The sequence below is a fragment of the Quercus lobata genome, chromosome 7 (genome assembly GCF_001633185.2).
Source record: "Quercus lobata isolate SW786 chromosome 7, ValleyOak3.0 Primary Assembly, whole genome shotgun sequence".
In the NCBI taxonomy this organism is placed as follows: Eukaryota; Viridiplantae; Streptophyta; class Magnoliopsida; order Fagales; family Fagaceae; genus Quercus; species Quercus lobata.
In genome coordinates this window covers 10820178-10892266 of record NC_044910.1, presented here as the reverse complement: position 1 = coordinate 10892266, position 72089 = coordinate 10820178, and the positions used below count along the sequence as shown (strand labels likewise).

The 72089-nt window shown below is 34.1% G+C and overlaps 2 protein-coding genes, 2 long non-coding RNA genes and 1 pseudogene across 7 annotated transcripts; 2 read left to right on the top strand and 3 right to left on the bottom strand.

Annotated features, from left to right (window-relative positions):
• Positions 1–17558: 17558 nt before the first annotated feature.
• LOC115951563 (probable disease resistance protein At4g27220) lies at positions 17559–22527 on the top strand. The gene is made up of 4 exons (XM_031068743.1): positions 17559–17942; positions 18078–20474; positions 20655–21461; positions 21763–22527. Exons 1-4 carry the CDS (start codon positions 17559–17561, stop codon positions 22525–22527), a joined length of 4353 nt encoding a protein of 1450 aa, XP_030924603.1.
• A 251-nt stretch (positions 22528–22778) lies between these two features.
• On the bottom strand, positions 22779–40294 carry LOC115952533. Its single transcript, XM_031069704.1, has 4 exons — positions 39340–40294; positions 27268–27534; positions 27023–27108; positions 22779–22918 (listed from the first exon to the last, which is right to left on the bottom strand). The coding sequence occupies exons 1-2, from the start codon at positions 40046–40048 to the stop codon at positions 27500–27502; spliced, it is 744 nt and encodes a 247-aa protein (XP_030925564.1). The 5' UTR covers positions 40049–40294; the 3' UTR covers positions 22779–22918; positions 27023–27108; positions 27268–27499.
• LOC115952535 lies at positions 31369–39328 on the bottom strand. 2 transcript variants are annotated; one of them, XR_004083451.1, is made up of 3 exons: positions 38666–39328; positions 38396–38510; positions 31369–32128 (listed from the first exon to the last, which is right to left on the bottom strand). It is a non-coding gene; the product is annotated as an uncharacterized LOC115952535 (long non-coding RNA). The 2 variants fall into 2 exon arrangements; XR_004083452.1 differs by having other exon boundaries at positions 38411–38510.
• Positions 40295–50824: 10530 nt separating the features above from the next.
• On the top strand, positions 50825–56725 carry LOC115951562 (annotated as a pseudogene).
• A 539-nt stretch (positions 56726–57264) lies between these two features.
• LOC115952816 lies at positions 57265–68209 on the bottom strand. Of its 3 annotated transcripts, XR_004083577.1 has the most exons (6): positions 67998–68209; positions 67638–67715; positions 67238–67315; positions 67073–67124; positions 65411–65586; positions 57265–58722 (listed from the first exon to the last, which is right to left on the bottom strand). It is a non-coding gene; the product is annotated as an uncharacterized LOC115952816 (long non-coding RNA). The 3 variants fall into 3 exon arrangements; XR_004083576.1 differs by lacking the exon at positions 67073–67124; XR_004083578.1 differs by lacking the exon at positions 67073–67124 and having other exon boundaries at positions 57265–58667.
• Positions 68210–72089: the final 3880 nt, after the last annotated feature.

The window sequence follows — 72089 nt, the reverse complement described above, 5'->3', positions numbered from 1 at the left end:
CTCATATTTGTGATGCATCTTCAAGTAGTTGCTTTTTAAGCTATCTTCTGTCTGAAACAGAGGCAAGCTGGCATTGAACTTGACTCTTTTCTAAAAAAAAAAATTAGAACTTTTTGCCTGGGAGGAAGAGGTCTTTTTCTGTAATTCTTGGCAAATATGATCAAAATTAAATTTATTCCACCATTTTAATTTAAACTTTCTGGCGAGCATAGGAAAAGGATACTGGGGATGCTTTTCTATCTTGTATTCCTATCTGATGATCCATGGAAGATTCAGAAACCTGTAAAAGAACTGTAAACGATGTGGGAAATCCCTAAGATGCGGTATGTTAGGTTCTTTCTTGAAAGTCTCATAAGCTTTTAAAAGATTAGGGGGGAGAATCATAGCTTCAGGACCATAGGAATTCCACCAATCAATGAACCATCTTGGAATCATCATGTCTTTCTTTTTGTACATATCAAACCGGAAAAACCAAGTATGCCTGTTAATATTGTTTTGAAATAAAAGGAATCTGTCCCAAGCTTCCATATAGTCATAATAATTGTAAAAATGAGGCTCAAAAGGTACAGAAAAGTTCTTGGTGATCCAGGGTTGTGCTTTCCACTGAGAAGGGGTGAGAGTCTATTTTATAACAACTTTAGAATAACCAACTCTGTTTGGTTCCTGGGAACAAGGCATATGTGTTACTAATATTGAATCTGTATCTACAAAAATATGCTCATAAAATGTCTGGGTCTTAAAGGTTTCTGTCTTAAGATGTTCCCATCCTGGGGGTATAAGTTGTCTAACTAGGGAGAGGGTGTCTTTTATGTGTTGGTATTCTGGTTTAATCCACAAAATAAAATTCCAAGAATCTTTTGGAAGTTCAATGCTGTGATCTTCTTTTGGGATTTGGGTTTGGGTTTCCTGAGAGGTAGAGGATCTATATTTTGGTTTGTTGGAAGGAGAGGCCAAAGGAGGAAAGGAAGATGCAACTACATTAAATGGTTTCTTTAAAGGAGGGGTTGAGGAGGTTGAGGGTAGGACATAAGTCCATTTGGATGTTGGATTGGGGCTTGGGGAGAGTGGTTGGAAAGGGTTTGGACTATAAGTTAATGGGGATCTTTCTAGAGATTTATTTGAATAGAAAGTGGGTGAAGTGAAAGAGGGACAAGGGAGGAATCTGGTAGGGGAGGAGGAATCGAGGGAGCAACATAAGACTGTCTGGTTCTGGGTTTTGAGGATTTGCTATTATCTGCAGGGGAACTCATCTTTCCTGTAGAAATTCACTGGTTAGAAAATCAGGAATTGAATTAGTTTCCCCTTTAATATATTCAATATCAAAGTCAAAAACACTTAAAATAGCTTGCCATCGAGCAAAACTCTGTTTGGAAACAAGATTTTGAACATCTTTCTTTAAAACTTCTTTAGCACTTTTACAATCAACTCTGATTAAAAAATTTTGATTAAAAAGATCATTTTGGAATTTTGAAATACATAGTATGATAGATAAAATTTCTTTCTTAATAGTGCTGTAATTCTGCTGGGTAGCTGACCAAGAGCCAGAATGAAATCTAATAATTTGTTCTTTAGCATCATTTTTTGCTACCTGTTTTAGGATTCCACCATAACCTATGTCAGAAGCATCTGTCTCAACAATTTTAAAAGTATTAGGAGAGGGGATAACAATACAAGGGAGTTGCTTAACATATTTTTTAATCTAACTATCAGAGTATGTCTGTCTGTCCAAGGTGGAGGATTCTTTTCTAATCTTTTATACAAGGGTCTGCACATTTTTCTTAGTCCTTGAAAATAATCTGAAACATAATTTAAACTACCAAGAAATCTCTGTAATTGATTTTTATCTTTTATCTCGTCTGGGAATTTATCTGCAAATTGAATAGCTCTGTCAATAGGGCTTAAAGTTCCCTTATAAATATTATGACCCAAAAATCGAATTTTATCTTAAAATAAACTTATTTTAGAGGCCGAAACAACTAAACCATTTTGTTTGATTATTCTGACAAATATATTTAAATGTTTCCAATGGTCATCTATTATTTTGGAAAAGATTAGGACATCATCTATATAAACAATGGAAAAATCTGTGAAAGGTGTAAATATGTCATTCATTATATTTTGAAATTCACTGGGTGCATTCTTCATACCAAAAGGCATAACATTCCATTCATAATGACCAAAAGGAACTGTAAAAGCAGTTCTGCCAAAACCCACTTTTCATGTCAAATTTAGAAAATATGGTTGCTTCATGAAGTCTGTCAAGAAGATCTTTCTTATTGGAAATAGGATATCTTATCCACTGTAATGCTTTAATTAAAGGTTTATAGTTTATAACTAATCTTGGAACTCCTCGCTCCAATTCTGCCTGTTTATTAACATAAAATGCAGCACAACTCCAAGGAGACTTGCTCTTTCTGATTAATCCTTTAGTTAAAAGATCTTCAATTTCTTTCTTACAATGTTCTAATAATTCATTATTCATTTGTATTGGCCTAGCTTTAGTAGGTATTTGTCTTTCATTAAAATCTTTTTCATAAGGTAACTGTACTATATGTCGATGCCTGTGCCAAAAAGCAGTAGGTAGACTGGAACAAATCTCTGTCTTAATCTGTTGTCTAAATAACTTTATTTCATTATTTAGTATGGGGTCAGTTAATTGATCAATTATTCTTTTATATTTTATTTTTGTCTTTAAAGATTCCAAATGTCTATTCTTTCTGTCAATTCTTTGTTTATCAATTTCCTTTATTATGGTATTAAGTGAATAAATATCTTTTGGAATTGGTTGTAAAATAAATTTAAAAAGTATATCTTTCCCTAGCACATTAGCTTTAATACCTTCTTCTGTCGTTAAAAAGGGGTAAAGTAAAGTCATAAAAGGGTTTCCTAGAATGATTTTAGAAGAAAGGTCTTTAATTAAAACAAAAACTGTTTCAAAGCAAACTCCATCATTACATATGTGAACACTAGGTATTTTATAATTAATTATTAAATTTTCTCCATTAGCTTGAGTTAATCTTTCAGATGATTTTTCATAATACTTTAAAAGTATTAATCCTTCTTGTATACAGTTCATGTCAGCACCTAAATCTATCAAAACAATTTCTGTCAAAGAAAACTCTTTATTAATTACTAAAGTAATTTCTGCATGCCATTTTTGGAAAATTACTCTGTCAATTAAACTTAAGAAATTCTGTCTATTGACATTATCATCATAAAATTTTTTGTTTGTAGGGTTAGAAAATTCTTTTAAGTTTATTAATTCTGCAATATTTCTCTCATTTATGTCTATGGAGTTTTCTTCCTTAATTTCTTTAATTTCCTTTTTACCATTTTTGCTTCTGTCATTAATTCTTGTAGATTTACTGGTTTTATTTCTGCACCATCTCGTTTTATTTTCATTTTTACCTTTTCTTTCTTGTCTTTTTCTTTCTTGGCTTTTTCTTCATTTCTACAATCCGTAACATGGTGTCCATATTTCCTACACTTGATGCAAGCAATAGGTATTTCTATAGTGTCTTTCAATTTTAATAAATATTCTTTCTTGTCTTTATAGTGATTTGGTAGATTTTCTATCAGTTTTATTATTATGTCTTTTTGTTTTCTTTTTCTTTTATTAACCTTAAGTGGGTTGGTTGATTTTAACTCTTTCTTTACTTGATCTATTTCTTTTTGACTAATATTAAATATTTTCATTAATTTATTTGTTATTTCTTTCTCAAATTCTAATTTACTAATTTGTTTAACAATTTTATTATGTCTGTCACATTGTTTTTTAGTATGTGCATATCCTTTGCATCTATGACAAATAGTATTACTAATATATCTGTCAGTTTTCTCATTATCTGATAAGTCAGTAGTATTTAAAACTGTTATGTCTCTTTTTATTTCTTTCTTCTCTGTTGGTAAATTTAAAATTTCTATCTTTTTAGCCAATTCTATTAAACTGTTGTTTTCAATTCTATCAATTAATTTAAGTCTCTCATCAATTTCTTCTTTAAAACTATTACACGTCTTGTCTTTTACTTCCACTTTTACTTTTACTACACTATCACTATTTTCTTTTTCTTTTAAATTACCATAATTATTTTTCCTACCATTGTTGACTACTTTTACTACACTATATCTTTCTATCTCTTTTGTATCTAACTTTCTACGTATTATTTCATTCTTTTGTCTTTCATACAATTCTTTCAAACTATCATCATTATTTCTAAGACTATCATCTTTTTTCTCTTTCTTTGCCATGTTTCTTTGTTTTACTATGTCTTTTCCTATATCTAATCCTTAGTTCTATCTGTTGAATTGGTTTGTGACTTTCTATTCTTTCCACCATTTCTTTTAGTCTGTCATTTTCTATAGTACTTCTTTCTTTTGTGAGATCTTTTATTTTATCTTCTACACGTGTTACTTTTTCATTAATTGGGCTAGTTTCCTCATCAACTAATCTGTCAGTTGCTTTTAATGTCTGCAAGTTCTTATCTACAACTTCTTTTAAACTACTATTTATATACCAATTAGCTGTGATAGTTTTTGTATGACCTTTGATGGGGTCCAAATTATATTTCTTTTTTAAAAGGTGAATTTAAAGCTTTCATTCTTTCATAGAGGTCCAAAAAACTATCATTTTCCTTTTCAACTTTAGTATATATAGTGGATCTGTCAATATTTTCCAAAGATTCTAATTTTCCATTAATTCTGTCTAAAAAACTATCATTGTGTTTATTAGTCTGTCGGTTGATTTTATCATCTGTGAAAGTACTCCAATTATTTGTGTTACCATTATAATTATAATCATCAATTTCACTGTCAGAATCAGAATCAGTTTCATAATCCATATCACTATTTGACCAATTATAAACTATATCTTCCATGTTATAACCTTCATCATAATCTATATCATCATAGTCCATGTTTCAATTAGTGTGTGCCTAGCCTAAGTGTGAACAAGCAAAAAAAAAATAAATGTATTTATTCTCTTTCTAAGAAATTAATAATTACTGGCGGAACTATTACTAACCACTGGTATCCTTGCTATCGGGACCACCTCTTCGGGAAACTCCATTGCGGGACCACCCAAACAACCCCTGTCCGTCGGCTACAACAAAGGGGCTGACCAACGCGAAACTATGGTTTGCCAACGAGTCTTTAGACTGACCAATGCTAACAAGGAGCAAGTAGTGGCTATGTAGTAATATAATTCCTAGTAACTTCTTAATTGCAAAGAAATAAAACTCATACACCTACCATTCATGGCTCTGATACCATTAACTACCCAGGAGAGAGCACAGCAGTAATATAGAAGCATAAACAATGATAAAATAGTTGATAAAGAAGATAATAGCAAAATAGATATAGTCAAAATAAATTAAGATAGAGTATGGAATATGAAAACTGAAACAAATAAAATCTTACTTGAAAATACTTATGTCTTTGATTAAAACTGAAAAATTCTGTCTTTCTTACAAGCTTTGAAAATAAACACTGTCTGAAGAGTTACAAGATTACAAAGTAAAATCTGTAAAAGGTTACAAAATTATCTCTATCTGAAGGGGCAAGGCTACAAGATTACAAAAGGAAAGTATAGTACAAAAGTCTTTTGGAGAGAGGGAGAGGGAAGGCTATTACAAAGTCTGTCTAAAGCTTGGACCTAGAAATTGGACCTTAGAACTGGACCTAAATTCTGGACCTTGGAATTGAACTAGAAATTTGGAACTGTCTTCTGTCTTCAGAGTCTGTCTATTTATAGATGGAGTGAACCATGGTAAGTTTTCAAAAGTAACCTGAGTTAGTTAAAGTGAACTCAAGTTAATCTGTCGGTAGAATCTTGAACAGTAAAAGTCTATCTGGTAATCTGTCCAGGTACGCATGCTAGTGAACAGTAGCTTTCTATTTGCGAGAATCTGTGTGCAAATAATATCTTTCAAAATATCTTTCTGGATCTATCTATATTTTTCTGGACTGTAATTGATCTGTCTTGAAGCTATTCATCTATGTCTGTGAATAGTGATCTGTCGTCAGTGAATAGTGATTTGTCATCAGTGATTAGTGATCTGTTGCCGTTGTCTGTTTAGGAGAGCATTCTGTCTCTCTGTGCATTCTGTCTATCTGTCTATCAATCTGTATTCGCGTAGTTATCATAATCTAGCGGATCAGAGTTATCATCATACTGCTCATGCTCGTGGAGCACTCCATAATCATTACATAGGGCACAGTATGAAATAAGAAGGAAAACAGGAACATGATCCTTGGCTGTCATCAATCTTGGATCTTTAACAATCCTTCTTTTCCCAATGAGCCTTCCTGCTGAAGGTCTTGGGCCATACACAGCTATCCTGTCGGTGTAGCCATATAAATGGAAACCTCTGTCTAATTCTTTCTATACTTCATAAATCTTATTACACATGAAATTAGACCATTCTTCAGCTAGAGCATCTGGATCATTAAGTGACAAATAAGTATCACCTGTATACCAGTTGTATTCAGGGATACCACCCCAATCATGGATAAGGACTAAAATGTGTGCTGGCTGAGCTTCCATATAATAGCCAGTGTCCCAAACTGGAAGAGTACTCTAGATTTCCATCTTCATATAATTAAGTCCTCCAATCTGTGCTGCTGCTTCTTGGATGACTTTGGGGAATAAACTAATCTAAATTGCAGAAGTTAGAATTAATTTGCTAATAAACCCTGTTTCTAGCATTTCAGATAACCATAAGGGATCACAGATTACTAGATCATCTGTCTCTGTGTTGATAAGTAATCCCGGGTAGGGATTAAATATGTCTCTTGTTCTTTCATAAACTCTGTCTGAATTTTCAAAACTCTCATACCATTTAGCCTTATGAGATAACCATATATCACCTGTCATGTCTTCTGTTCTGATAAATGCTGTAGAGACTAATACTTTAAAAAGATACATCCATCTGTTATAAGAACTTGTTATAGCTTTATGAGTTAATATATTCTGTTGGATATCAGGGGGAAAGGTTCTAATAGCATGTCTCTTTTTTGCTGAATCTTAGGGTGGAGCTTTGAAAAGCTTGTTCCCATAAGATAGCTTTTTAGAGACTGTAGTTCTGTCTTTGTGGAGCTTGAATCTCCATCCTCCTTGCCAGGGAGTTGACAACCGAGTGCTTCAATAAATGCCCCGGTGCTAATAAGATGTAATTCCAAAGCCTGAAGGGTAATTTGGAATAAGGGTTTTTGTTTGAGGGTGAAGGCTGCCTATAAATTATCAAGGAGTAGTTTAATATGAAGAGGAAGGTCTATAAATTCTTCGTCTTAAAACGTAAGATCAGTGTCTAGCACTTTTTGCAGAATTACACTTTTATCACCACATGAATACATTGCCTCTGCTAGCAACATATCTTGAAGGGATATTGTCTTTAATGAGACGCCTTCATGCATATCCAAAATTTTTACTGAAGGCTTTCAGATACCTCTGGGTTGCACTGCTGGTGCCTTGCCCTTGTCTTTCTGAAAGAATCTTTTATTCATAGTAGTCTGCAATTGGGTTTTGGGAAAAGGATTATGTTTGGAATAAATATCAAAGCTTCTTTTGAAATTCTTTTGCCAATGTCTTTCTGTGAAATTCTTTTGAAATATTTTATAAGAAAAACAAGAAAAGCATTTATAAAACAAACAACTTTTATAGAACACACTTTTCTTTGTACCCTTTTGTGCTCTTGTTGAGTAGCAACAATATTAGAGTAGTCATGATGGGATCTGTCAAGGTAAATGAGATTCAGAATATTTCTTAAATCTAGTATGATTCTATCTTCATAAAGTCTTTCATTAATAGGACAATCTGTCAAGGGATTATAATTAATTCTACCTGTTGGGAAATTAAATCTATCATTATTCAAGAAATTACCACAATTAATGTTTTCTTTAATGATTAATAAAGGAGAATCTGTCAAAGCGTCTTTTATTAAAATATCTGTTATATGGCTATTTAAAGATATTATAAAGGGTGTAAATATGTCATTTATTATAATTTTGTTTGGTTCTTCTATCATACTGTCAGTCCATATACTATCAATCCATGCATATTGATTACAAAAGATTGTATCCTTATTTTCGTCTTTTATGTCTTTTTTACTAAGTTCTTCTGTAGATTAGACTTTATGCAAAAAAGTAATAGGAAAATAAGAATGTATCTCTGTCTCTTTGTCTTGTTTAACTTTCTTTTTGTCATTTTCTCTCAATTGATTAACAAGTAATATTTCTGTCTTTAATGGTGACAAACTTCTTTCAGTTCTATAGATTTCTCTTTCGTTGATATTTGTTAAAATAGTAACCTTTTTGGAAGAGTGTTTTTCTTTCAATGCATTAGTTTTAATTCCTTTATCTGTCACTAGAGAGGGATAAATTAAAGCCATAAAAGGAATTCCTAAAATAATTTTAAAAGGAAGGTCTTTAATTAAAACAAAGGCTGTCTCAAAATATATTCTATCATGACATATATGAACATTAGGTATTTTATAATTAATTATCAGTTTTTCTCTATTGGCCTGAATTAGTCTTTCAGATGATTTGTCATAATACTTTAAAGGTATCAATCCTTTTTGTATACAGTTCATATCAGCACCTAAATCTATCAAAGCAATTTCTGTCAAAGAAAACTCTTTATTAATTACTAAAGTAATTTCTGTATGCCATTTTTGGAGAATTACTCTGTCAATTAAACTTAAGAAATTCTGTCTATCAAATTTATTACTATTGTTTGAAACATTAATATCTGTAACTTCTTTATCTGTAGGAGGATTAGGGGGGTCTATCATGGGATTAGAAAATTCTTTTATTATTTCTACAATATTATGTTCATTTATGTCTGTCGAATTTTCTTCTTTAATTTCTTTAGTTTCCTTTTTTGCTTCTGTCATTAAGTCTTGTAAAGCTACTGGTTTTATCTCTACACCATCTTGTGTTATTTTCATTTTTATCTTTTCTTTCTTGTCTTTTTCTTTCTTGGCTTTTTCTTCCTTTCTGCAATCTGTAACATGATGTCCATATTTCCTACACCTAATACAAGCAATAGGTATTTCTATAGAGTCTTTCAATTTTAATAAATATTCTTTCTTGTCTTTATGGTGATTCGGTAGATTTTCTATCAATTTTATTATTATGTCTTTTTGTTTTCTTTTCCTTTTATTAATCTTAAGTGGGTTAGTTGATTTTAACTCTTTCTTTATTTGATCTATTTCTTTTTGACTAACATTAAATATTTCCATTAATTCATTTATTATATCTTTCTCAAATTCTAATTTACTTATTTGTTTAACAATTTTATTATGTCTGTCACATTTTTTTTTAGTATGTCCATATCCTTTGCATTTATGACAAATAGTATTATTAACATGTCTGTCAGTTTTCTCATTATCTAATAACTTAGTAGTATTTAAAACTACTATGTCTCTTTCTCTGTCTATCTGTAAAGGTGTATTTAAAATTTTTATTTTTTTAGTTAATTCTGTCAAACTATCATTTTGGGTATCTATTATAGATTTTTCAATTAATTCTAGTCTTTCATCAATTTTTTCCCTTAAACTATTACACTTCTTGTCTTTTACTTTCACTTTTACTTTTACTACACTATCACTATTTGCCTTTTCTTTTAGATTACCATAATTATTTTTCCCACCATTGTTGACTTTTTCTCTTTCATCTCTTAGATTCTTTTCTTCTACTTCTATCTTCCTACGTAGAGATTCTTTACTACTATTTGTTTTTGGTTTTTGCATGTCCTTTATTATCACTTTCCCTACATCTTCACTATTCTGTCTTTCAAACATTTCTTTTGTTTTGTCTTGTACTATAGTATTAGTCCTTTCTTCTTTTAACTTCTGACTTAGAGATTCCTTAAGGGTGTTATTTTCTTTTACCCTTTCTTCATTATCTGTCTTTATCTTTTGCCTTTCTATGTTTTCTATCATTTCCTTTACTATGCCTTTCCTTATCTTACCTCTTTCTTTGTCTTCATTTATTATATCTCTGACACTTTCTATAATACTTCTATCTTTTATACGTGTTACTCTTTCCTTAGTTGGGTCAATTTTTCCATCAACTCTTCTGTCAGTTACTTTTAACATCTGTAATTTCTTATCTACAACTTCTTTTGAATTACTATTTATATACCAATTATCTGTCATAGTTTCTGTAAAAGATGATCTTTGATGGTATCATTACAAATTGAATCTTCAATAGGTACAATTGGACGATGTTTTGAACATGGTTTGCCAATACATACAATACATAGCCATAACAAAAGTGAATCTAGACTTTCTTCCATACCCTTGAGATTGATGTTCAAGGAAAGGTACGGATGCTTATTAATAGACAATCACCATTGATTCATTGTCAAAATGGCCAAGCAAGAATTGGATACCTTTACATTTGCATTTTCTTTCTTTAAGGCATTTACACTCTTATAATAACGTCCACTTCCTTGTTTTCCATCACCCTTTCAATTCTTCCTTAATTACACCTAAAATCGACCACGGTTCTCTACAAGTGTTGGCTAACAACTCTCTGCTGCAACCTGCAAATATTTCTGGGGTACACTTCTTTGCTTTGTATAGGAGGCAAAGGTAAGTAAACTTTTCTGTCCTTTTGGTGTTTCTTAAACATCTTTCCACGCCTGATTACTCCTAAATTTTTCTATGGCCATGCCTCTTTGATTTGCACATTGTTTCACAATTTTGTTTCTTTTCTATTTATTTTATTTTGTTATCTAGTTATTGGTTGTCGATGGGTATTTCTACATCTCATTTGGGCATTCACAAAAAGAAAATAAAATATTGTTAAAAAAAAAAACAGAAAAGAACATAGAATAGAGAACAGTGAAAATACGCTCTCTTAAGAAATTTGAGACAACTATCCATCCCTCAAATTTTATCATGTGTTTTGAGTGGAGTTTGTGGTATTTCGTATTCTTTTGTGTTCAATGGTGAAGCCAGTAATTTTTCCTAGGAGGGCCAACCTTGGGGAGTCCCACAATCCAACCATGTTGGGTTACTAGTGAGAAAACGTACTAACCATGAAGAAAACTTCTCAAACCTACTAGAACAAAATCTACCCTTTGAGATGCCCTTGAACGAATTCATCAAATTAATTAATAGGATATTCCCCATAAATTACTCTTACCTTGAACTGTAATTGTTAGGGAAAATTATTAGGTTTTTCCGGAGTACCATAAATGCGTATTCTCTCATTTCACATGAATGATGGGTCCCACCATAAATTTAATTAGTGGGACCTACTATTCATGTGAAATGAGGGATTATGTATTTATGGTATTCCGGGAGTACACAATAATTTTCCAATTGTTAGTTATATAGCATCTAAAAAAAAAAATTGTAAACACTAGAGTTTATTCCCTCAAATAAAACCCAAAAATTGAAGTAAATTTGTCTAAATTATTATTATCAAATATTAGTATATCACTAATAAACATGTCTATAAGAATGGCTTAAATTTATTGCTCAAACAAATACTTTCAATTAAACAAAAAAATAATGAAACACTATTATTAAGTTTAAATAGAAAACAATTTGCTGAGTATGGGTGGTTGGTGGGTTTATGTAGTGGGTTTGTGGAATGGGTGGTGGATTTTTGGTGGGTGGTTGGGGTTTGTGGGTGGTGGGTGGTGATGAAAAAAAAAAAAAAAAGAGAAATAAATGATGAATAAAAAAAATTAAATCTATCGTCTTAGCTATATATATATATTTAAATAAATTAGTAAAAAAAATAAAATATTTAATATTGAATATATTATAAAGTGAAAAGTTAAACAACTTAAAGTGAATGCTCACAATTCAACTTTTTATAATAAGCTATTGGTCCACTTCTATAGTACTGGACCTTTTATATATTTTATTTTTGAATCCCACTACGCACTACAGTACTACATGTTCTGATCTTTCTTATCTGATTGAACTACACATACCAATTAACTTTATTTATTTCTAGAGAATAATATTTTCTTGAGAAATGAGAATAGAAGTCATTAAAACTTGAATATAATGCAACACACACACACGTAGGGAGAGAGCCAAAGATAGATAAATACCAAGGAGCTTGCGGAGGCGAGACTGAACTGGTGCAATAGCGGCTATGGTTCGAGTGGAGTTTTGATTCACGCTAGTCAGATTTTGATTTGGGAGTAAATGGCAGTGGGTTTTGGGGTTATTAAGGATTTTCTTTTTCTTTTTCTTTTTAAATGGAGCAGTTCTGATTTTAAGAGGAATCCTAGAAGGGATTTAGAGTTTTTTTTTTTTTTTTTTTTTAATTTATTCTTTTGGTCATATTATTATGAATTGATTTAATTTATTGCCTGTAATCTTGTATTTTGTAGGAACTATGGGCCAACTTCTCTTTTTATTTCTGGGTTCTTTATATCAAAATTTTATTTTTGGGGTTTTTATTATTATTTTTTTTTCTTGAAACATTCGAGGATTGAAATTTGAAAAACATATATATTTTATCAAAATTCTTTAGTTTAAAGATAATTTCTACTTTTAGTCCTCCAGTTAAGGGAAAATTTGAAAGTCCAGGAGGGACCATGGCCCCCAGCCCTCCACTAGCCTCGCCATCTCCCTCTCTTGTGTGTGTTTGTTTCTAAAAAAAAATAAAAAATAAAAAAACTGAAAATATAAAGATATAAAAGCTATATAAAACAAAGGCAAAATGCAAAAGGTCCCTTGGGTTTGTGTCTGAGCCTCTATGCTATCAATCTTGTATTATTGAACCCTCCACATCTCAGTTTGGTTAGCTTTTGAAAAGGATTTTTTTTTTTTTTTTTTTTTTTCTAAATAACCAAATCCTTCAAACAATTTCATTAGTTAGCAAGGTTTTGAAACTATTTAGCAATCTAACAAATTGAGTCTGGTAGACTTGATTTTGCTCTTTGAAATCGAGCGAGTTGGAGTCGAGTTTCAGTTGGAAATCGAGTTTCATACTTGACGGTGAAACACTTGAGTTCCATAGTAGAAACCTAGAGCAAGGTGGAAACAAACTTCCCAAATTTCCCCGCAAGGCTACGAAATCCAAAGACCTAGACAAGACAAGAAAAACAACGAAGATCAAACGTAGAGATGGAGGGTGTGAGTTTGTTGTTTTTGCTGAAGATCAAACAAATTAGAGGAAAAACATAGAGATGGAAGGCGTGGGTTTGTTCTTCGTCATTGAAACCTCAACCCAAACCCATATTGCGAGCTCCAGCGAAGAGGACAAGGAAGCACTAGGCCAGCATAGATGAACCACCACGCCATTCCGAACACAATACCGCCAAGGCCCGCCGAGTCCGACTCTGAGTTCTGAGTCAACATCCAAGCTGCAATCACGATATTGATCAGGAGGGTTTGTTGATTTCATTATGGGTCTCTCTGGGTTTGCTTGGATTTGTTGGAGAAGAAGAGTTTTGATTGTTGGAGAAGAAGAGCTGTTCTTGTTGAGAGAGTACTGAAATCGATTTCTATAGACTCGATTTCAATGATAAAAAAACGAGTTTAATAGACTCGATTTCAAAGAGCAAAATCAAGTCTAATAGACTCGATTTGTTAGATTCCTAAATAGTTTCAAAACCTTGATAACTAATGAAATTGTTTGAGGGATTTGGTTATTTTGAAAAAAAAAAAAAAAAAATCCCTTTTAAAAATGGTCATGTGTTATGTAAGTATTATTTTTAAAAAACAAATCTAGTTAAGGAGTCAAATGCACACCACAGAACATTTTTTGTCAATTACCATTAACTAAATTTAGATGGAGGGGTTAGTTTGGACAATTCTTAAACCTAATGGATCAATAATGCAAAATTGATAGCACATGAGACTAGTTTGCAACTAACACAAACCATAGGGGGCCTCTTTGCATTGTGGCAAAAAAAAGGGGGTGAAAGTGTAAGTGCAAGCATAAAACAATTTTCATATTGGATCTCTTGTGTGTATGGATGGCAATGGATAACATGACTAATGAACACTACACAATTATTTATAGATTAAATACGTGTTTAGTATAAATGAGTTCATGTGAAAGCAAGTTGATGTAATTTACACGATTAAAAAATAGGTTAATTTCATGTTGACCTCCTTTACCCATAATTGTCCCAAAATGATTAAGTTCATTTTTCATGTCAAGAAAAGGTTGACCCACTTTGACACAAATTCGTATAACCCAATAAAATTTTGTCCAGCATAAATTTAAATTTTATAAATATAATTGAGTTAAAAGAATTTTAATGGTTATATTATTAATTATTCATTTAAATCCTAAAACCCCTGACTTAGATTTTGTATTTCAAAATTTTGATGGTGTTTCATTATGCTGAAATAAAAACTTTTAGATTTTATATTATAAATAATTTAAGTGACATTATAGAACAAAATTTATATGGAATTTATTTACTTATTGGCCTAATAAACCTCTGCTCCATGGACTAAGTCTTAGAAAAATCCAACTAAAAACTATAGCACTTTTATATCGGGTCCAGTTATAATCCGGATCAAACGCAATTAGATTCCACAAAGCCCAACATAAAGTTATGTTTAAAGTTGCGCTTACTTCTTCACAATTTTCTTTCTTACTTCCAATTCTTCTAAATATTTGTAGACCTCAATTTGCATAAAAACATCTCTAAAATAATAACAAAGATAAAGATGATATTAAAACAAAGACAGCAAGTCTATTTACAGCAGAAAACATATCAATATGCATGTAAGTTACATATTAAAGAAGAAAAGGTAGAGGTAGTAACAATCTAGCATACATCAATGAAGCATTACTTCTTAGCACTCAATACTCTACTCAAATTCTCCTCTCTTTACAACATCAACATCAGATAATACAATTGAAATGTTCTTACTGTTATACAAACTTACAAAGTCAAATATTTTCTTAAACAGTTTAATAAAAAAAGATTAGATGAGAAAAATGCAAATAATTATACAAAAGAAGAAAATTTTCCTTGAAAAAAGAGTTTATATATATATTAATATATATATATTAATATATATATATATATATTTTTTTTTTTTTTTGAGAAACAAACACACACACATGGGAAAGGGAAATGAGTTCTAATACAAAAACACACCACAACTCCACTCAAAAGCTATAGTAACTTTTAAGGGAGGATGAGGCAAATTATACTACACACAACACACTTGTTTAAGCAATATGAGATAATTACCGATTCTTTTTTGGAGAAACAAACACACACACACACACACACGGGGAGAGGGAAAGGAGTAAATTTCAACACACACCCATACTTGATAATGAAATTTTTTCAACAGAAAATTTCTCCCCAGCAAACTATATTGTCTGAGCTCTCATTTATAATGGCAAAAAATGTCCATCTTTGCTTTATCAGAACCAAAGGTAGAGCCAGAAATTTTTATTTGAAGGGTCAAGTTGTGATTTTAATATATTTATCAATACAATCCCCCACATACACATATATCTACACCACACTATTTTATTATACATACACACATATATATACACACATTTTTTATTTTTTTATTTGATAAGTTATATATATGAACACACCGAACAAAAAAAATATCATAGTATTTTCAATCAAAATTATGTTTAATGGCGATCTTTTATAAAATAAAATTCATTTTTTACCATTTTCATAATGAAATTCTTAAAAAGTTTCATTTTCAATACAAATGATCAAATTTTAAAAAACATGGATGATCCAAAACTTGGAGGAATAAGTTAAGCTCTAAACATATTTGAAGTTATCTCACCTTAACCTATTATATGGCAACTAAAGAGACATTTCATGTGTAGTTTTAGTGAAAAGATTTTTTTAATGAGTCAATTCAATGACTTGTTAATCGCCACATAACGGGTTGAAAAAAGATAGATCCAAACATGTTTGGTGCCAAACTTTATCAAATATATAATAGATATAAGAGTACATTTTACAATAAAAAATAAAATTGCGAAAAATAAAGTTATGTCTCTATACCTATTAAACCAATTTTTTTTTTTTTTTGGAAGCACATTATTGAACTAATTCAAATATTTGGGGAGGCCGACTCTTATTTTTGTAGGCTAAATTTTGAAAACATTAAAATAATTATATAAGGAAATTTTTAAAATTTGGGAGGGGGGATACATAGCTCCACCCCTAATTAGAACCATCAACCCCAACAAATGATAAACTGAAAGGAGATGCATCGTCCCCCGTCCAGTTCCAACAACAGCTTCCTAAGTAAAATTTGTGGAAATCATAATGGGAATCAGTCACTAGAGAGTATATACTATTTTAGATTAAAGAAGAAAAAGAGTGATTAGATTGTAAATTTGTAACCATGCCAGCAAAAGAGTAAAAAAGAGAACTTGAATGTACAGAAGTGAATTTTAACAAATATTACATTGAGATTGAAATATAATGTTTAATGCCAATGGGGACTTGGCTTAGTTGAAAAGGCTTGGACACTTCGTCTAACCCATCTAAGTTCGAGTCTTGATGCCAATAGTAGTTCGTTGGTGGGCACCCACATGGGTTGACCCATGGGCTTTAATCTTAGCGCCCTACCCGAGGGCTGGCGTAACCTAGCTAACCCTTATTTTCTTACACAAGAAAAAGAAAAGAAATATAATGTTTAATTACTTGTTTAATTACAAAAGCACATGCTTGGAACATGTGAGAAAGGATCAAAAGAAAAAGATATGTGTATCAACATAGCAACAACCAACATCACATAAAACATAACCATTAACGAAATGTATGCTTAGGATAAGTGCCACTTGGTGTATCCACTTGGCGCAATCATGGGTTTAGCTTTTGTGACAATCTGGTGCAGCCACTTGGTGCAACCATGGCTTCTAGTTTCAACTTTTATTATATAGTAAGTATATGATATGAAATGATATGATATGATATAATATAATTTGAATTTCAAATTAGGCTTTGACCAGAGAATTTTAAGAATATAAATATAAATTCTAAAAGCTTGAAATTGAGTTTGGTTTTTTGGTTTTCTTAGAATCAAAATGGAAAATCATTGATGTGAATTTTACGTGCTCCCTTTCTCAGTTTGTCAAGTTTGATGACAAATCTGATTTTTTTTTCCTCTGGTCTAGATCTTGGGAGGTTATTGGTGTGGATTTGGTCAAATTTGTGCCAATCTAGAGGTTTGTGCTTCGGTTTGCTGGGTTGTGAGATCTAGGAAATTTTTTTTCATTTTGCAATGAAACAAACACCGAAAAAGAAACACCCCTAAACATCAAAAAAGAAAATGTTACAACTGAAAACATTTTACAATGAACAAACAGAATCTAAATCTCATCATGTATATTGTTAAATGTATTATAAATATATGGTTACTTAACTCTCAAATTATGAGAGTGAGAAGTGAGAACAATTTTATTCACTCAAATCTATACCAAACATTCTATCAAACACCTTAAGCTCATCTTATAATCTTATCAATTGGTTGACATTAATAGATCACTACTAACTTGGTTTGAATAAATGAAAGATATAATTTAAAACTTCGTCTTTTGTTACAGAGAATCCAAAAGAATAAAGCAAAGAAATGAAGATTATTTCACATATCATCGACACTGGAGGAAACTTGGTGGTGCCAATCAAAAAATATTTTGGTTATCTAAGTCGCTATAATAGCAACATCGACAATCTCAGAGATCAATTTCAGAAGCTCGGTGACAAGAGAGATAGGGTTCAATTAAAAATTGGTGAAGCAAAACAGAATGAAGAGGCGATTGCTCTTGAGGTTGAGAGCTGGATAGAAAAGGTTGACAACATTAGTCAAGGTCTGCAAATATTCCTTGAACAAGATGTCAAAGCAAATACAATGGGACTGTGTCCCAATCTGAATACACGTTATTCCTTGAGTAGGAAAGCTAAGAAGAAGGCTCTGGAAATTGATGGGGTTTTAAGGGATGGACAATTCGCTGAAGTGTCCCATCCTCCACCTCCTCCTCCTCCTCCTCCTCCACCTCCACCTCCTCCTCCTCCACCTCCACCTCCTCCTCCTCCTCCTCCTCCTCCTCCTCCACCTCCACCTCCTCCTCCTCCTCCTCCTCCACCACAGGTCGTAGAAACTTCATCCAAGAACGGTTTTAAGGTTTTTGAATCAAGAATACCTATCATGAAAGAAGTTTTGACTGCTTTCAGAGATGACAAGATCAACATGATTGGCATATGCGGAATGGAGGGGATTGGAAAGACAACAATGGCAAAAGAGGTAGCAAAAAGAGCAAAAGATGATAACCTATTTGATGAAGTTGTGATGGCAGTAGTGTCCCATAAAAAAGACTTGAGCAAGATTCAAGGTCAAATTGCAGATATGCTAGGTCTGGAACTTGACAGAGAGAGTGTAGTTGGAAGAGCAGAGCAGATATATTCAAGACTAATGGTTAGTAGTAAGAGTGTCCTTGTAATATTTGATGACGTTTGGGAAGAAGTTAATCCAAAGGATGTAGGCATTCCTTATGAAGGTGAACTCAATAGTTGCAAAATCTTGTTGACATCAAGAAGCGAAGAAGTCTGCAATCAAATGAAATCTCATAAGATTGTTAAAATTGAAGTCTTAACTGAAGAAGAAGCTTGGAATTTTTTCAAAGAGATGGTAGGTAATTGTGTTGATACTCCTGATCTACATCCAATAGCAGAAGAGGTTGCAAAGGAATGTAAAGGCATACCTATTGCTATCGTTACTGTTGGAAGAGCTCTAGAAAACAACAAAAAGAACAAGTGGGTTGCTGCACTTCAACATCTTAAAAATCCTATCACAAAAAATATTCCTGGTTTGGATTCAATTGTCCAATCCAGCATAGAGATTAGTTACACTTTCCTAGAAAGTGATGAAGCCAAGTCATGCATTTTGCTATGTTGTTTATTTCCAGAAGATTATGATATTCCCATTGAATATTTAGTCAGATATGGAGTGGGACAAAGGTTGTTTGCAAAGATTGATACTGTGGCAGAAGCAAGAAATAGAGTTCATGTAATGGTTAAGGATCTTAAAAGATCAAATCTGTTGTTGGATAGCAATGAAGAAGAATGTGTGAAAATGCATTATGTTGTACGTGATGTTGGCAAATCAATTTCTAATGAACATATTTTTTTGGAAGAATGGACAGAGAAAGATACATATGAGAATTATGTTGCAATTTCCCTTGTATCTCGAGAATTGAAAAACCATCCTGATGACTTGGAGTGTCCAAAACTTGAGCTTCTGCAATTATCATGTGGCAAATACACCACTAGACAAACACTCCCAACCAATCTATTTAAAGGGATGATGGGATTAAAGGTTTTGGCTTTGCAAGGTATGTCCTTTCCATCACTACCACAATCCATACAGGTCCTTCAGAACCTTCGGACAATGCTTCTGGAATATTGTGAGATAGAAGATGTGTCAGCAATTGGATCACTTGGGAAACTTGAAATGCTTAGCTTTATTGGTTCTGAAATCAAGGAGTTGCCGGAAGAAATAGGAAATCTTAGTCATTTAAAGTTATTAGATTTGTCAAAATGCTCTACTCTTCAGCAAATTCCACCTGGTCTACTATCAAATTTAACTCGACTAGAAGAATTGTACATGGGAAAAGTCTTTGTGAATTGGGAACCTACAGATGGCAAAGGAGAGGGAGCCAATGCAAGCCTTGCTGAACTAACCTCTTTCTCCCACTCTTTGATGGCTTTACAAATTCATATACCAAACATCAGGTTATTGCCAAAAGACTTACACTTCAAAAATCAAATGATTAAATTTAGGATATGTGCATGTGACAAGCCAATGAATTGGAGATATGACCACTTATCTACTTTCTGGGACACAACTCGGTATATATTTAAAAATAGTTTGGTACTTGGAAGATTTGCGGCAAGTGAAATTGCAGAGAGTCGGATGCTTTGTCAACTGTTGCAAAAATCTGAAATTATAATTTTGAAAGAGATAAAAGATTTCAAAAACATTCTGTACGAGTTAGACAAAGAGGGTTTTCCATGCTTGTTGGTTCTAAGCATTTCAGATAGTGAAGGTGTAGAGTATGTAATTGATGCCACATCTCATCAAACTTCTCGTGTTGCCTTCCCTATCTTGCAGTCACTGGAACTGATGGAATTGCATAATTTAAAAGAGATATATCATGGCCAATTCCCAGAGGAATCCTTTAGTGGTGCACACTCACAGCTTGCTTGTTTTCACAACCTAAGATCTCTTCGACTATTGGAATGCAACCATTTGAAAAATGTCTTTTCGTTGTCCATAGCAAGAGGTTTGGTTCAACTCCAACAATTACACGTAGTTTCATGTGATGACATGAAAGAAATTTTTTGTAAGGAAGGAGAAGATGGAAAGGCACTTGATAGGATAATGTTTCCGGAGTTAAGATATATAAACCTATCTTATGTACCGAGACTCATTGGTTTTTGTACAGTCGAGGGTCCCGTTGATCTTGTCCAACCATCCTTGAATCAAGAGGTATGATTCACTCTATGTAAATATCATTAGTATTTTTATAAATCCTTCCTTTCAAAAGCTCATTTGTCAAATTGATTTATCAATTTTTTAACTTTCCAAGCTTTGGTATGGATTTGATGCTTCTTACATAAAAACATGAAAAGTTGAAAATTGATGATGATAATTTAATGGATTTATCAGGTTGGAAGGATCGACACTGATGAATTGGCCACTATTAGAAGTGAAAAGATGACAGACATTCAGCAAATTACTAGATCCTTTCCTGAATCAACAACCCCCATCTCTCATAAATTCTTTTCATCCAAGACCATCTTGTGGCAACCCAATTTACAAAAACTTGAGGTATTTGCTCTTGAAGGGCTAGAAGTGATATTTGATCTTGAAGGACAAGAGGTCGACCATGACGGCCAAAGAATTGTAGTACTTGCTCGATTGAAAACTTTAACACTACAGAATTTATCTAAGTTGATGTATGTGTGGAAGAATGTTCCACAAGGAATTCAGGGCTTTCAAAACCTAACATCAATTGAAATAAATGCATGTCACAATCTAAGATACTTATTCCCACATACTGTTGCAAAACTACTTGTGGTACTTCAAAGCATTGAGATACGGTGGTGTGACATGATCGAAAACATTGTTCAAAGAGATGGAGAAGAAGAGGCAGAGGATATCATCTTGTTCCCTAAACTTACTTCCTTCCATTTAGGTTTTCTGCCAAATCTCATGAGTTTCTATATCGAACCTTATTCTTTTGAATGGTCATCCATGAATCAGATCTATCTGTCTCATTGTCCCAAATTGAAAACATGTGGTTCGGAAATTCGAAGCACAAGAAAGCTAAAGAAAATTATAGGGGAATTGGATTTGATACCCCAAGAGCAAGGCCTTGAGTGCGCTCCGCTTGGCAAGAATTATGGTCCAATGGTTGTGTCTGAACAAGGCACCACCAAGAAATCTGAAGAAAGCTCATCTATGAATAAAGAGGTATGTATCTCACAAATTACAATCCACACCCCCCCCCCCCCCACCCCCTCCCACTCGGTTTTATTTTTTAAAGAAAACAACACAATGAAAGTTCTAGATTAATGCACTTGTATTATGGAGCATGGTTATAACCTTAAGTCAATCAACATAGTGATAAAATAAATAAACATCAACATTTATTGCTTTTCTATTTGTATATACCACCTTCTTTTGTAGACGGATATATTATGTTTTGTTGTCAAGCCCATGGATATAAACATAATGATTATTTAGTTCTTTAAAAGCAATTGATTATTTGTAGGGTAATTTGACTAAGGTGAAGGATCCAAGAGCTAATGACATCGACAACCCCTCTGAGATGTGGTGTACTTTTCCATCCCATTTGATTGAGAGCTTAAAGAATTTAAAAACGATTGAATTGAGTAGCTGTGATTCACTGGAAGTTATATTTCAACTTGAGGAACTAAATTTTGAGGAAAGTCATGTGGAATCAGTACTTGATCAGTTAAGAAAATTGAATCTGTATAATTTACCAAATCTGATGCACATATGGAAGAAGGGTCCAGAAATAATTATGGGCTTCAAAAACTTGAGATTGTTAGAAGTAAGTGGATGTAAAAGTCTGACATACTTGTTCTCACCATCCATAGCAAAATTGCTTGTGATGTTAGAGGAAATAAGAGTTACTAGCTGTAAAAAAATTGAAGAAATCCTTCAAAGAGCAAGAGAAGAAAAGGAAGAAAAGGAAGTTTTGTTCCACAAAGTGAACTCAATCTTGCTCAGGGACTTACCAAATCTAAAGTGTTTTTGCCCTGAAACTAATGCTTTTGAGTGGCCATCATTGAAGGAAATAACGGTAATTGGATGTCCTACTTTAAGCATGTTTATTCCATCTAATCTAAAGACACCTAAGCTGGAGGGAGTATATGATGAAGTTCAAGTTCCATCTTCACCATGGGATGAAAACAAACTAAGAAATTGTCAATGGAAGGGAGACCTCAATGCTACCATACAACACATGTTTAAAGGAAAGGTATGGGTCATTCACACCACATCATCTCTTTAATTTGACAATTCTACTCCTACATATAGAATATCACAATATAGAATTTGCAAACAGTTCAATTTTATTAAATACAAAAAATTAGACCACAGTTTTATTGAAAAGAAGAAAGAAAGAAAAGAAAAGAAAAAAACAATTTGCATATACCAAGAAAACGTTTTGACAGAGAATTTTTTTTCACTTACAATCAATTATTGAAGCATCAATAGTAATCACATAGCTACTGTCATTTTTCAATTGCAAATATTATTATTACTTAAATCACATATATATTTTATTCGTACAGGAAAAAAAAAAAGGATCATGAGACACAACAATAAGAGCAAACTGTGACCATTGAGATTGAGGAGGATATGTGATGCTGGGCAAGTCATACTGTTGGCGAGCATATAACCTTTTCCGATATGAGTTAAGTATTTGGTTAGTGTCCAAAAATGCATGAAAATGAACACACACACACAAACATATATATAAGGCACAACATATGAAACAGTTCTAGCCAACAAAAGACCCAAGAAATATTTTTGTGAGCAGCAGATCATTAATAAAAAAATCATGTAGAGTTTGGTAGAATTAGATGTTACTCATTGTTAAGAAAGATGTTTTTATTTCCCAAAGAAAGAAAGATGCTATTTAGAAATACCTGTACTATGTAGGGTCACTGATGAAGATAAATATATATATATATATATATATATACTATTCAATTGCTCACCTAGTACAGAATATCAAATCCTAATGGAAGAGCAGTGATTTTCAAAGCCTAGGTATGTGGCTTTCATTCGATCTACTACAATATCATATACTAATAGGGAGATTTCCTACCCATAGTATCCATATTTCACTGCATTAGTGGTGCTGTGGTGAACAACCAATAAGACAGAAATAAGTATCACAACAAACAATATACGAGCCATCTAAGAAATGTGAGCTTGTTTAAGGGAGTATGCAAGCAGGTTGCTAATCATGTTCAATCAAAACTTATTCCATTGCCCATATGGTTATACTTATTACCAACTAAATCTATTTTCGGTCCCTAACACTTTCACAAAAAGAAACCACACAAATAGAATGCAACTTGACTCTAGTTATCAAATTATTAGACAACTTGGAACCAATTTATTTATGATACATAGCTGATATTCATAAAAATATATCTAATAAACAATGAGTCCAATACATCTTGTTCAGATAAAAAGACATATTTTGCTAATTTTAAGACAATTACTTGTGGACTAATAGTTTTTATTTGCATGTCTAGGAAGGAGTTTTGGCCGCGCTTAAGCCTTTATATCCCCATCTAGAAGTATTTTAATGATAGTTTCATAAAATCCGGATTTGGCAAATTGTTGATAGTTTGCTAAGATATTGGCATCACAAAAACTTTGTTGTTCTGTCCACCCTGACTATTTCGCTCTAATTTTACATTTATTATAAGAACAAAAACATCACATTCTAGAAATTATCTTGAAATCTTTAAAAGAGGATACTAATTAAACTTGTTAAATTATAGGTTTCCTTTTTCCTCATCATATATGGAAGTATAAAAGTGATGAAAGTACTCCATTTAACTCATATATAGAAGCATGTAGCCAAGAGATTTATAACTTAATTGACACCTCTCCATGCACAAAGTGATTGGGGGTGTAAGGGGGGAAAGGGTTCAAGGTGTAGGGTTAGCATTGTATTCTAACTATCTCTAAAAAAAAAAAAAAAAAAACTCATTGTACATTTAAAGTCTCACTTGCAATTATATGATAACAGGTGGTGTCAACTACATGCTTTTCAGCGTCAAGTTGGTAGGATACTATGATGTTGGTGTATATATATGTAGAAGAAGCATTGTCACAAAGCATATGAGAAACACATCTAAAGCTTATGTTCATTCCACACAGGGCCTTATAATGTTTTCTTTATTATGGTATAATTAGCTGGATCTATCTTATGCTATTTGTATATGTATTTAGGGAGCATTGTTATGTGTGATAATATTCTTATTTGTTTTTGTCTATGTTCAACATTTAATCCGTAGGACCCCAAAACTGAATGTGTTTGTGAGTTCCATATGTGAATGTCATACATTTATCTCCATGTTTAAATGCTCAAGTAAAGAGGTACACTTATGTTCATACTAGTTTGTCTTCTTGATATTTTTACATTTATTTAGTTTCTTTGAAATAGAATCAAGTTATATTTAATGCAGATATTTTAGAATGTCACACCACCTGATAATATTCAATAGGATCAATCCCTTGCCAAACGATTATTCAACATCAACATTCCGTTCTCTTTCCTTTTTAGGCTATGCCTTGTTCATATTTCCTAGTTCTCTTTCCTTTTTAGGTTATGCCTTGTTCATATTTCCATTTCCCAAACTTGTTCGCTCTTGTTACTTTCTCATCTTTTAGGATCCTGTTCCTTTCTTTTTTGGGTTATGCCTTGTATAAATCAAGCCTGTTTATGTATTTTTCAAAAACAACCCTTAAAGATTCATTATACATACTATCACATGCATTACCAAATTGCAATCCAAGCAACTCAGAAACCATGGATGATATTTTTTACAATTCTAATTCCTATACATCCTAAAATTATGCTTTTCAAGCTCAAACTTCAGGGAAGCTTAAGAAAAGTTGAACTAGGAAAATTTATGCAGGAGGTTAAAATGAATCCTAAAGGAGATATTTTTTAGCATAGGGGAAAAAAATAAAATGGGTTTGGTCCACAATAATCTTCCTACAATACCAGGCTATAAGGCCATAGGATTTTGTGCACATGGATATTGGGTTAAGTGCATAGTTGTGAGGAAAACCACCAGCCAATTTATATCTATAAGCTTATTTGCAACATACAATATGGACATTTTATCAAGCTACATGGCAAAGAAATGATGAGAGATTGGAAACAATACTTTCTATTCAAGACTTTAGTAGGGAATACTTGTTATGTCATTATATGAGTTAAAGAAAAAAAAAATGGATGAAAAGAAACGAAACATTGTATAACAGTTTAAGTGCCTAATAAGTGGTAACTGAAAGAGCCACACCAAGATTAGTCTAATTTTGTCAAAGACTGAGCTTTGGCTACATCAGGCTTCATTGCTTTTCTGGGTTCCAATCCTATTACTTGGGCTGCTAAAAAGCAACCCACTGTTTCTAGAAGTTCCACCGAGTCCGTATACCGGGCCTTAGCTTCTACTGCAGTTGAACTCTCTTGGTTGAGAATTTTGTTGCAAGAGTTACACATTTATCTTCTTAAGCCTCCCTTATTATGGTGTGACAACTTATCTGCATTGGCCTTGGCATCTAATCCAGTTTTTCACTCTCGCACAAAACATATAGAGGTGGATTACCTTTCTGTGCGAGAGCAAGTCATTCAAAAGGATATTCAAGCACAATTTATCTCTACAAAGGATCAACTTGGTGATATTTTAGCTGAATGTCTTCTTCTTGGTTTATTTTTATTCGTTTACCTCCCTGAGTTTGAGGGGGATGTAAAGAGATATGCAGTAATGAAACAAATGACATTGCAAATACAGCAATACAATAACCAACACGACATGCGTATCAATGGAAGCCTAAGTTAACTGATAGGGACACATGAAATGATAATAGAGGTCACAGTATTGTAACAGAATCTGTTTCTATTTTTGATATGGTGACGTGAGCAATGGTTATTGGCTTTGACCGTCTCATCCAGCCCTATATATTTTATCTCTCTTTCTAATCAATGCAAGCATAGTATTATCAATTCCAATTATTCTTTCCCTCAACCTTTCTTTTCTGCTAGATTAGTCTCTATTGTTCTAGAACTTCTTCAAAAATCACCATACTAATTAACTAAGAAGATTTCCTTCAGGTATGAACTCTAGAACTTCAAAATTTGGAAGATTCTTTTGTCAAGTTTCTCTATTTCTAAATCCTAATCTACAACTTATCTCTGCACTCCCAATCCTCTTCCCCAAATGAAAATTATTCTCCATCAGGATTCTAGAAATCACAATCTAACTGGAGGAGCCAAACTAACACCAATGTAACAGGAAAAAAAAAAAGCAAAAACAAACAAACAAACACCATATATTTCAAAATCTCAGATCCAAACCTGTCTATCTCAAACACACATTTTTCAATTCCTCAACACCCTGTCTCTTAAATACATGTGCTTCGATTTTCACTAACGAAAAATATGTGTAAACAATAAACTCGGAAAATTTATATCTGAAAATAAAGCCAGTGGAAAAAGAATTAACAACTCTGCTTAAAAACTTAAAAAATTAAAATCCTAGGGCAAAAAAACCCCTCTATCTGACATACAAACACATATTTTTTGATAACCATCGAAGGCTTCGCATCTCCCCCTTCTATACAGAGCAATAATCAACAATTACTCTAGACTCTTCAATTGCAACGTACAACATCCAAAAATTAGTAAACAATTTCAACCCAACAACTAAATTAATTTTGTAGACAAAATGTTGTTTCAGAGAGAAGGAAATTACAGGATTGAGAGTGACCTTGGCAATCGAAACGCGTGCTTGGACATCTTCTTAGACGCTGATCTGTTTACTCTAGACTCTGGGTATCCCTGTTGCACAAATCATGTGTTCTGTGGGTTGATAAAGACAAGTCAAGCATTGTTAAGTCCCAAGAAACAACTGAAGTATTCATATGGATATGGTATGTAGATACGAAAAGAAAAAATAGTAATGAAGAAACGAACAAACAAGAGGCATGAAAAATATACCGAGCCAAGAACGTAGCAGCCTTCGATGAAACCGTCACTTGGGAACGGGGTATTAAAATCCTCCACTTCTTCTTCTTTTAATGGGACTAATGCAGCTACCGTGTTGTAGTAACATCCATAAAACTTATGCCCTACAAACTGAGTGTTGCCGGAGAAATGACCAAGATAGTCAGGGATGCTTGTGTTTGCCCATTCATGTGTGTTAAAATCAAAACAATATGGGCGCTCTGTTTCATGCGGTTGCCAGGCTACAATGAGAACCTTTCTGATTTGGCAGGATGATCCAGTTATCAACTTTAGGATCAAACATCTCAAAGTAAGCAAAGTTTTCATCTAAGTGTCGGTGGCTGCTTCCAATCACGTAAATCTTCTCATTGGCCACAAAGGCCAGGGGGCTGGCAGTGACACGGCTTCCTTTGATAAATCCAAATGCATCATCTCGGCTTTTTCTTTCTTTCTTTTCACGCTCGCCTTCCTCTTAGTCATCGTCCCCAATTCTTCCTTTTTTACTATTTTCTAATCATCGACTAGATATTTATAATTATGGTTTAATAGGGTTGAGCATGGATCCGGCTCCCGACCAAACCGCCCGACCCGACCTGATGGTCATTCTATTCTATACAAATATATTCCTAATATAATATTCAAAACATAATTTTTCCTAAGATAGATTTCTTTCTTAACTTACAATTAGGGTGTTCACCAAGCCGTGTAAACCGTACAAACCGCAAAAATCACACCAAAATCGCCCGTAAAATAGCATAACCGCACCGCACCGCAAGTAATAGTGTACCGTACCGCACCGCATCACACCGCACCGCACCCTCTTTATATATTAATATATTTAATTATTTTTAATATTAAATATATTATTAATAATTTAATAACCCTAGTTTTCAAAAAAAAAAAAAAATTGATAACCCTAGCAAGTATTGATTAAGATAGTCAACCCAAAATAAAGAAAAACTAACTCAATAGTTTAAAACTTGGACCAAAATAAAGGAAAAAATTAGTTTTGGACTAAGTAGAAAAAACCCAAAATTTGAAATATATACCAATTTCAAATCATTCAAATCGCATCTTATATATTGCATCGCATATGTGACTGCAAAAATATGGTGCGGTGCGGTTATGGTTTTGGCTAAACTTTAAATTGCACTGCATCACACCACACCGCACATGTGACCACAAAAATAAGGTGTGGTGCAATTATGGTTTTAGCTAAACCGCACTGCGAACACCCTTACTTACAATATTTAGTAAAAATTCTTTGCCAACCATAATCATTTATTCAACCTTATGAAAATCAAAGTATCCTTTTGAGTTGTTTTTTCTTCCATTAAACCTTGATTCTAAATTAAATTCCCATAACAAATTAGGAATTTTGCAACATACAATTCAACTATAAATTCATTAATTAATGAGAAATTTCAAGCAATCTAAATATTTTTCTAAGAATTTATACTTATCAATAGGGATGTAATTGTGCTTTCACAGTTTTTTTTTTTTTTTTTTTTTTTTGTGGAAATTTTCTAGTGCAAATTTGTCATTTGAAAAACCAAGTTTCCTTTTGAGTCATGTCTTCACGTGTGACATATCCAATTTAGTCAAATTTTCATCTAATTAAGTTTTATTTTTAATTATGGACATAATTTATAGAGCTCAAAATATGCATATCAATTGGAGACAATAGTGGGATTTGGCTCTCTCTCTCTCTCTCTCTCTCTCTCTCTCTCTCTCTATATATATATATATATATATATTAGAATATATATATAATTATATTAATGAATGTTGGCTAATAAAAAAAAATCCTATTCTATTTAATTCATTTTATTTAATGAAAATTTAACTATTATCATAAATGTCTAATTTATTTTGATTGTTCCTAAAAATCAATTATAGAAAGTATTCAATTTAAAAAATAGTTTATTCTATTTAATTCATTTTATTTAATGAAAATTTAACTATTACCCTAAACGTCTAATTTGTTTTAACTATTCCTAAAAATCAATTATAGAAAGTATCCTAAGATTAATTTTTGTTGATTTTTTTTTTTCAACAATAGGGACCAAAAAAAAAATTGACCCAAGACCAACCTGAAACCCTACCCGACCATGACCCAAAATTTTCGGGTTGGGTCGGGGTTCATGTTATGCATAAAACATATACTTTTCATGTCATCATCATGGCATAGATTGTTGATGAAAAAAATTCATGATCATCATATGGATTAAAATAATGTTTAGAGTCAAAACTTAACACATTTAATTGTTACATATCTTAATTCATCACTTCTCAAAAAAAAAAAAAAAAAAATCTTAATTCATCATGTTTCTTTACATCATTTTAAAAATCTCATTCAAGAAAATGCTTAAACATTAATAGGTAATATCATCAAAATTCAGCACATTGTGCAAAATTTATAATTAAACTAAAACATAAATTAAACTAGGTTTAGATGTTTACATGCATGCACCTTCTTTTTTGCGAATGGTTTAATAGTGGATTATCTCTGAAAATTTAGAATAGATTGCTGCCCTTCTTCTCCCGGATCAATCCACATATCTACTGCTTGCTTTGATGAAAATATTATGTGCGTTGATGGTCTTGTTGTTGATTGAACGTAAAAAACTCAACACCTTTGGGCTTTGTGGATGGAAAATTCTTGGAATGTCTTCAAAACTTCATCATCAAGAGGTTTGTTGATACTATGTTTTGTCTGGCTCTAAATGATTTCATGGTTTTAATTATTAAACCCTATATTTTTGTTTATTTTTATCAATTTCTATGCGGTTGACTAATTCTAGTTGAGCTTTAATGGAAATCCAACCATGTGATTGGATTAATTTTGGTGCTATGTTTAAGACAATGAAATTCCTTGTAATTTGCTTGGTCATAGGTGAAAATCAGACTTGGTTTGAATGAGATATCACTAATTGAATGAAATTACCCATGTTGCATTTTAATTGTGGAAAAAGTACGTAATTTTCTATAAAACACGTGCTAAAATTTTAGTGTGATTTGTATGAAAAATTGGTACTAAATAGACCATAGAGGTCTCTGTTGTTGAGCATGCCATTAAGATTTGAACATCAATTTGATTAAGAAACTTAGTTGATTTTTATAGATTACGTGTCTTGTTTTTATTCAGATCCATTTACTTTGTCGTATTTGATCCCTTTATTTTTTATTAGGCCACATGTAATTTATTTAGAAGTTAAGTTAATTTCTTTTAATTAATGAGCATGTCAAGTTTTATTCTGAGTTATTAACTGTTGATTTGAATTCCATACAATTCCTTAAGTGCACTACAATCTAGGATTTATTTCACATCAAGGTAAATTATGACATAGGTCATTGCTAAAATAAGCTTGTTCATGTTTGTTTGTTTATAAATAAACAAAATTTGAGCCTTAGTTTCAGGCTTGTTTAATAAACAAGCCCAAGCCAAAAAAAAAAAAGGTTCATAAACAAGCTCATGACTCGTGAGTTATAAGGCTCGATATAAAACAATTCGAGCATAGGCTCATTTGGAAACCAGAAACTAATAATTAACTAAAAAATAAACAAAAATGAAGAAAAATGAAATTAACATTGTGCTGATGCTGATTTTGTATCTTTTACACTCCTCACACAGTCACACTTGGATCAGTTTATAGCAAGGTCATTCAGAGAAACATCCAATATGAGAGCATACCAGTGTTTTAATTCACATGTAATGCATAAATCATCCCAGTGAACCCTGAATTTTTCACAATGAATCAAATCATATGCATTGCCTAGAAATGCCAGCCTTGTGTTCCAATGACCGACAAAGTGGCATGAATTTCTTGTTCTAGAGCAAACTGCATCTGAGCTTCATGCTCATCCTTTGGAGCAAATGACATGGTAAATGACATTTTTGTCTGGTAAATAGCCACCAAAGCTAGCAACACCACAACCAAGCTTTGAGTGAGGCACATTATCATACCAAATAGGGAAAAAGGAAACACATCTTGATTAATAAAATACAAGAGAAGTAGCTCATCAATTGTCAGGATAATGTATACTCAAAATTGTAGATAAACCAAATTTCCGTTAAGGGATCAGGATTTTTGCTTCAGCAAATTAGCCTTCACAATCACTTGTTCAAAAGATAAAAGCTACATGGTAAGAGTTGCCAAAAAAGGGAGTCTAAAGATTACTCTCAGACATAACTTGAAGTAAGCTAATGATCTATAAAGGAATTAACAACGGCCTTAAAAGGACAAAAAATATGTTGGATCTTTTATCTAAGAAACTAAAGACCTCTATCATTTGATTCCACAATCTTGCATCCTTGCTTTCATCCTTGTTATTTTTTTAAGAAGTATTACATTCACAACATTTCCATGACACTTCTCTTTTACAACAATAAATCATATCATAGGTGATAAGTTGTTATCAGTTTTAATTTTAACCAACAATTGAAATTACTTTTTTGCCCACCATTAATAGCCTATAACAACCTGCAACTTAAAATTTGTTGCGAAAATGTTGTAAACATAATATTTCTCTACTCTTTTACACGTGCTTGAGAATATTGAACATTTGGTTGACATCCTTCGACATTTCTTCCAAAATCTTGGGATCCATGCTAGACATGATGGACTTGATGAGCAAATCCACCGTGTGTGTGTGTGTGTTTTTTTTTTTCTTTTTTTTTTTAATTATTAATATTTTTTTGTTTGTTATAAATTGGTAAGTGATGGCTTAATTTTAATGCTTAAGACATTATCAGCATCACTATCTGCTACAGTTGCATCTCTTGGTTACACGTGTATACGGGACATAAATATGCTCCTCTGCCGCTGCACCGGTATTCCCTAGACACCACAGCCTGTATGTGCAAAATGAAATCATTTTCAGATAAGAGAGAAGCTGATGTAGAAATAACTAAATAAGATATGCTCCAATGTTTAAGCATTTGATGAATCAAACTAGGAGTTAATAATCATTGAATGCAAAAGGCAATTAACGTAGAAGATAAAGCCAAAAGAATATAAAATTTAAAATAAGAGACCCAGAAGAGAAAAAAGAACCAAGTTGTAAATAATAGGATTTGTAGAAATCAATAGCTTATCAACTTTATTATGAGTAAATAAAGCAACGGGTCTAGGATTTGTAATAATAATTTTTTTTATTTTATTGTTTTACCCTTAAATTCCTTAAATATCCCTTTCCAATAGCAATAAATTTGAGTCCAAATTCATCGAAACCAAAAACTCTATGGTCATACACATGTAAAAGTACCTTAGACTATGCATATACTAATATATGTTTCAGGGTAATATCAGAGTCTAATGATTGTTTAGTCCTTCAATGTCATTAAGTTATTGATACTTTCAGTTGCAAGATGTATACATATGGAAGTACTGGGCTTTCTGCCTCTTGATTTCTGGTGGAGTTTGTTCTTCCACCCACTAAAAGTGAAGTCAGAGCCCCGATTTTAGTTTTTCTGTTTGTTGCCATAGCATTGCCAAGATCTTCCAAAGCTAGATTTAAGCTCCAGTAGTTTCACTCAGCAAGGAAATGCTAATTGCACGGGTTGCACAAATTGTAAAGAGATATGCAGTAATGAAGCAAACGACATTGCATACAGCAAAACATAACCAAAACGACATGCGTATCAATGGAAGCCTGAGTTAACTGATAGGGACTCGTCTAATGATAATAGAGATCATAGTGTTGTAACTGAATCTGTTTCTATTTCTGATATGGTGATGTGAGCAACGGTATTGTATCAACGGTATTGGCTTTGACCGTCTCACCCAGCCTTATATATTGTACCTCTGTTTCCGATCAATGTAAGCCGAGTATTATCAATTCCAGTCATTCTTTCCCTCAACCTTTCTTCTCTGCTAGATTAGTCTCTATTGTTCTAGAACTTCTTCATGGTATCAGAGCCACCAATGGCATCACAGCCTTCATCTCAGTCAACACCACACCACCCTTGAATTTCATACCTTCAACTTCATTACCTATACCTTCATTAACATCTTTTCCATCCAATCATCTTTTTACTCTCAAACATGGCTAATCTCATGTCAGTGAAGCTTGATCAATCAAACTATATAGTTTGGAAACATCATTTCACTTCACTTCTCAAAACCTACCCTTTGATTCAGCATCTGGATGAATCAGTTCCAATACCCGATTAATTTCTTTGTGGCAGCAATGGAGAAATTACTTCACGGATCAATTCTGAATTTGAATCATGGCAGATTTGTGATCAAGCTTTGGTCACTTTGATAAACTCTACTCTCTCACCAGCAGTAGTTTCTGTAGTTGTGGGAGTTGAATCTGCCACTGATGTGTGAAAGGCCTTAGAGAAGAGGTTCACTTCCTCTTCTTGATCTAATATTCTAAATTTGAAGATTGAATTTCACAGTATCAAGGAGAATGATTGAGTGAATGTGTTCTTACACAATATCAAAGAAGCAAGGGATAAGCTTCGAGCAATTGGAGTAAATGTGGGCAATGAAGAATTACTTCACATTGTACTTAAGGGATTACCTAGAGAGTATCATCCTCTATGTTCAGCAATTCGCACCAGAACTTAACAACTTTATTTTGATGAGTTACATGCATTGCTTCATGCTGAAGAGAAGCAGCTTCAAGATTCTATACAATCTAACAAGAACAGTGCCATTACTATAGCTATGTTTACCTCTGGTGTTCAAAAGTCCCAAAATTCATCTTAAGCACAGTTCTATGTGAACAATAACTTTAATCAACAAGGCAGAGAGGTAGATCTAATCAGTCCTCACAAAATCCTTTTCATCGAGGCAGTAATTCACAGTATCAAAATCAATTCACTAGATCTGAAGGTAGACCATCATGTTAGATGTGTGGTAAATCTGGTCATGTAGCACTGGATTGCTATCACCACAAGGATTTTTCATATCAGGGAAGGCATCCACCTGCTACACTAGCTGCAATGGCTACTGGATCTCACTATACTCAGTCGACTGATCCTTGGGTTTCTGATACAGGTGCAACTGATCACCTCACTGCCAATATTAGGAATCTTTCTATGCAACAATCATACAAAGGAAATGATCATGTCACTGCTGGCAATGGTCAAGCACTACCTATCAACAATATAGGTAATGGCATTCTCAAAACTCCACTCTTTAATTTCAATCTTCGTAATATTCTTCATGTCCCTAGGATAGCTTTCAATCTCCTCTCAATCCATAAATTATGCAAAGATAACAATTGTAGGTGTAGATTTGATGCTGACCATTTTTGTATTCAGTATTTACATTCGGGGAGGGTTCTTTACAAGGGCCCGAGTGAGAATGGGTTATACCCCATTTATCCTAACAAGACCCATGAAAACATTTCCAATTCTCAAAGTTTATCTCATAAGTCTTGTGTCTGCACTGCTTTTTCTGCACAATCTATCACCAACAACTGGCTACTTTGGCATCAAATATTAGGCCACCTTGTTCCAAAACTTTATAACTTGTATTTCCTAATTTGATTCCTAACTCTGTTCATGCTAGTCTAGAAAATAAAGTTTTATGTGAACACTGTTTGAAAGGGAAATGCATCCTTTCCTCATTTTGTAACTAAATCTGCTAAACATTTTGATCTAGTTCACGCCGATGTTTGGGGTCCTGCACCCATTATTGCTATCAATAAATTTCTTTTTATTTGCTCTTTGCGGATGATTACAGCAGGTTAACTTGGCTATTTTTGTTAAAACATAATTCTGAAGTTCCTCCCACTTTTGTTTACTAAGTCTCTTATTGAAACTCAATTTTCCACAGCACAAAAGGTTCTCAAGTCTGATTGTGGTGGGTAGTACATCTCCAGGGCTTTTACTCAATTTTGTTCTTCCTAGTGTATTTCCCATCATTTCAGTTGTCCCAATACACCAAAACAAAATGGTGTTGTGGAAAGAAAACACAGACACATAGTAGAGTTTGCATTGAGCATGTTGTCACAGGACAATCTACCTCTCGCTCATGGGTCTTATGCAGTAAGCTGATTAACAAGCTACCCTCATCGGTGTTAAATTTTGACTCACTTTGGGAAGCCCTTTTTCATTTTAAACCTGACCTTCCTCAGCTTAGAACTTTTGGGTGCACATGCTATCCTCTACTTAGAACTTGCAACAAACATAAACTTCAGTTCAGAACTACTCCTTGCCTATTTTTAGGCTATCCTTTTGACACAAAAGGTTACACCTGTTTTGATCCAAATCCACTGACAAAATTTACCTATCTAGACATGTTCTATTCGATGAAGTTCATTTCACTGCACCTACCACTCCAACTACTCCTCCCTCTTTCTCTACTTAATCATGGATTTCTCCTATCCTTTACAGGCATTTATGTTCTTCTACTCTTTATAACTTTCCTTCTCCCTATAATGCTCCCTTATCACTTCCCACTTCTACCACATCAAAATCTGTCTCTCCTACTTCTGCAGAATCAGCTTTTGATCTACAAAATCAGTTTCATTCTTCTCCTATTCCTACACCAAATGTTCTTCCAGTCACCACTTCTCTTGTTCCTCTTCCTAATCTTCACCCTATGCAAATTAGATCTAAGGGTCTGTTTGGATACCACTTATTGCTGAAAACTAAAAACTAAAAACACTGTAGCAAAATAATTTTTAAATGTGTGAATAATGCCGTGGGACCTAGTTTTAATAAAAATTTTGCTAAATTTCATACTTGTGGGCCCCGTGAACAGTACCATGGGACCTACCATTTTTCAGAAAAACGCAGGAATGCACGTAAAACGTGCATTCCAAATGCACACTAAGAGTGGCATTAACAAACCTAATCAAAAGTGGTTCTATAAAACCATTGTTGACAATAATATATTATAGAAACTCCTTTTGGTATTGCTAGTAAGTTTCCCAACTGGTGTAACGCAATGGATGAAGAATTTCAGGCACTTCGGTATCAACATACTTGGACTTCAGCGCCTCCACCATCTAACAAGAACAATGTTGGTTCCAAATGGGTCTTTAAGATCAAAAGAAACAGTGATGGCACAATGACCAGGTAATAAGGCTCATCTGGGGTTCAAGTCCTCTGCAGATCCCTCTTTGTTCCTCTACTTCCACAACACTACAATAATCAATCTTCTCCTTTATGTCCATGCCATTGTCAATTTGTCATCACAAGCAATTCCCCATCCTCTATTGCCTCTCTCATCACTTCTCTTGGTCTTGAATTTGAACTCAAAGACCTTGGTACCCTTTGTTATTTGTTGGGTCTTCAATTAGCTCTCACATCCTCTAGCCTTTCCATTACACAGACCAAATATGCTACAGATCTTCTTCATAAACATAACAAGTTTCACTCTAAGCCTTCCAAAACTCCCTTTGCTACTGCCAGACTATCTCCCACTGAGTATTCCCCTTGTTGATCCTCAATCCAATAAGAGTCTTGTGGGAGCTCTGCAATATCTTACCTTCACTCATCCTGACCTTTTGTTTGTGGTCAATCAAGTTTGTCAATCATGACAAATCCCACCGATGTTCATCTTCAGGTTGCTAAACGTATTCTCAGGTATCTCAAAGTTACCCTCACCTCTAGTATTCTTCTTAAGCCTGGCCCCATTTTCCTCTCAGCTTTCTCAAATGCTGATTGGGCAGGTGATTTGAGTGCTAGACGAAGTACTACAAGCTTCATTGCTTTTCTGGGTTCCAATCCTATTACTTGGGTTGCTAAAAAGCAACCCGTAGTTTCTAGAAGTTCCACCGAGGTTGAATATCAAGCCTTAGCTTCTACTGCGTCTGAACTCCCTTGGTTGAGAATTTTGTTGCAAGAGTTACACATTCATCGAGCCTTAGTTTCTAGAGTCACACCATAATAAGGGAGGCTTATCTTCTTAAGCCTCCCTTATTATGGTGTGACAACTTATCTGCATTGGCCTTGGCATCTAATCCAGTTTTCCACTTGCACAAAACATATAGAGGTGGATTACCTTTTGTGCGAGAGCAAGTTGTTCAAAAGGATATTCAAGCGCAATTTATCTCTACAAAGGATCAACTTGGTGACATTTTTGCTAAATGTCTTCTTCTCGGTTTATTGTTATTCGTTTCAAACTCACGCTAATACCTCCCCCTAAGTTTGAGGGGGATGCAAAGAGATATGCAGTAATGAAACAAATGACTACGATAACCAAAATGACATGTGTATCAATGGAAGCCTAAGCTAACTGATAGGGACCTATAAAAAAAAAATAGAGGTCATAGTGTTGTAACAGAATCTGTTTCTATTTCTGATATGGTGACGTGAGCAATGGTCATTGGCTTTGACCGTCTCACCCAGCCCTATATATTGCATCTCTCTTTCTAATCAATGCAAGAATAGTATTATCAATTCCAATCATTCTTTCCCTCAACCTTTCTTTTCTGCTAGATTAGTCTCTATTGTTCTAGAACTTCTTCAAAAATCACCATACTAATTAACTAAGAAGATTTCCTTTAGGTATGAACTCTAGAACTTCAAAATTTGGAAGATTCTTTTGTCAAGTTTCTCTATTTCTAAATCCTAATCTACAACCTATCTCTGCACTCCCAATCCTCTTCACTAAGTGAAAATTATTCTCCATCAGGACTCTAGAAATCACAATCTAACTGGAGGAGCCAAACTAACACCAATGTAACAAAAAACAAAAAAAAAACAAAAACAAACAAACAAACACCATATATTTCAAAATCTCAGATCCAAACTTGTCTATCTCAAACACACATTTTTCAATTCCTCAACACCCTGTCTCTTAAATACATGTGCTTCGATTTTCACTAATGAAAAATATATGTAAACAATAAACTCGGAAAATTTATATCTGAAAATAAAGCCAGTGGAAAAAGAATTAACAACTCTACTTAAAAACTTAAAAAATTAAAATCCTAGGGCAAAAAAAACCCCTCTATCTGACATACAAACACATTTTTCGATAACCATTGAAGGTTTCGAATCTCCCCCTTCTATACAGTGCAATATTCAACAATTACTCTAGACTCTTCAATTGCAATGTACATCCAAAAATTAGTAAACAATTTCAACCCAACAACCAAATTAAACCAAATTTATTTTGTAGACAAGATGTTGTTTCAGAGAGAAGGAAATTACAGGATTGAGAGTGACCTTGGCAATCGAAACGCGCGCTTGGACATCTTCTGCCCAAGATTGCCAACAACCCCACCCCACCTTAGACGTTGATCTGTTTACTCGACTCCAGGTATCCCTGTTGCACAAATCACGTGTTTTGTGGGTTGATAAAGACAAGTCAAGGATTGTTAAGTCCCAAAAAACAACTGAAGTATTCATATGGTATGTGGATACGAAAAGAAAAAATAGTAATGAAGAAATAGAAACGAACAAGAGGCATGAAAAATATACCGAGCCAAGAACGTAGCAGCCTTTGATGAAACCGTCACTTGGGAACGGAGTATTAACTTCATAGTGCTCCGAATGAAGGAAATTTGCCTTGGAAAGTCTAGTTTCATTTTTTTTGTATGTGCCCCTGAGGGCTTGAAAAATTACAATGCTAATGAAACGTTTTTTGTCATCTCCTATATCAAAATCACTGGCAATTTTCGGATGCGGATGCGGAGGCATGCCAGTCCTTACATAACAAAAGTACATCTTTCCCAAGTGAAGCAGGCTTGCCGAGTACTGTACTTGCGGAGGAACATTACGAATAGCATCCATACCCATCTCCTCTGAGACTTGATGAAGGCGGTGATGCTTAAACAATTGTTGAAGCTCCTTATCTTCTGCTTCCTCTTCTTCCTCTTGCTCCTCCTCCTCCTACTTTTCTTCTTCTTCTTCTTCTAATGGGACTAATGCAGCTACCGTGTCGTAGTAACATCCATAAAGCCTATACTCTACAAACTGGGTGTCGCCGGAGAAATTACCAAGATAGTCAGGGATGCTTGTGTTTGCCCATTTATGTGTGTCAAGATCAAAACAATATAGGCGCTCTGTTTCGTGCGGCAGCAAGGCTGTAATGAGAGCCTTTCTTCCCACAACAACATGCCCCACCCATATAGTGTTCACGTTCCTTATTGGAGGATTTGGCAGGATGATCCAGTTATCAACTTTAGGATCAAACATCTCAAAGTAAGCAAAGTTTTCATCTGAGTCCCAGCGGCTGCTTCCAATCACGTAAATCTTCTCATCGGCCACAAAGGCCAGGGGGCTGGCCTTCCCACTGTTCATCGCAGTACCGGCTTTCAGTTCACGGTAGTTGTGGTCATTGGCCAGCTCAAAACAATAGACGTCTTTCGGGAAAACATCCCGGACAGCGAGCTCCTTCTTTACGTCTTCATCAATGTATGGGTTTTTGATTTTCATTTCACCACCCAAAAAATACAACATGGAGCCCAATTGAACACAACACATATCATCAGCGTATTTGCCGGTTTTAAGTTGAAGGATAGGGGAAAGCGGCGTTGGATTCCTTATTTTATCGTCTTGGACTGCTTTTGATGGTGGAGGAGGAAAAGGTAATGGTACGTCAACCTCATACAAGGAATACCTGACTGGACTAAATACGTGCCAGAAAAAAAAGTAGAGTTTGTAGCTTTCTGATGGCCCCGGAAGTAGATCAGATTCAGATTCAGATGGCAGTGACTCGGCTTCCTTTATTTCCGGGTCCACGATCTTCAAGTGGAGCCGTGGATGTGATTGTGAAGGTGGTGATTCAGCTTCCTCTATTTTTCTTCGAGGAGGCAAATTTGATAAATCCAAATTCTTCATCGCCCTCATCTCGGCTTTCATCTCGGCTTCTTCCTCTTCCAATACTTTATATTTCTTTGTTTCCGAATCAGCTTCTTCGTCTTTGTATTTCTTTTCCGAATCGGCTTCTTCCTTCTTTATTTTTGAATCATCTATATTTATAGTTAGGGTTGGGCATGGATCCGGCCCGCCGACCAAACCGCCCTACCCGACTCCAATGTCTTTGGCGGATTTTATGTTTCCCGGGTCGGTCCAGGTCAAATACTCAGATCACAGGTTCAACCCCGACCTGCCAGATCTTTTGGTTTTTTGGATGAAACCCGCCAGATCTTTAGTATTTATAATTAAAAAAAAAAAAAGGAGAAGAAGAATAATTCCTAAGATTGACGGTATGAACTAATCATTCTATTATATACTTATATTCCTAATTTATAATATTCAAAAAAGAATTATTCCTAAGATAGATTTTTTTTCTTAACTTACAATATTTAGTAAAAATTCTTTGCCAACCATAATCATCTATTGGATTTTTCCTAATGCAAACCTTTTGAAAATCAAAGTTTCCTTTTGAGTTATGTTTTCCTTCATTAAACCTTGATTCTAAATTTGAATCTCATAACAAATTAGGAATTTTGCAAAGTACGAGTCAAACATAAATTCATTAATTAATGAGAAAATCAAGCAATCTAAATATATTCTAAGAATTTAGACTTCGTTTGGGAGATAATGAAAATTTCAACTTATTTTAGTTTTTAGCTTTTTTTTGTTACTATTCGTGGATCTCGTTGCATTTTTTGATATTATTCACAAGACTTATTGTACTATTCAGCTCGGTTTTAACTTATATTTTTTTCTACACTTTCAGCAAAAAGTTTTCAGTTTCAGCTAAATAAGTTGTTCCCAAACAGAGACTTAAAGTCTCACTTGCAGTTATATGGTAACAGGTGGTGTCAACTACGGGCTTTTTAGCTTCAAGTTGGTAGGAGACTATGATGTTGGTGTATATATGTAGAAGAAGCATTGTCGCAAAGCATATGAGAAACACATCTAAAGCTTACGTTCATTCCACACAGGGCGTTATAATGTTTTCTTTATTATGGTATAATTAGCTGGATCTATATCATGCTATTTGTATATGTATTTAGAGAGCACTGTTATGTCTGATAATATTCTTGTTTGTTTTTGTCTATGTTCAACATATTATCCGTAGGACCCCAAAACTGAATGTGTTTGTGAGTTCCATATGTGAATGTTATACATTTATCTCCATGTTTAAATGCTCAAGTAAAGACGTACACTCATGTTCATACTAGTTTGTCTTCTTGATATTCTTACATTTATTTAGTTTCTTTGAAATAGAATCAAAAATAGAATCAAGTTATATTTCATGCAAATATTTTAGAATGTCACAACACCTGATAATATTCAATAGGATCAATATTTTGCCAAACGATTATTCAACATCTACATTTCATTCTCTTTCCTTTTTAGGTTATGCCTTGTTCATATTTCCATTTCCCGAACTTTCATCTTTTAGGCTCATATTCCTTTTCTTTTTTTTTTAGGTTATGCCTTGTATAAATCCTGCCTGTTATGTATTTTTCAAAAACAACCCTTAAAGATTCATTATACATACTACCACATACATTATCAAATTGCAATCCAAGCAACCCAAAAACCATGGATGATATTTTATACAATTCTAATTCCTATACATCCTAAAATTATGCTTTTCAAGCTCATACTTCAGGAGAAGCTTAAGAAAAGTTTAACAAGAAAAATTTATGCAGAAGGTCAAAATGAATCCTAAAGGAGATATTTTAGCATAGGGGAAAAATACAATGGGTTTGGTCCACAATAATCTTCCTACAATACCAGGCTATAAGGCCATAGGATTTTGTGCACATGGATATTGAATTAAGTGCATAGTTGTGAGGAAAACCACCAGCCAATGTATATCTATATATAAGCTTATTTGCAACATAGAATATGGACATTTTATCAAGCTACATGGCAAAGAAATGAGAGATTGGAAACAATACTTTCTATTCAAGACTTTGGTAGGGAATACTCATTACGCACGTATACGAGTTAAAGAAAAATAAAATTGGATGAAAAGAAACGAAACATTGTATAACAGTATAAGTGTCTAATAAGTGGTAACTGAAAGAGCCCCACCAAGATTAGTCTAATTTTGTCAAAGACTGAGCTTTGGCTACATACTGCTACTTAGGCCAACAGCATCCTCTATGAGAAATCCAATTGATTGCTCAAATGTTCTGAAGTCTTAAATTTAAAAACAACGAATGGTGTTTCCTTATCATTAAAACCACCCATAATAAATCGAGGAAAAAAATTAGAACCCCAAAAAGTAATTAAATCCATATTCCTTAGACAGGTACTAAAAGCTAAAACTAAGCTAAGAATATAGCAATCCATCCACAACAAAAGGCACCCATAAAAATGATATGATTTTTTTGAGCATGCTCTTTACCTGTTGATGAGTGGTATAACTTGAATAGTTGAGTACGAAATTGCATCTTGATGTCTTTTGTAGCTCTAGTATACAAATATGTAATGTTTACATAGATGATGAAATAGATGATGATGATTAGGAATTTAGGATGGTGGTTATAAGAACCGTAGAATGGAAGGAATGGGTAGTGTCCCACCACCTCTCAACCAAAGTCTACACTAGAATGGCATTGATAGACCTCTCTGGTAGCGAACAAATAATTAGTTCGAAGCTTGCTGCATGAATACAAGCCTTTGTTTCTACAGTAAGGACCCTATACCATGCCGCCACATGATTGGTGCTTTCCCTGCCTGAAATTGGGGGCAAAGTTTGCAAAAGGATGAAAAATGGTGTCAGATTTGCATTTGGATAAGAACACAGATGAAACGAGATTTAAAATTGGGTTCCTGATTCAAAGCATAATTGAACTTTCAAACAAAATTTTCAGTCTCATAAAATGATCACAGGATAGAGAACTAGCATTGAATGATTAGTTATGACTAAATTCATTCATTTTTAATACGCTAGACCTTTATCAAACAAATATTTGATCACATTTTCATCTTGCTATTATACCCAAATTAAGAAAGGAATTTCTAAATTTTAAATTCATACTAATTTACTAAAGACACATTGTGAAATTGAAATAATTTGGAAAGGAAAATATACACCTACAGAGACGCCGCTTGATCGATCTCTAGGATGCTCCAATAAAACATGTTTAACTGTGATAGTTGATTGAAATACTTGGTATTTGCAAACCCAGAAAATAATCAAAGTTAGCAATTTTTTTTAATAACGCAATGACAAATATAAATATAAATTTATATTTTTAATGAATACAAGTTTAAAAATCCCAAAAGCAAAATATACAAGAATTTTTCTTTTCTAATGAATATAACGGAAATAAATAAATAAGACGAGGCATTAGAAAAGAAACCAATAAAAACTATGCAGAAAAGGAAGTAAAATGGGTGGCTCATGCTCGAGATTGCATTAGAGTTCGGGTGTTGCCGTGCTCATACAATAGTTCCCTGAGCCCTTTCGAATAGTATGGTATTAGTAAAGTAAGCTATTTGGACGGTGATGAAATGAAAGGAATTTTTTTTTTTTGGAGAAACAAAAAGAGCGTGTTTGTTTGTGAAAAAAAAAATAAATAAATAAATAAAATGAGCTAATTCTTTTTCTATTTAGTAGAATTGACCTAAGGGAGGGGCTAGCCGAATACTCTAAAAAAACAGAAAAGAAAAAGGAAAAAAGATTCTCAATGGTCCATCACACTATCATTTCCCTACACAGTAGTAGTACAGTGCAACTACAATATTTATTATTAAAAAAATTTACATGAAAATAATTGGGAAAATTGAGGTTTTACATCCCAGAAAAAAAGACATAAAACTTAAAATACTATAAACCTTAGAATGTGTAGTATAATTTGAATATTTCACGCTATTAGTTCTATGATGAAATTGATAAAATTGAAATGTTATTTTGCTTTGGGTTCATTATATCTTTGTTAGGCAATTTATACCTTGGCACAGGAATAGCTTGATGCATTTGGGGGATTAAGGTGAAAATTGATTATCTTATTTTAAATGCAAAATTACTACTAATTAATATGAATTACGTATGATTTTTTCTTCTCTTTTTTTTTAAAAAAAAAAAAAAAAAAAATTTATAGACAGAAAATTTATCAAAATTTTTCATACTTGTTGATGTGGTAGATTAATAGTAGTAAGTAAAAGAGTGGTGTTATGAAAATTAGTAAAAGTTTGCTAACTTAACTCTTATTATTGTTCTTATTTTTTTTAGAAGTGCAACATTCACAATATTTTTTTACAACAAATCCTAGATTTTAAGTTGCTTTTTATTTTCTATTTAAAAATATCACTATAATTATTCTTTTGTCATCAATAACAGGCTATAGCAACCTGCTACTTAGCATTAGTTGTAAAAGTGTTATGAAAAATATTGTGGACGTTGCATTTTTCTCTCTTTTTTATTTGTTTTTCATCTAGTAAAAAAAATTATTTTATTTATTGATTATAAATAATCATTTTGGTTAAAATTGGGGGCCTTTTTTTTTACTTGGGACCTTAGGCGACCGCATCTTTTGCTCTACCATTAGCCGGCCGTGCCTTGGCAGCACCAATTAACCAATTATTAAGCCAAGTGACTTAATTAGTCCAATCATGCTTATAGCATTGGTTAATGTAAACAAACACAATATTGCGTAAAACAAATTCACTATATAAAATTGAATTTTTACAAAATAGATTGATCATATTCTAATCTGATACCACCTATAGTACTTACTGACAGTACCCAATGAATCTCCCAATCTATAAACTCTTCTTTATAAGAATTTCGTTGCACATGAACTTCTCGCTCATGACTTCAAGTACCCACTTGAAGCTTTCTTCCAATTGGTTGAAAGTATCTAAATGCAACAACGTCAATCAATCACCAGATCTTCAGTGTTCTTCAAACTTGATCTCTAGATAATGCTTTGAGGGAGCTTGGGATAACCTAACCCAAGATGCACATTTGCTCCAAAAAAAAAAACCCAAGATGCACAATGCATGGATCTCCAAAATAGACTCTAATAATGTTTTCTAGGTTTTCATGTATAGCTTGGCTTTGGAGGCACGAAACTTTAGAAAAACGACGGTTGATTGAGATTGAATAAGATTTCGACAAATCTCAATAGGTCAAGCTATGATGTTGATTGATCGACTTAAGTGAATCTTGACTGATTGACTTGGAATTAGAATTTATTAAGTAGGAACTTGGATTTGTTTTAAGTGTGTTGCATTTTGGGTTTCTTTAATTTAAAATTTATTATTCTTAGTAGTATTTGCCTTCGATTTTGCTTGGGACATTGGCAATTGCCTCAAAGCTTTTTATTATATTTTGATTGGTTAAGAACAAAGGTTGAATTCTCCGTTGATGCTCATTGATTTGACTATTTAATTTCAATTTCAATTCTTGTTACTATTATTTTCTTGGTAGTTAGCTTGTGGGCCTCTGGAACAAGGCTGTGTGCTTTTGTGTTATCCTGGGATTGCAAACATGTTCTTTGTGTTTTTAATTTGTTTTTCAATTTGATTTTGTATGTGCAATATTTATCTTCGACTTCCTAATATATTTGAAATTGTTTTCTTATCAAGGATGTTATCGGTGACCAGTACAGACCACGAAGACGCCGAAGTGAGAGAGAGAAAAATACATTCTAATTTTTAAGCCTAAAATTGAGCTAGCAGTTACAACAACTTGCTTAAGCAATTTTTGATGCAATTCTATAGTTTTCATATTGATCTTCAAACTAAACTTCAAATTGAATCATCAAGAAGTACAATTCGACAATGTTTTGAACATGGTTTGCCAATACATACAATACATAACCCTAACAAAAGTGAATCTGGGCTTGCTTTCCCTTGAGATTGATGTTTAAGGAAAGGTACGGATGCTTATTAATAAATAAATCACCATTGATTCATTGTCAAAATGGCCAAGCCAGAATTGGATACCTTTACTTTTTCATTTTCTTTCTTAAGGCATTTACACTCTTATAAAAAAACCATCCACTTGCTCGTTCTCCGTCATCCTTTCAATTCTTCCTTAATTACACTTAAAATCGATCATCGGTCAAAGTGCTCTGCAAGTCCCTCTGCTGCAACCTACAATTTTCTGTGGTACACTTCTTTGCTTTGTATAGGAGGCAGAGGTATGTAACAGAAACATTTCCATCATTTTAGTGTTTTTTGAATATCTTTCCACGCTTGGTTACTCCTAAATTTTTCTATAGCAATGCTTCTTTGATTTGCTCATTGTTTCACATTCTGTTACTTTTCTATTTATTTTATTTTGTTGTTTAGTTATTGGTTGTCAACTTGTAGTTCTACATCTCATATGGGCATTCACAAAACAGAAAATAGATTTTTTTTTTTTTTTTTTTTAAAGAACATAGTTTATAAAAACGGAGAAAATACGCTCTCTTTAACAATTTAGGACAATTACTCATTTTTTAAAAGTTACCATGGCTTTTGAGTTTGAGTGGAGTTTATAGTATGCTTTTGTGTTAAAACCTTATACATTCTCCCTTGAATGTGTATGTGTGTGTATTTGTTTATAAAATAAAATAAAAAAAATAGTGAAAATATATTAAAATAGTGAAAATATATAACTATAATAAGCTATATAAAACGAAAGGCAAAATTCAAAAAGTCCCTTGGGGTTAGGGTCTGAGACTCTACGCTATCAATCTTGTATTATTTCGTTAGCTATTGAAAATGGTCATATGTTATACAAGTGTTATTTTAAAATAAAATTTATAGTGAAGTAGTCTTGTACATACCGTGTGATAATTTTTTATTAGTTACAGTTAATAGAACTAAGATAAAGGCGTTAATTTGGACAATTCTTAAATCTCATAATACAAAAAGTGCAACTAACCTTGACCATACGGTGTCTCATTTCATTTTGGCCCCAACAAAAGGTGAAAACAATGTAAGTGCAAGATTAAAACAATTTAATTATTTGATCTCTTGTGGGTATGGATGGAAATGGATAACATGATCCATGAACATAAAACAATTATTTACAAATTAGTGTTCAATATAAATGAGTTCACGTCAAAGCGAGTTCAATTAGTTTACACAGCTAATAAATAAGTAAATTTTGTGTTGACCTCCTTAGCCCATAATCATCCCAAAATGATCTAGTTCATTATTCATGTCAAGACAAGGTTAATCCCTTTTGATACAAATGCGTTTAACCCAGTAAATTTGTCCATAAACTTAAATTTTATATATATATATATATATATATAGAGAGAGAGAGAGAGAGAGAGAGAGAGAGAGAGAGAGAGAGAGAGAGAGAGAGAATTGAGTTAAAAGAATTTAAATGGTTATATTAGTAATTATTCATTGAAATCCTAAGGTCCCTGCCTTTAAAAAAAAAAAAAAAAAATTAAGATATGTTTGGTAACTGTTTTTTCCCTTTATTTTCTGTTTCTAAAAACAATTTTCTATTTTGAGACTAAAAAACTTGTTTGGCAACCCAAAATGGACAAAAAACAAAATATGTTCTCAAAACTCAATTTGTGAAGAAAATTGAAAACATGTAAAAGGCTATTTTCAGTTTCTAATTTTTAAAAGTCAATAAAAACACGCATTTAATTTAATGAATCTACCTTATTTAATGAGTTAGCATTAAAATTCAAATCCTAGTAACAACATATTTTAGTATTTTCTATTTTTTTCAAAGAACTATCTTTTTAATTTCAACTAACCCAACATGATTTTGATTTCAAAAATACAAGAAAATTGTTTTTTCATTATATTCCCAAAAACAAGTTTTTGAAAATAAAAAACAAAAATTGTTACCAAACATAACCTTAGATTTTGTTTTTCTAAATTTTGATGGAGTTTCATTGGGTTCAAATAAGAACTTTTAGATTGTATATAAATGGACCTTAATACGACCCGCCAACATGAATTGCTACCAAAATTGCTCATAAAGGCTTAAGTGTTACACCTAACATTCCTGTTCACAAATTAATATTGATAGAAATTCTAAATACATAGTCATTTGGATGATAACGATCAATTGCTAACTGTTTGAAACTTATAACAATTTTAGTAGGTTAGGGTGTAAGAAAAATCAAACATAGCATTTATGCAATGGAATAAATAAAACATCACTCCAACCAATGTTGTCAAAGTATTTTGAAGAGAAAGACAACAGCTTGAAGAAAAGATTTTGGGGAACATTATCACTGTCAGACATCCCTTGTTTTTTTATCTTTCTTCCTCTGTGAACACACTAATTGATAAACTCATTTACACTAGCTATTATGGTTAATGAAAAAAGTATTATATGAGTTAAAGAAGAAAAGAAATAGCTGCATAAAGAATAAAATTGTCTATCAAAATTCTTACCTAAGTATATATGTAATATATTTTTTTCTTGAGAAGTATGTATGTCAGTAAACGATTCTACAAACCTTTGCATAAAGAATAAAATTGTCTATCAAAATTCTTACCCAAGTATGCAATTTTTTTTATTTTTTATTTTATTTTTATTTTTAAGAAGGAAGTATGTAAGTTGGTAAACAATTCAACAAATCTTTATCTCTCTAATATTTCCTTGAGTAAATGAAATTCATAAATTGAATTGTGTAATGAGTTCCATTACTGAGCTTTCAAAAGTAACAAAACTAACCCTAAGTTTCAATATATATCAGATCTTCTACTATAATAATAATAATATGCCAAATCCTGAGCTTTCAAAATGTGACAAATTTATAAAAACTGGTAGAATTTTAATTGAAGCAACGTTTAAAGTTTCTGAAACTTTAGCAATAGAATTCTAGTTGGACCAAATCAATATTATTATATGTATAAAAGCAGAGACCTCATACGGGAGAGCATGAGGTTCTATCAAGTGGTGCATTGTATGACATTTTTTTCATTTAGGTTTCCACCTCATCCAAGTTTAGTGTTTATGTCAGATGCATTTATTTCAATGTATTAATATAATTCAAAGAATTTGTATACATTTATAACTTTAAATGCTTTGGATAGACACGAATGGATCTAAAAGTCATAGGAAAAATACGAATTAAGAAAACTTTTCAATTTTCCACATAAGCTAACTTCAATGCAAAATTGCAAGAGTCAAATTCAACGAATTTGGTAATATGATTATTTGTCTTCACATTTGCCCCAATATAAATTTCCATTTTCTTTGGACTTAAAAATTAAACTTCCATAATTTCTCTCACAATATCTTTGGTTCCCTTTCTGAAAGGTATGTTAATTTCCAAAATATTATGTTCGTCTTATATATTTTGTTTATATTTTATGTATACACTTTTACTGATATAGCATTCTAATGTTTAGGCTGATTTTTTCATATTATGCACCAATTGAGATTTTTGGTTTTCCATATAATGCATTTACTTGGTAAGGATTTGTAGTATTTTTGGTATTTTGGTTGCTTTTTGTTCAATTAAAATTTGGAGGTTAAATTGTGATATTATTGCATCACTATGGCATTATTTTTTCTATTATTGTATCATGAAAATTCTAGCAGTTTTTATAGCTAATTGATTAAGATATCATTCTATCAATTTTCACTCTATTATAATTATGATCTTTGAAAATCAAACTTTTCTTCAATTAAAATGTTAATGTGCCTTAATTTTATCTCTCATATCAATTTTGAAATCAATGAAAAACTACTTTCATTGACATAAAAATTGTAGGTGTTGATATATAGACTTTAGTGGCATAAGAAATGTGGAAATTAACACTATAGAATTTATATATAAAGAATAAACCATACAAGAAAGACACCTAGGAATCAACAGTTTGTAGGTGATAATATGAATTGTGATCTGTCGATATTTATTGGTTGCATAAATTGGAGGAATTTTGTCACCCAATGTATTTAGTTTGAATTTAGTTTTACTACAAAACTTCAAATATTAACTATGACTAATAATAATAGTATTCATGAATGGGTCATACATAACTTCTTAGAAAATTTATCAAAATGCACCGCACATCGCATAGGATATCAACTAGTTTATTAATAAAAGATTGTCCATTTGGAGCAACCACAATGTATGGGATATAATTTTTATTATATGGTATATAATATGATATAATTTGGCTCTGAATTTATATAATATATAATTTTATTCTAAATATTTTGGTGACAATAAATAAATGACTGATTATTATATAATTTCACAACTCTTATCTATAAGGACAAAACTTAAGTACAATATCTTAGGTGCTGTTCCTTAGATTCTCCACTTAAGATTGAGCCATGTGGCTACTTAACTAAAAAATACACTTTCATCCCATGAAGAAAAATCCACATAGTAGAATCTTAAAAGAGGAACTTAAGGAACAAAACCTTAATACTATACCTAAGCCTTGCCTTGTCTATAATATATCAAGGGTATTATAATTTCATATTGGACAATTTTTGTGTTTAGATAGGTTTAGTTACAAGTTGTGCAAATTTTTGTTTTTTTAATTAATAGTAAGTTAGTAACAAAGAGAGACACTAATTGAAATGATTTAAAAATTATATGATTTTAATTGAAAATTAAAAAAATAGGATTTAATTTGAAATCACCCGAGATTTTATGGGAATTATATAAATCTAATCAATCATTTATTTTGTGTCAACTTTACTTTACTCTCCTCCATTCTCATTCGATCCAAACGAGCCCTTAATAGCGCAGGCAAGGGATTGAGTAGATTATATAGTAGTATATGTTTTTTTTTTTTTTTTTTTGAGATAAAAGATAAATATTTTATTGAAGAAAAGTACGTATTACAAAAGTACCACTAGGAACAACACACCCCATAGAGCAGGAAATAATTCCAGCAGGTTGGACACTAACAACAAAACAAAACAACTAAAACATCACCAAAGACAGAAAAACAAAACAAATCAACCAACTCGATGAGAGCTAGTTTCTATTCTGTGAAGCACACAGTCTTTGATACTCTTCTAAAAAACCAATAGCCCTATCTAGGATGATTTTTGGATGCTGCTGGATTCTTTCAAAGTAGAATTTATTCCTTGTGTTCCATATTGCCCAAGACACCATTGCCCATCGTTCTAACTCCAGTTGTGGGAGCTTCTTAACCAGCAATTGGAATAAATGGAAGAACTCATGAGCCTCATTTGAGCACTTCTAAAGCAATTGGAATATATGTTTTTTTTCTAATGTTTAGAACTCTTGATTCTAAAAGAATAGAAAATCGATCACGCAAATATAAATGAAAGTCAAAATCTAAAACTCCGTATTTTCTTACAGAGAATCCAAAAGAATAAAGTCAAGAAATGAACATTATTTCACTTATCATTGACATTGGAGGACACTTGGTGGCGCCAATCAGAAAACATTTTTGCCATCTAAGTTGCTACAATAGCCACATCAAGAATCTCAAAGATCAATTTCAGAAGCTGGGTGACAAGAGAGCTGGGGTGCAATTAGAAATTGATGCAGCAAAACAAAACGAAGAGGTAATTGCATCTGAGGTTGAGAGTTGGGTAGAAAAGGTAGATAACATCAGTGAAGGTCTGCAGAGATTCCTTAAAGAAGATGTCAAAGCAAATGCGATGTGCTTGAATGGATGGTGTCCCAATCTGAAGTCACGTTATTCTTGAGTAGGATAGCTAAGAAGAAGACTTTGGAAATTGATGGGCTATTAAGAGATGGACAATTTGATAAAGTGTCCTATCCTCCTCCTCCACCACAGGGAATAGCAACTTCTTCCAAGGAAGGTTTTAAGGTTTTTGAATCAAGAATACCAATCATGAGAGAACTTTTGACTGCTTTAAGGGATGACAAGATCAACATGACTGCCATATGCGGGATGGAGGGGATTGGAAAGACAACAATGGCCAAAGAGGTAGCAAAAAGAGCCAAAGATGATAACTTATTTGATGAAGTTGTGATGGTAGTAGTGTCCCGTAAAAGAGACTTGAGCAAGATTGAAGATCAAATTGCTATGATGCAACGTAGGGAAATTAACTTTGAGAATGTCCTTGTAATATTAGACAATGTTTTGGAAGAAGTTAATCTAAAGGATGTAGGAATTCCTTATAAAGTTGAACTCAATAGTTGCAAAATCTTGTTAACATCAATAAGCGAAGAAGTCTGCAATCAAATGAAATCTCATAAGATTGTTAGAATTGAAGCCTTAACTGAAGAAGAAGCATGGAGCTTTTTCAAAGAGATGGCAAGTAATTGTATAGATACTCCCAATCTACGTCCAATAGCAGAAAAGGTTGCGAAGGAATGTAAAGGCATACCTATTGCTATAGTTACTGTTGGAAGAGCTCTAGAAAACAAGAGAAATAATGAGTGGGTTGCTGCACTTCAACAGCTTAGAAAGTCTATCTCAAAAAATAATTCAGGTTTGGATTCAAATGTCTATTCCAGCATAGAGCTCAGTTACAATTTTCTAGCAAGTGATGAAGTCAAGTCATGCTTTTTAATATGCTGTTTATTTCCAGAAGATTATGATATTCCCATTGAATATTTATTCAGATTTGGAGTGGGACAAAGGTTATTTGCAAAGATTGATAAGGTGGCAGAAGCAAGAAATAGAGTCCATGCAATGGTTGACAATCTTAGAAGATCATCTCTTTTGTTGGATAGTGATGAACAAGAATGTGTGAAAATGCATGATGTTGTACGGGGTGTTGCAATATCAATTGCTAATGAACATGTTTGTTGGGAAGAATGGACAAAGAAAGATACATATGAACATTATGTTGCGATTTCGATTGTATCTCAAGAATTGAAAAATCATCCTGATGGCTTGGAGTGTCCGAAACTTGAGCTTCTACAACTATCACGTGGCAAGGACACTACTAGACAAATGCTCCCAACCAATCTATTTAAAGGGATGATGGGATTAAAGGTTTTGGCTATGCAAGGTATGTCTTTTCCATCACTACCACAATCCATACAGGTCCTTCAGAACCTTCAGACATTGCTTCTAGAGTATTGTGAGATAAAAGATGTGTCAGCAATTGGAGCACTTGGGAAACTAGAAATGCTTAGCTTTCTTGGTACTGAAATCAAGGAGTTGCCCAGAGAAATAGGAAATCTGAGTCATTTAAAGTTGTTAGATCTGTCAGAATGCTCTGCTCTTCAGCACATTCCACCTGGTCTACTATCAAGTTTATCTAGACTAGAAGAGTTGTACATGGGAAATGTCTTTGTCATGAATTGGGAACCAACGGAAGGCAATAGAAAGGGAGCCAACGCAAGCCTTGCTGAACTATGGTCTTTCTCTGATTCTTTGATGGCTTTACGTCTTCATATTCCAAACATCAAGTTATTGCCAAAAGAATTGCACTTCAAAAATCAAATGATAAAATTTCAAATATATGCATGGGACATGCCATTTATGCATCGGATTTTTGGCAACTATTCTATTTTCTGGAACACAACTCAGTATATATTCAAAAATAGTTTGGCACTTGTAGGATTTGTTGCAAGTGATATTGCGGAGAGTCGGATACCTCATCTACTGTTACAGAAATCTGAATTTATATTTTTGAGTGAAATAAAAGATTTTGAAAACATTCTCTACAAGTTAGACGAAGAGGGCTTTCCATGCTTGGAGGTTCTAAGCATTTCATACAGTGAAGATGTAGAATACTTAATTGATGCCACATCATATCAGACTCCTCGTGTTGCCTTTCCTATCTTGGAGTCATTGGAACTAGTGAGATTGCCTAATTTAAAAAAGATATATCATAGCCAAATCCCACAGAGATCCTTTAGTGGTACACACTCACAGCTTGCTTGTTTTGGCAAACTAAGATCAATTATGCTCTTCTATTGCAAATGTTTGAAAAATGTCTTTTCATTGTCCATAGCGAGAGGTTTGGTTCAACTCCAAGAGTTAAATATAGAAAGTTGTGAAGACATGGAGAAAATATTTCACAAGGAAGGAGAAGATGAGAAGGCACTAATTGATAAGATCATGTTTCCGCAATTAATGTCTATAAAGCTGCGCTCTCTACCAAGACTCATTGGCTTTTGTACAGGCATGGGTCCTGTTGAGCTTGTCCAACCATCATTGTTGAATCAGGAGGTATAATTCTTTCCCTCACTCTTTAAAATATTAATTTTATAAATCCTTCCTTTCAAAAGCTCATTGTTTTATGCTTTTCAAAGTGATTTATCAATTTTTTAATGTTTAAAAGGTTTGCCTGGATTTGATGCTTCTTACATAATAAGTTTATGGATTCATCAGGTTAGAAGGATAGACACTTTTGGAAGTGACAAGATGACAATCATTCAGCAAACTGCTGGATCCTTTCCTGACTCAACACCCATTTCTCATAAATTCTTTTCATCCAAGACCATTTTGTGGCAACCTAATTTAAAAGAACTTTCATTTAGGGGTTCAAATGAAGATTTTGAAAGACTAGAAGTGGTATTTGATCTTGAAGGACAGAAGGACAACAATGACCATCAGAGAATCGCAGTACTTGCTGAATTGAAAACTTTAAGAGTAAATCGTTTATGTAATTTGAGGTATTTATGGAAGAATGTTCCACAAGGAATTCAGAGCTTTCAAAACCTAACATCAATTGATGTATTTAAATGTCATAAACTAAGATATTTATTCCCACCTACTGTTGCAAAACTACTTGTGGAACTTCAAAGCATTGACATATTGCAGTGTGACATGATCAAAAACATTGTTCAAAGAGATGGAGAAGAAGAGGCAGAGGATATCATCTTGTTCCCTAAACTTACTTCCTTCAGTTTATGGTCTCTACCAAATCTCATGAGTTTCTGTATCGAACCTTATTTTATTGAATGGTCATCCATTGAGAAGATCTATATGTATGGGTGTCCGAAATTCAAAACATGTGGGAAGCTGCAGAAGATTAACTGGGAATTGGATTCAAAGCCCCAAGACCAAGAGTCATTTTTTTTTTTTTTTTTTTTTAATAATAAGAAAACAACACAATGAAATTTCTAGATTTATGCACCTGTGCCAATGGAGCATTGTGATAACCTTAAGTCGATCAACAAAGTGATAAGATAAATAGACATCAACATTTTATTGCTTTTCTATTTGTTCATCCACTCTGTTTATACCATCTTCTTTTGTAGATGGATATATATATATATATATATATATTTATTTATATATATATATATATATGTATATATGTATATATATATATGCTTTTTTTTTTTGGCTATTAGGCCCATGGATCCAAATAATTTTGATGGATATAAAAGAAATGATTATTTAGTTCTTTAAAAGTAATTGATTATCTTTGTTTGTAGGGTATTTTGACTAAGGATCCAAGAGCTAATGATATCGACAACAACTCCGAGACAAGGTCTTTTTTTCCATCCCATTTGATTGTGTTCTTAAAGAATCTAAAAAAGATAAATTTGATTAGCTATGATTCACTGGAAGTTATATTTCAACTTGAGGAACTAAATGTTAAGGAAAGTCGCATGGCACCAGTACTTGATCAGTTAAGGGAATTGGATCTAATGGATTTACCAAACTGGTGCACATATGGAAGAAGGGTCCAGAAAGGATCTTGGGCTTTGGGAACTTGAGATTGTTAGAAGTAATAGGATGTAACAGTCTAACATATTTGTTCTCACCATCCATAGCAAAACTGCTTGTGATGTTAGAGAAAATTAAAGTTAGTCACTGTGAGAAAATTGAAGAAATCCTTGCAAGAGCAGGAGAAGAAGAGGAAGAAAAGGAAAGTCACATCGCACCAGTACTTGATCAATTAAGGGAATTGTTTCTAATGGATTTACCAAAACTGGTGCACATATGGAAGAAGGGTCCGAAAAGGATCTTGGGCTTTGGAAACCTGAGATTGTTAAAAGTATGGGACTGTAACAGTCTGACATATTTGTTCTCACCATCAACAGCAAAATTGCTTGTGATGTTAGAGAAAATAGAAGTTGGTAACTGTAAGAAAATTGAAGAAATCCTTGCAAGAGCAGGAGAAGAAGTGGAAGAAAAGGAAAGTCAAATCGCACCAGTACCTGATCAGTTAAGGGAATTGGTTCTAATGGATTTACCAAAATTGGTGCACATATGGAAGAAAGGTCCGGAAAGGATCTTGGGCTTTGGAAACCTGAGATTGTTAAAAGTATGGGACTGTAACAGTCTGACATATTTGTTCTCACCATCAATAGCAAAACTGCTCGTGATGTTAGAGAAAATTGAAGTTGGTAACTGTAAGAAAATTGAAGAAATCCTTGCAAGAGCAGGAGAAGAAGAAAAAGAAAAGGACGTTTTGTTCGACAAAGTGAACTCAATCGTGCTTCATAATTTACCAAATCTGAAGTGTTTTTGCTCTGAAACTAATGCTTTAGAGTGGCCATCACTGGAGGAAATAATGGTGAATGAATGTCCTAGTTTAAGCACGTTTATTCCATCTAATCTAAACACACCTAAGCTAGAGGGAGTATACAATGCATTTTCATGGGAAAAAGAAAGAACATGTCATTGGAAGGGATACCTAAATGCCACCATAGAGCACATATTCAAAGGAAAGGTATGTCACATTCACACCACAAATATCCCACTAATAGGAGAATTTTAACACTTTTGTATAAACCATCATTATATATAATTTGCAAATATTTTTAGCTTTTATTAATTAGTGGAAATTAGAACCTAGTTTTATTAAAATGAAAAAATAAATATTTTGACACAATTGCATGCACCAAGAAAATATTTTGACAAACAATAATTTTTTCACTTACAATCAATTACAGTAGCAGCAATAGCAATCACACTGTCGTTTTTCACTTACAATCAATTACAGTAGCAGCAATAGCAATCACACTGTCATTTTTCCATTGAAAATATTATGGTTACTTAAATCACACATAATTTTTATATAGGAAAAGCTGGCGGATCACTAGACACATTAACAAGAGCAAATTGAGATTAGTGAGACGGATGTGTAATGCTGGGTAAGACATACAAGTGGTGAGCACATTACCTTTTCTTATATTAGTTTAGTATTTGGTCAGTATCCAAAAATGCATAAACATCATAAATAAATAAAATAAAATTGAATGATCATTAATTACAAGTTTCCTAGTTCTATAAAATCTAGAAAATCATATTTGGTAAAGCATAATATTATTCTATCTATCCCGATCATTTTGCTATAATTTAGTCTTTATATTATAAGAACAAAAACATCATATTCTAGTAATTAAGTTGAAATCTTTAAAATATGATACTAATCAAATTCATTAAACAATAAGTGTCCTTTTTCCTCATCATATATAGATGTATGAAAGTAATCCCATTTAACTCACTGTAAATCTAATGTCTCACTTGCTTGTATGTGGTAACAAGTGGTATCAATTACGTGCTTTTCAGCCTCAAGTTTCTAAAGAGGATATGATGCTGGCATATACATGTAGAAGGAAGCATTGTCATAAACCTTATGAGAAACACATCTAAAGTTTATGCTCATTCCAAACAGGGCCTTATATTGTTTCTTTTAGTGGTGAAGCTAGCTGGATCTATCTTATGCTATTTTTGTGTGTGTGTGTATTCCAAGAAGACCATAGTGTGATTATATTCTTGTTTTCATCTATGTTCAATCTTTTATCCATAAGACTCCAAAATTGAAAAAATTGAGTGTTTATGAGCCCTATATGTGAATGCCATGCATTATCTCCACATTTGAATGCTAAGTAAATATACTCATATTCATACTAATTTATCTACTTGATAATCTTGTAGTTATTAAGTTTCTTTAAACTAGAACCAAGTTAATGTACGTTTCTTTGCACAAGAAAGCAGTAAATCATTTTGATGAAACCCAACAATAGCCAAACTTCCCCAACACATGATATATTTCCGCATACAAAATTGACTTTCCACTAAAACCAAATGATACAACCAGCCTACGGAATTCTCATAGCCAATGAAATTGTGCATAAAAACATATTACATGTTGAATATGAATTAATCCAAACACCAAAAATGAATTCTTTCACCAATATATAATCTAATTTTGGTATACAAACTGATTACTGTAACCTACATTACAAATACTATCCTATTGTCCTTCATGGTTCTATTAAACATCTAACATAATCAGATTATTAGAACTATAGTTTAAACATAAGAAATGAGAATAAACGACATAGGTAAACATATGTGACACTAGAAGTGCATATGGAGACCAAATCAACAACATAAGAAATGAGAATATATGACCTAGGTAAACACATGTGACACTAGAAGTGCAAATGGAGACCAAATCAACAACAAAGAGATTTGCAACTTTCAATTTCATCATCAATATGACTAATGCATGACAACCCAATCCCTAAAGGAATTTGGGGTTAAAGATTGACAGCAATCCACTTAATGGTGAATCATGACTGATCCAGTACGAACTCAATGCTTAATGATCCTTTGATAGGATGGGTTGAGCCAGTCTTCAAAAGAACTTCATCAAGACAATTTTTGTGCTTCTCATTTCCGTGACCGCACAAGCCAGAGGAGACTAAGGGCTTGAAGATGAAAGGAATAGTCATTTATTGCAAGAAGTGCATGAGCTGATTGCCTAGTTATCAATATACGGTGCATTGTTATAGTGTTTTTTTATGCACATTGTCAACCTGGTAATTGCAAGAAAAGAAAAGAAAAAGTGACATAAAATGGCCTCATCAACAGTTACAAGAAGACCAAGTTATGTACAAGTTGCATCAAAACTAGCACCAAGCCTTTTAAATGCATGGTTTATTTCATCTAGAAAGAGGACCAAGTTTTTATAGACTCTTTTCTAAAAACAAAAAAAATACATAATGGGAAGTTAATGAAAAGTAACAAGACTGTTTTTTTTTTTTTTTCATCAGCAAAGCTCGAGTGAAATAGCTTATTCATCTTAAATGGGGGGGGGTTCGTAGCTTTCTCATTGAGTCTAAATCTTTTCAATTAGTTGTAGAGGAAGGGGGTCGTTTTTTCTTATTAAGGATCTTTGAGAGGGGCAAGTTTGCTATGAGATCAGTTTTCATGAGCAAGAACGCAGCCCATTGGCTGATGTCTTGCATTGAACACTTTGTTGTTGGGAAGAGTTTCAAGCAGTTTTTCACTCTTAGAGAGGGTGACACTGCTTTCTTTCTCCAGTGGTGTTCCAACCCCTCAGGTCAGTTCTTGCTGTTATCTGAAATCAAAGATGGTGGGACTAGGAGATCGATTATTGTACCGGAGGGCATTGAGAGATTTGGTTGGAGGGTTTTTGGTCTAGAACTAAGGAAGTTGTTGTTTCCTTCTCATTATGCAGTGGGTGGAAATGGTCCCCCTAAATTCACTCCTCAGGCACGGAAGCATAAGCTGGAGGTTCATAACTCTAGAACTTTTGCTGAAGTTGTGCAAGGTCTTCATGATAGAACTGAGGATAGAAAGCAGCTGCCACACCTTGGTCTCACAGCCAAAGAGAAGTTTACACAGCTAGGAAAGGAGAATAAAGGGGAGAATCTGATACTCTCAAGTGCAAAAATGGGGGAAATTCCAGTGAGCAAGTCTGGAAGGATGGAGGTGGTGGGAAGGTTTTGGAGGGAGCAACGGTTGAGTGAGGTGGCTGAGGTGGGTCAGCAGAAGTTGGCTGACACTAGTTTACTTTCCCCAAGCTTTTTGAATTCAAAAGCTGTTGTAAAGGGGAAGAAGTCTGCTTTTAGAAGATCTTGCTGGGCAGGGAGAGGTCTTGTCATAGAGGTTGATGTGATAGGGAGGAGACAGGTCTCTTGGGTTAGAAAGAAAGGGGGAGTTTCTAAGAACAGAGGAGTGGCACGTGAAGTGGAAAGGGAAGGCAACTCTGATGCTTCTAAGGTCCTTAATTGGGCTCCTCTAGAAACCAATCAGGAGGCCCTTAGGCCTGGTTTGGGCTGTGGATCAAGCCCAGTGAGGGGCTCTTCTTTCTCAGGCCCAAGCGTGTTTGAGTTGGGGGAGTGCTCTCTGGCTGGGGAAGGTAAGTCAGCCCAGATCCTGACTTCTGAAGCCTGCCCCAAGGCTCGTCACCAGCAAGGAGCGCCGGACCGGAGCGTCAAGCCTCTGGCGGTGGCCGACGGCCCCTCCGTCGCCGGTCCCAGCTCCGACGAGCCCCGGAAGTCACCGGGAAAGGACGCGACTGGGACCGTTGGGTCTCCGTTGCTGCTAGTGGAGGCCGACGGCCCCTCCGCTGCCGGATTCAGCTCCGGCGAGCTTCCGACGACACCGGGAAAGGCCGGCGACACCTGCATCGTCGGTTTTTGCTCAGGTCCTTGCTCCGGCGAGACTCCAATCTCTCTGATCAAGGCTGGCAGCCCCTCCTCTGACGGAATAAATTCCGATGTGCATTCGGTGTCACCGGGTAAGTCTGATAAGGAGTCTTTGTGGTCTCCGGCAGAGAGGTTTTTATCTAATTTACTTCTGAGCTTATCAAGGGCTGGGCTTGTGGGTTTGAGGGACAACATTGGGGCTGAAGGTGGCTGGGACAGTTGTGTCTTATCCAAGCCGAATGCTGCCCTTGAAATAGTGCAACCCAGGTCAACGGTGACTCCCACAAAGGCTTTATGTGCTGTTGCTGGGGTGAGTGACTTGGTGGAGGTCGAACTGAACAACTCAGATATGGGTATGGGGGGAGAGGATAGTTTATTAGCCCCTTTGTTATCTATCACGCCCTTTGGGCTCCCTTTGGCAGTTGAGTTTAATTGGAGTAATGAGGCAGTGGAGAATGTGAACACGTCGGATATTTCTAGATGGGTGAAGAATAGACTTCCTGGGTTTAGTAAACTGGTGGGGCTGCCTTTATGCCGACATGAGAATTTATGCATTGCCTTGTTACAAAAGATTGAGAGGGAGACGGAGGCTGCCAAAGAGCTGAATAGGAAAGCTACAGCTACTAGAAAAGTCGTCATCTTTAAGGAGAAAGGGAAGAGAGAGCTGAGGAATTTGCAATCCTCAGTTAATTATGATGGTAGGCAGCGTGCTGGCTGCTGAGTTTTTTTTTTTTTGGTCAGTGGGGCGTTATTGTCTTTATGAATTTGAAAATTCTTTCTTGGAATGTTAGGGGTCTGAATGATGGTCGGAAACGTTTGATAGTGAAAAATTTATTGCGTGATTGGAAGTGTGATGTAATCTGCCTTCAAGAAACTAAGCTTGCTGGCCTGGACAGACAGTTGGTTGGTAGCTTATGGAGTTGTCCTTTTCTGGATTGGGTGGCGCTAGATGCTGTCCAGACGGCGGGTGGGGTTTTGCTGATGTGGGATAGGAGGGTTGTAGAGAGGTCGGAGTGTTTGGTGAGTTCTTTCTCTGTGTCTGTTCGGTGGCGTGGGGTGGGGGACGGTTTCACTTGGGCGTGTTCGGGGGTTTATGGCCCAGTTGATAACAATGAGAGGGGTCTTATGTGGGACGAGTTGGTTGGTGTTCAGCAATACTGGAATGTCCCTTGGTGTTGCATCGGGGATTTCAATATTGTTCGTTTCCCTAGCGAACGGTTGGGATGTTCTCGTCTTTCTCCGGCCATGGAACTCTTTTCGGAGTTCATTGGGGATCTTAACTTGATTGACTTGCCTCTGGAGGGTGGGAGATATACTTGGTCTAGCGGTTCAAACCAGCCCTCGATGTCTAGGATAGACAGAGTTTTGGTGTCTCATGATTGGGAGGAGCACTTCCCAGATGTGACCCAACGGATTTTACCTCGTCCTGTTTCAGATCATTTTCCAATTCTTATGGAGGTAGGGGGAATGGCGAGGAGTAAAAGTCCGTTTAGGTTTGAGAATATGTGGCTAAAGTCGGAGGGATTTATTGATAGAGTTCACTCTTGGTGGAATCGTCATTCCTTCTCCGGTACTCCTAGCTTTGTGTTTGCCAAAAAGCTGAAGGCTTTGAAAGAAGATATCATTCAGTGGAACCGGTCGGAGTTTGGTCATGTTGGGCGCAAAAAGTCTCATTTATTAGAGGCTCTGAAATCCTTTGATGCCAAGGAAGGGGAATTTGGCCTCTCTGATGCTGAGGTTTGTGAGAGAGATGTGATGAGGTCTGAAGTTAAGAATCTTCTCTCTTTGGAAGAAATCTCTTGGAGACAGAAATCAAGGATGCTATGGATTAAGGAAGGAGATAATAATACTAAATTTTTCCATAGGGTGGCTAATTCCCGCAGAAGGTATAATAATCTGAGCTTTCTGGAGGTGGATGGGGTGATCTATGAGGAGGAATCCGAGGTGGCTGCCCAGGCAGTAAACTTTTATAAAAATCTGTATCAGGAGACGGAGGAGTGGAGACCTTTTGCGGAAGGTTTGGAGTTTGATCAGATAGATGGGTCGGAGAGGGGTTGGCTTGAAAGGAGGTTTGAGAAGGAGGAAATTCTTCTCGCCGTTAACGAGCTGGCTGGAGATAAAGCTCCAGGTCCAGACGGCTTCTCTATGGCCTTTTTCCACCATTGCTGGAGAGTGGTGGAAAGGGATGTCCTAGCAGTTTTTGAGGAGGTCTATCAACATAGTAAGTTTGAGAAATCTTTGAATGCTACCTTCTTAGTTCTCATTCCCAAGAAGAATGATGCTTCCAATATTCGAGATTTCAGGCCTATTAGCTTGGTGGGGAGCATGTACAAGATCCTGTCTAAGGTTTTGGCGAATCGTTTGAAACTGGTCTTAGATCATCTAATTTCTGAGTCTCAGAATAGTTTTGTGGGAGGAAGACAGATTCTTGACTCAGTTCTTATTGCTAATGAGTGCGTTAATAGTCGAGTGAAGAGTAAGATCCCGGGGGTCATTTGTAAGCTAGACATTGAGAAAGCTTATGATCATGTGAATTGGGAGGCTCTTCTGGACCTTTTGAAGAGAATGTGTTTCGGGGAGAAGTGGTGTAGTTGGATCCGCACTGGTATCTCGACGGTCCAGTTTTCTATTTTGATCAATGGGGCTCCTGCTGACTTTTTTGGGAGCACGAGCGGTCTGAGGCAAGGGGATCCGCTATCTCCTTTGTTATTTCTAGTCATGATGGAGGTCCTAAGTAGGATGTTGAAAAGAGTTGAAGGTGCCGGCCTGATTAGGGGTTTCAAGGCTATTGGAAGACGGGGTGAAGGGGAATGTGTCTCGCACCTTCTATTTGCAGATGATACTATTTTGTTTTGTGATGCGGACGTGGAACAGATCCTTCATGTTCGGATGCTTCTCCTTTGCTTTCAGGCTGTGACTGGTTTGAAGGTTAATGTCCTGAAGAGTGAGATGGTTCCAGTAGGGGAGGTTATTAATATTCATGCCTTGGCAGAGATTTTGGGTTGCCGGATTGGATCCTTGCCAATGACCTACCTTGGTATGCCTTTGGGGGCGTCTCATAAATCCCCCTCTATTTGGAACCCTATATTGGAGAAGATTAATCGAAGGTTAGCCGGGTGGAAGAAGTTGTATTTGTCAAAAGGCGGAAGATTGACGCTGCTCAAGAGTACGCTTTCTAGCCTTCCTACTTACTATTTATCTCTCTTCACCATTCCGTCGCATGTGGCTAATAAAATTGAGAAGATTCAGAGGGACTTCCTGTGGGGGGAGTCGAAGCTTCATTTGGTGGGGTGGGATAAGGTGTGTGCTCCTAAGGTTAATGGTGGCTTGGGTATCAGGAAACTAACTACCTTTAATAAAGCTCTGCTTGGAAAGTGGTTATGGCGGTTTGGGGTTGAGGAGACCCGTCTATGGAGGAGGGTTGTAGCTTTGAAGTTTGGGGAAGAATGGGGGGGTTGGTCTTCTAAGTTGGGTAGGGGTGTTCATGGGTGTGGTTTATGGAGAAGTATCCGAAAAGGTTGGGAGATTTTTAGCAAGTTTATCCGGTTTGAGATTGGGGTGGGGGATAGAGTGAAGTTTTGGACAGATCAGTGGTGTGGGGACTCTCCACTTCATCTTTCCTTCCCGGTTGTGTATGGGATTGTTTCTAATAGAAAGGCTTCTGTGGCCTCATCTCTCGAAAGGTTGGGGACCCAAGCTCGTAGAAGTTGGAAGGTTCCTTTTCTTAGGGATCCTAATGATTGGGAGATGGGAGAGGTGGTTAATTTTCTCCAGACCTTGGATTCTTGTTTACCTCACTCCGAGCAAGAAGACCGCATGGTTTGGAAATTGTCGAAGAAGGGGGATTTCAATATTCGCTCCTTTTACGACAAGCTTCGAAGCCCCTCTCCTTTTACTTTTCCTTGGAAAGGTATTTGGAAGGTTAAGGCCCCTCCGCACGTCTCTTTCTTTGTTTGGACGGCTGCTTGGGAGAAGATTCTTACAGGGGACACTTTGCGGCGTAGAGGCTTTGAGCTGGTTGATTGGTGCATTATGTGTCGTTGCAATGGGGAGACGGTGAATCATTTGCTTCTCCATTGTGAAAAAGCTTATAAGTTGTGGAGCTTGATTTTCAGATCTTTTGGGATTTCTTGGGTCTTGCCTAGATCGGTTGCAGAAATGCTCTTCAGCTGGTGGAACTGGTGTGGAAAGCACTCTTCTAGCATTTGGAATTTAGCTCCGTTGTGCCTTTTGTGGTGTATTTGGAGGGAGCAGAATTGGCGAACTTTTGAGGACAGGGACAGATCCGATGACCAGTTGCTAGCTTATTTTTGTGGTTCCCTTTTTGATTGGTCTAGGGCTTGGGGACTCACCTCTAGTGATTCCCTCCCTTTGTTCCTTTGTTCTCTTCACTGTTCTTAGTTTTTTGTTGTTTCTATTTGTTTTCTTGTTCACTTTTCTGTTTTGTTTGTTTCTCTCTCTGTACTTTCTGTTCTGCCTCTGTTTTCATGAGGTAGTTTTCTTAATATACTTCTTTATTACTTATCAAAAAAAAAAAAATATTTCCTTATAACCTATCAAAAAAAAACAAGACTGTTTTTTGCAGACCCACCCCACCCCCCATAAAAATTCCCAAGCAAGATTAAATGCATAATGCTTTGAAGAACATATACGAATACAACAAACCCATGTAGGATTTGGTTTCTTCCTCGTATTCCAAATACCTAAAAACATACCAAAGTGCATTTAATCTTAATGCTATGGGAACACAAATTGGCTAGTAATGGACAAAGAATATGAATTAAAATTTTATAATTGCACAAGGGGTATTCCTCAAAACAATTATACTTATAGATTTCCTACTATTTTACTGACAATATCAAAGTAGCTAAAGAATTTTAAAGCAATCCCAAGAAGCAATATTCTACCATGTGTAAGGATTATCCTAGCACTGCAAATCTAGCCTGTTTCAAAATTGAGTTTCATTTCATCATCATTCCTTCCTAGCAATGAGTGCTTGAACGATAGTAGGAAAACAAATAAGTGGGATCAAACCAGAATAGAAAATTACCTGGCAAATGAATCCCTCAAGTGTTCCAAGCTTTCCTATGTAGTTTGCTACATTCCCAGATGATCCTAACCGGCCAGGTGAGCCATTGGTCAATGTCTCAGCCAGGGATTGTTGCAATGCCTCCATGCCTAGTAACAGAGCATCTCAATTAAAGGCTCCAATTGATTCACAAGAAGCTGCACCATTTGGCAATTCAGTCAAAAACGTTACAAAATCATTTTTAAAAATAAGGAGTAAAGAAGTGCTGCCAACATAGAAACAAGGTATTAAAGATTTTAATTTTTGACACATAAAGTGCCCATTTTTTTTTGTCACAATATGTAAAATACATCCATTCCAAAAATGGGTGATGAATAAGAAAGCACAATTTAGAAATTAGAAGGGCTAATCAGAACTTCCTTTATGGTTAAGAAAACTGAAACTTCCATTACTCAAAGCATCCAAAAATGGGTGATGAATAAGAAAGCACAATTTAGAAATTAGAATGGCTAATCAGAACTTCCTTTACGGTTAAGAAAACTGAAACTTCCATTACTCAAAGCATAAGAAAGAGGATAATATAGTCCTTACATTCATGTGCATAAACTCCAATGTAGGAATCAAGGAAAAACAAAAAACAGTGGGGCAAAAGAGGAGGGGGGGGGGGGGGGGGGGGGTTCATTTTATACAAACATCCTTCGTCAAATATGTATGTGTGTATGGTGCATCTTCCCCTACTAATGCCTTACATGTGTTAGAAAAATGATTAAGCAACTAAATTCATCATTGCTTAATAGTTTAAACTTTTGGGACAAGTGGTAGTATGTCATACTATCAGAATAGGTGGCCTTGAGTTCAAGCTTTTGTTTTCTTGATTACAAAAGCCACAATTTTAACAAGGCTAAATTCTAATCATGCCACAATTAAAAGAATTGATAATGTAGGGAATTTTTTGTAAAACCTGCAGCCAACTGACCCTGCCTAGCAAAACTAGTTGCCAAGTAATCTAGGGGCATTCACCCATGACAGACTAAGAAAAAAATCAGAATAAAGGCCAAATTCAAAAAATTAAAAAGTGGTTCGAAATTCAAAAATAAAATCAGAAATAATAAATTCTGAATTAGTTTTGGAGCTCCTTGCATCAAAAGACACACAATGACATTGAGATACATGTTAAGAAAATTTCCATGTGACAATTAGTTTTCCAACTTCAGGCATTTGGAGCGTACCCCAGTTAGGTCAAACAATATATAAGTGAATCTACATGTCAAGTTGATTTCAAATAGGTAAGCCAGCAACCAGTTTTGAGAATTTTTTTTTTTTTAAAAAGTAAAGCTGCAATGCAGGTTAGAGTTCATCTCATGTAGTTTAGCAAAGAAACCTGAAGGAGCTACAAAAACACCTTGGCATGATTAAAAACCTTTATGGTGTCCATATCAAATTGTATGTTGAGCTTGCCTGCGGCTTATCATGCCACGCAACTATGAATTTAAAATAATTTGATCATAACCTCAGTAACTTGCATATTTAAGCTACAACCATGTGATTACGTTATTAAGGACCTTAACACAAGATACTAAGAAATATGATTCTAAAGATTTTAGAGATATTAATTCCGTGATCAATTTTAAAAATCCAAGCATACAATCATTAAAGAATCAAAAGGAAAAGAAGTTTAAATACCATTTCCACTCATTAAATGGGATTAATCTCCTGAGCTTGAGATAAATATGCCCTAGAAGAAAAAGGATTAACAGAAACATAATAACAATGTCCTAAGCCCTCACATTGAAAAGGCAAAAAGGATAAAACGAGTACTGCACTTAATTGAGTATAACATTGTCAAACCTGCTGGCGGGCTCACCAGAGCTCTCATTCTAGTTGATTTAGCTTTAGGCGGCTACTCTCAAGTTGTTGCACATATGCCTAAAAAATGAAGTAAAAACAAGTTGTTGCATCTTATCCACAAACTATTATAAGATGGAGCAGCTTGCATTCCAGCATATGCAGCAATTATATATTGAAAGCAAAGCAAAATAACAATGACAACAATGTTCATGAGGAGAAAAGAACTAAAGACACAAAAGGGCCTGCTTTTTTCCTTAATCAGCTTTTTCTGGCAGCTTCACGATTTTGAACAAGCTGGTGTGACATCCACGAAATTTTGATTTGAAAGTTTTTGAATCTATATTATTTAAATCGTATTGATCTGAAATTATCTGAATATACATTGTTAAAATCATATTACCTTTTGATCCCCTGATTTCTCTTTTGATTTATCACTGGAATCAGAAGCCACAACAGCAGTCAATTGAAACCTTTCATGCTGCGCAAAGACAAGGAAAGCACAAACTTAAAGTCAATGGTAAAGAGCAGCCAAACTTTCCAATGAAACAGGAAGTTCTTATATGCAATATTACTTTCACATGGCAACACCAAAAGCAAAGATAGTTCTCATTACAGAATTATCGTATGGATCTAATGAAAGGGCATATTACTTTTTAGCATCAAATTACTACATAGCAGCATTACTACATACGAGATATTTATAGATGACATAATCCCTAGAAAGCTGAAAAAGATGCATAAACAATGCGAGAGACATCACCCTTTGCTTCTGCCATCCCAGTTCTCACAATGGCCACTAGATGTAGAAATCAGATTCGGCTGCGCTTCTAATGTGTGTGCTCATCATCAGAGTTCTGGTTCTCACGCGCTTCCGTGAACCCTTTCAAATTCAGAAAGAGAGAGAGAGAGAGAGAGAGAGAGAGAGAGAAGGAATGAAGGTAGGGTCGGCCCAAATAGGAAAGGGCCATTAAAGCTTATGCCACAAGAATGGATTTGTATTCATTGAGTTGGGATAAGTTCTAGATAATAGACATAAGCCCATAAATTCTCAACAAAAAAAAAAAAAAAAAAAAAAAAAAAAAAAAAAAAAGACATGAGCCCATAACTGCAAAAGGGTTTGAAGCCTATCTATCTATGGGAACGAGGTTTTTTTTTTTTTTTTTTTAGTTTAATCTAAAGTATATATTTGTGTAAAGTTTCCTTCTAGAGATTTGAATCCTGACCATTATCCCCCACTACAAGAACTTTATACTTGTAGAGTGATCATCACGCCAAAAGTATACAATGGCCTATGAAAGAGTTAACCCTTTAAGAAAATGGATGAATTAGTAAATTACAGATAAAAATCATGTACTACTTTTGTATTTCACTTTATTCTCCACCAATCACAATTTTTTGAACACAAAAAGTTGTACAAATGATTTTTATTCATAAATTACAAGTTTAGCTATACTAAAGTATAAAAAATTAATTGCCAAAAACATTGTAACTCAATTAATTGGTATTTCCTAGTGTTTCCAGAACATCCAAGGTTCAAACCCCCTCTTCTCAAAATTCCTGTCTATTTTAGTATAAGAATCTATGTTTTATATTTTTACACACTAAATTTTCAAAATACTCAACATTTGATTATCTATTTTATACTATATTTCATTAAAATATCAATTTTTGAGATACACTCTTTCTACTCATCAAGAAAAATTCTCTCTAACTTTAGCTTTGAGGCATTTCTTTTTCATTCTTTGATATATATTACCATATTTACTACAAATACTCGAATGAATGACTAACCATAAGTATTCTCAATTTGTCAATGACTAAAGGAGACTGTTTAGGAATTGTATGTGTACTTTTTTTTTGGTAATTAAATTGCATTTGTTCACCCTAAATTTTGAAGTGTATATATATAAAAGAATTGTTTCAACAAGTGTGAACGATGGATTTGAATCATCCTTGTAAAAAAGACCCATTAAATATCATTGAGCCACAAATTTCACCATAATATATATATATATATATATATATATATTTGGTTAGCTGTATTCATTAGGTGCTGAACAATCCAATTCACCTTTATTTTCCTCTTGTTTTTCTCTCCAGCCTGAATGATTCTTTTTCCATTTTACTCCCGTAACATTTGAGATAGTACTGAATATTGACTTACACAGCATGACAACACCACAAAACACACGCATAATGTGAAAAAGCAGTGAAACTTTCAATGTCATAGACTTTTCCTTTGATCTTTTAGCAATATTGCATTATTGTTAGGGAAATGAATAATGTAGGTTCATTGAATGCAGCTAAATGCCATCACGAGTCACGACATCACCACTAACCTTATTTGAACCCTTAAATCAATTTTTTTTTTAATGGAAAATCAAATCTAATTTCAAATGTTAATCTTCTACTAACTTTTTACTCTCTTTTTTATATCTTTTTTAAAAAAAATTCTAAATTAAATGGGGTTATAATACGTTGGATTCAAAGCTCTTGTTGGGCAGTTCCGCTTTGTTTTTTTGAGTAAGCAAGAAAATGAAAGGAGTAAATGAATGCCTTATAGCGGCATTTCATAATTTAATATCAAGATTACTCCATTAATTCATTTATCATTGTGGTTTTTTAATTCTTGCCAAACTAGAGAAAAATGAAACATGTCCACACTGTGAATATTCCATATTTAGTAGTGGATCATAGCACCTGATTTATCATTAGTGTATCGGTAAACACTAGTGCTACTCGCCCATGGCAAGGGGTGGCTAGCATTAGTGTATTTTTGCAACCTCATTAGCCTATTTTAGTCTTTAAAAAAAATATATATTTATGGCTCAATATTTGTGCTGCTGTTTGGAGGACTTTCCAAGCTCCTTTTTCTTCAAATTTTATATGCACAGAAAGCTCTGGATGTCTAGTTTCCAACGGTCCTAACCTCATTCGATTTGGAGCTATATTCGTCGAGATATCGCACTCGAAATAATGGTGACGCAGTGTTGAAAAATTCTGGACATTTTTTCTTGAAAAATTCATATCTTTCAATCCGAGCAGATATCGTCAAGCCCTTTTGATGAAAATTAGCTAATAACTTGTTCTTCAAGATAGTCTAGCCCGATCATTCCAGTTCTCGTCCAATCGGTACAGTTTATCATGCGAAGTTGGGTAAAAAACTGTTAATTTTTCCTTTTTTAAAAAAGTTAAGATTTTTATTAGGATTTTTGGTATTTTGGTGATATCCCATCCATTTTAACTTTGATTTTGGCCCATAAACTAACTTTTCGAGGGGAAAAATATGCCCTATGAGATGGTCCACAATTCAATACGATCCAATGGTCGAATCAAAAAGTCAACTTTTTAACCATACTCGGTTAGGGTTTTGGTCTTAATTGTTGTAAAATGGATTTTTCTATCATTGTGACTTTTTGATTCACCATTCAAACATGTATTTATTTTTACCCTTTTTGGCTTTGAAATTCATGATTTTTCACCTTTTTCAAATTTTTGGTTTTTTTGGTCTTTGTGCTTGACGCGTGAATTGGGACCGGACAAAATATAGTATCGACATCCGATCCCATTGTGGCTTTTGCAGTTATGGGCTCATGTCTATTATCCAGAACTTGCCCTATCTCAATGAAAATACCTGTAGGCGAAAATTGAATTGAGACAATTTATATATTTAAATATGACTTTAAAAAAAAAATATTAAATATTACTTAAACTCTATTATCTTTTTTTAGATGGAATATTTCTCATTAACCACGTGTATATATATATATATATATTTTTTTTTTTTTTTTTGGAGAAAACCTATAGTAAGGGTGGTTCCACATTCAAGTTAGGGTGTTCACATCAACACCCTGACTTGAAAAAATAATTATACAATAAATTAACATTTTTGGATCACCCTAAAAAAATTATTGAACACCCTGACTTGAGAAGTCCAACAAATGTAAGAATAATTCTACATTCACAATATTTTTATAGTAATTTCATAACAAATCCTAAGTGGTAAACTGTTACTAACTCTAATTTAGACGTAATATTGACATTTTTTTTTTTTTACATACCAATAACAGCTTGTCACATAAGGTTTATTGTAAAAAATTTGTGAACATAGCATTACACCAAAAATAATTATAGCCCCCCCAAATATAATCTTGAACCCCTTAAACAAAAAAAAAAAAAAAAAAAAAAGCTCAAATAACAGCAATAAAAATTAGATAACAGTAAAAATAACTCAAATAAAAACAAGATTAGGCCAAACGATAACAAGTGAACAAATTATTCAACAAAAGACTATTCAAAAACAAAAAATTAAAATCCCTAATCGTTCAAATCTATAACTCATTCAATCCATTACATAGAAATAAATCATAATTTCATTTTTCCCAAAAATAGTACCAAGAGAACTATTGTGGTCATGAGTTCTCTTTGGCAGCATTGGTAGCTCTGCTTTCTTCGGCTTTGCAGTACAAGTGTTCAACAACCCCACTCTCCTTGGCAACTTGACTCGCAATTGTAGAAAGTATCATATGTTGCCCTCTGTCTTTGTCACTCCTTTTTTACTTTCCTATTAATATTTTAGACTCTCTTTTACTTTATTACTCTCATCTCAGCTAATTCTCACTTTATCTCCTATCAATTGATTTTATTTTATTTATTGTTAGTAAAATGACATTGTGATACTTCATGTACTTTTGTGTGTGTGTGTGGGTTTTTATTTTTTTATTTTTGGGTAAGCTTGATATATTTAAGTTCTCTCCTTAATAGATTTTCTATAATTTAAGTTTTTTACTGACCAACCTGAAAAAATTCCTAGAGCCGTCATTGGCCTATAGACACAAAAAATTTGATAAAA

What these genes read in the sequence shown, in the direction of transcription:
- LOC115952533 (XM_031069704.1), bottom strand. Translation starts at nt 40,048, where the DNA reads ATGAAAGCCGAGATGAGGGCGATGAAGAATTTGGATTTATCAAATTTG. An exon ending in CTGGATCATCCTGCCAAATC is followed by an intron (nt 27,535 to 39,339) that starts CTCCAATAAGGA and finishes TCCTGCCAAATC; the next exon opens with AGAAAGGTTCTCATTGTAGC.
- LOC115951563 (XM_031068743.1), top strand. Translation starts at nt 17,559, where the DNA reads ATGAAGATTATTTCACATATCATCGACACTGGAGGAAACTTGGTGGTG. An exon ending in AACCATCCTTGAATCAAGAG is followed by an intron (nt 20,475 to 20,654) that starts GTATGATTCACT and finishes TGGATTTATCAG; the next exon opens with GTTGGAAGGATCGACACTGA. An exon ending in GCTCATCTATGAATAAAGAG is followed by an intron (nt 21,462 to 21,762) that starts GTATGTATCTCA and finishes GATTATTTGTAG; the next exon opens with GGTAATTTGACTAAGGTGAA.